General features: G+C 27.4%; 3 protein-coding genes and 2 long non-coding RNA genes across 8 annotated transcripts in view; 2 read left to right on the top strand and 3 right to left on the bottom strand.

The window, feature by feature from the left end:
* LOC100202352 (dnaJ homolog subfamily C member 1) overlaps positions 1-17855 on the top strand; it is a 57223-nt gene extending 39368 nt beyond the window's left edge. Inside the window, exons 5-11 of the mRNA XM_065810361.1 lie at positions 464-557; positions 793-984; positions 7394-7536; positions 15396-15521; positions 17042-17102; positions 17221-17621; positions 17733-17855. Of these exons, the coding sequence (XP_065666433.1) occupies positions 464-557; positions 793-984; positions 7394-7536; positions 15396-15521; positions 17042-17102; positions 17221-17621; positions 17733-17813 (1098 nt within the window). The 3' untranslated portion in view covers positions 17814-17855. The remainder of the gene's footprint in view (positions 1-463; positions 558-792; positions 985-7393; positions 7537-15395; positions 15522-17041; positions 17103-17220; positions 17622-17732) is intronic.
* Positions 17856-26739: 8884 nt separating this feature from the next.
* On the top strand, positions 26740-33463 carry LOC100214556 (transformer-2 protein homolog alpha). Of its 3 annotated transcripts, none has more exons than XM_065810360.1 (8): positions 26740-26839; positions 31451-31653; positions 32084-32126; positions 32266-32394; positions 32466-32525; positions 32593-32708; positions 33022-33107; positions 33284-33463. In XM_065810360.1, exons 1-8 carry the CDS (start codon positions 26834-26836, stop codon positions 33289-33291), a joined length of 651 nt encoding a protein of 216 aa, XP_065666432.1. In that variant the 5' UTR covers positions 26740-26833; the 3' UTR covers positions 33292-33463. The 3 variants fall into 3 exon arrangements, with proteins under 3 accessions (XP_065666432.1, XP_065666431.1, XP_065666430.1); XM_065810359.1 differs by having other exon boundaries at positions 32081-32126; XM_065810358.1 differs by having other exon boundaries at positions 32069-32126.
* Positions 33464-51400: 17937 nt separating this feature from the next.
* On the bottom strand, positions 51401-55429 carry LOC136087487 (uncharacterized). The gene is made up of 3 exons (XR_010641819.1): positions 54681-55429; positions 52243-52471; positions 51401-51646 (listed from the first exon to the last, which is right to left on the bottom strand). It is a non-coding gene; the product is annotated as an uncharacterized LOC136087487 (long non-coding RNA).
* A 91-nt stretch (positions 55430-55520) lies between these two features.
* On the bottom strand, positions 55521-59581 carry LOC136087486 (uncharacterized). Of its 2 annotated transcripts, XM_065810356.1 has the most exons (5): positions 59454-59581; positions 59288-59355; positions 58803-58865; positions 58431-58499; positions 55521-58061 (listed from the first exon to the last, which is right to left on the bottom strand). In XM_065810356.1, exon 5 carries the CDS (start codon positions 57839-57841, stop codon positions 55964-55966), a length of 1878 nt encoding a protein of 625 aa, XP_065666428.1. In that variant the 5' UTR covers positions 57842-58061; positions 58431-58499; positions 58803-58865; positions 59288-59355; positions 59454-59581; the 3' UTR covers positions 55521-55963. The 2 variants fall into 2 exon arrangements, with proteins under 2 accessions (XP_065666428.1, XP_065666429.1); XM_065810357.1 differs by lacking the exons at positions 59288-59355; positions 59454-59581 and having other exon boundaries at positions 58803-59268.
* A 56-nt stretch (positions 59582-59637) lies between these two features.
* On the bottom strand, positions 59638-63543 carry LOC136087204 (uncharacterized). The gene is made up of 7 exons (XR_010641625.1): positions 61782-63543; positions 61654-61678; positions 61500-61570; positions 60645-60692; positions 60480-60504; positions 60322-60389; positions 59638-60005 (listed from the first exon to the last, which is right to left on the bottom strand). It is a non-coding gene; the product is annotated as an uncharacterized LOC136087204 (long non-coding RNA).
* Between the last annotated feature and the right edge of the window lie 8546 nt (positions 63544-72089).

The raw sequence follows: 72089 nt of genomic DNA, 5'->3' as shown, positions 1-72089 counted from the left end.
TATATATATATATATATATATATATATATATATATATATATATGTATGTATATATATATGTATATATATATGTGTGTGTGTATATATATATATATATATATATATATATATATATAACATACTGTTTACAAACAATGACTGACAAATAGGAAGAACATGAGATGAGTACTTTTATATCGACTGACAAATATCTATGTATATATATATATATATATATATATATATATATATATATATATATATATATATATATATATCAGTCAAAGTATGTATTCAAGCATTTTAAAGTATTAAGTACACAGATAGTTGTTTATTGGTAAATTTTTATACAAATATAAAGTTAAAAAATAATTCACAGACTTTACAAAGTAAATACACACAAGCTAAACAAATATTATAGTCATCGACATATACATTTATTTGTAACTTACAGCATATGATAGGGAAAATTTGTAACTTTTAGGACGAAGTTTTAAATCCTTTAAGAAAACGACAAGAGAAAAAAAAGGCAAAAGGAAAACTGCCACAAGAAGATTTGGATACAGATAATATATTACGTATTTCTTTTATATGTCAATATTTTTGTTTGAACTTTTGTTTTGTATTAGTTTTTAAGTTAAAATATTTTTAAGTTTTAATAATAATAATTAATTTAATTAAAATAAGTTTAAAAAATTTAATAATAATTAAGTTGAAAGTTAAGTTAAAATTTTTTGTATATAAAACAATATGAAATAAGTTAAAACAATAAAATGAAAAATTAAAAGTTATTAAAAATTTTTTTTACAATAGAAAAAGAACTTGGTTATCGAAAACCCACTGGCTGGGACCTATTGCCATTTGTTATATACAGATTTTTAGTGTACCACATTTCTAAAATGCCTTCACACATCAAAGAAAGAATCAATAAAAGAAAAAAAGAAAAAGAGATGAAAATAAGAAAGGAAGAAGAAGAGCGTGAAGCTGAAAAAGCAAGAGAGGCTGGTAAGTAAATAGGTTGATAGAGAAAGTAAAGCAAGAGAGACTGTTGTTTAAGTAGGCTAATAAAGGAAATTAAGCTATAGAGGTTGATAAGTAGGTTGGCTAAGTTTTTTAATTATGGTTTGTCACCTTTGAAAAACAGCGTTTTGAATAACCATTTTTGTTAGGGGTCTGTGCCTGTTCATAACGTTTAACATAATATGTTTATCTTATGTTAATACATAAAACAATTTAAATGTTAAAATAATTTGTCAGAATCGGATTCATTGTGTTTTAAAAAATCATTAGTTTAAAAATAGTTTAATGAACTAGATTTAAAATTATTAGTTTGAATCCATTTAAGAAATTTATTAATTAAAAAACTATAAAATGAAGGTTTACTTAAAAGTTGTGTGTGATTTATTATAAATAATTTTAGTATACTTTCCTCAACTTTGTAGCTCCTTTTTAAAAGATATTTAAAAAAGTTATGTTCCAATGTTTGTTTTTTTAATAAGAAACCCCTAATTTATTATGTGATCAGTATTGTTATTTAAAAATGGTTTGATCTTAAGGATTACTAAATGAGTCTAGATGCCTAGATTATTACAACTTATTTAATCTTTAGTATATGTCTAGTTATAACTAGATTAGACTAGATTATACATTTTAATTCAACCATCAGCTTTAGTTAACTAGATAAAATATTCGATTCTCATCAAAATATCGTAAGTCTTTATAAAGATTGTGCGTTTACAAAACAATAAAAATTGTAAGTAAATTTGGCGATATTTTTTTTTCTGTTTTAAAAAAGACCACTATTCAATTCATTGTAATAACTAACTAAATTATTCAGGATGACATCTGAAGGGAGAAAAAAACTTGCTAGATTAGCATTTTTGTAAAAAACTCGCTCTAAGTTTCTGTTGTTATTTTTATTTTTAAATATTTCAAGTTTTTTTTTTGGGATTCTTGCTTAAAATCTGTTTATGTGCATAATTTAAGCTTTCTATTGTACACAAAACAATTACAAAGATCAACACCAATCTTTAAAACTGCAGATTTTTGTTGGTTCAAGGCAAAGTTAAAGTTATTTTATCTTTGAAACTGTTTGGAATTAAACGATGAAATTATGGGGATGTTCATAACTTATTAAAAGCCTTGAGTGTTGCAAATATTAGCAAAATCTAAGACTTAGGATTGCATGCTCTGGATTTTTTTACATGGAATCACCCAGAAGTTAGTAATTTGAAAAAGTTAATTTTTAGAATATTAATTCTGGATAATTTTCTAAAGTTTAAAAAAAGTTCAAAGTTTTTTAGTATAGATAATTAAAAAGATAAAGAATCCCATCACTGATTCGGGTTGTCTGGAAAGCGAGTTGGAAAGTTGACTATTTGTGTTAGGGATTAAAAAAGGCAAAAGTTGTAGGCTTTAATGCCTGCAGATTCACTGACACTAGAGCCAAGCCATTCAGTATGATGAGCATTAAAGTCACCGACAACAACATTATTAGCTGATGGATAATGAGAGAGGGCTTGGTCAATATGATCAGAAATAACATCAAAAAGAGTGCAGTCTTGAAATGAAGGAGAGCGATATAGAACAAAGAGAAAGGCGATAGAGTGAAGTGGTGCTAAACAAAAGCACATAAAAGAATAGTCTGTGGATTCAAACCTAGTTTGACAAATCCCGACAATGGGTTAATTCTTATGAATGTAAATGCCCAGACCAAGCATGTGACTATTGGAGTCTTTACGAATTAAAAGAAGATAAACATCAACACTAAGATCACAAGACAAGACAGTTCACAAAGAGCAAGTTGGTCAGGTGAACTTTGAAAGAGATGAAGCTCAATAGTAGAAAAGTTACTTCAAAGACCATGAATATTAGTGAATAATAGGTTTAGAGAACTTGATGATGACGATGGTTTTTTGTGTTTTATAGTTTTTGGTACTTTATTCATTTTTAAATTTGTTAAAGAACTTGACTCAAAGACAGTACTCAGTACACTGTTCAATAGTCCATGCAATTCCCTCATTGCTATTAATAAACCCTAAGCTGTATCAAAGGGCTCCAAATGTTGCCTTGACAATGCACACCAAAAGTACAAACAGGGACACTATCCATGTGCAAGATGGCACTGTTAGTGCTCTGATGTTTTTCAGCTGTTGATGGAATCAGCCTCTCTGGGAGCTACCACAGAGTTCAGGAAACCTGACTACCAGCCGGCCTTAGAACCATAAAACTGAGTTTTAGAGCTGTACCCTGATTAGGAGATAATAGAATGAGTTGCCTAGTCATAAAAGCAGAGATACAAGTAAAACCCATGCATTGAGTCAAGAAGATCCAGCATTCAACACCCTAAACTGGAAACAATTTATTAAAAATACATCTGTGTTAGCCTAATATATGAAGAAGGGGTGCAAGGCTGGTCAACAGATAGAGTCTGTTTATCCCTCATTTACCTCAGAAAGATAAGTAGTTTTCTTAAGAAAAATAATTAAATATTTTTGTTTTTTTGTTTTTTCTATCATCTATCATTTGGTTTGAATATTTATTAAATAAATAATAACAAGTGAAAATTTAATAGCTGAACATCACAGTTTGCATATATATAATGCAAAAGGGTGCCTTATGAAGTTTACAAATCTGCAAACTCTAACTGTTTTAGTGGGGTTATGCACAGCCGTATGGAATATGTTACTGTTTTTTATAAGTTTATTAATTCTGTTATTGTTGTGAATTTAGTTGATAGACTTACATATACTTTAATACAGGGAAATGGGTGTAGGTGTTTAAAGTCTATAAGTTTGTTAGTTACTATTTGAATTTTAAGTTATTTTAAAACTTAAATTATTTTTTTAATATATTAGTTTATAATTTTCTAACATAATCTTAATGATACCATACTTATTTAGCCTCCAAAAATACTTTTTAATGCAACTCACATCATCACTATTTGACCGCAAAAGTTCTGAAGTAGTTTTCGTGTCTTTAAAATCTTTTTTTTTTTTTAAATGATAATTTTTTATGAACCAATTCAAAATGTTTATATTACATGTTTGTTTACATTACATGTTTGTTTACATTAATACTACATGTAGGAGTAAACTGCTAATTAAGAGTTTTTGAAATCTGAAATTTAAAAAGAAAAAATGTCTAGAAGTTTATAAATAAATCTTATTTAAATTTTGACTTTAATTTAATTATTTTTAGTTATACTAAAGTTTTCACAGTGCTTTAACATGCTTTTTATATAAAAACATTATTTATTTAAATTAATGTAAGAAACACAAGTATTGAACAACCAAACATCTAGTTTTTACATTTAAATGAAGCAATTTTGAGGAATAAAAAGATTTCCTTAGATAATCATTGTGTTCAAATACTTTCAGTGGTGTACACTCATGGTCGCCTAATGGCAAGTGCCACCCGAATCTTTCGAAGAGCTACTGGAAATAGTGTTTTGATGCAATTGAGTTGCCCGGCTGGGCAACTGTTTAAATTGGTTCATTTTTTAACTTATTACTTAAATTTAAATTACTCGTTATTTAAATCGATTTTTTTGCCGCAGTTTGCATTTCTACATTTTGCAATGTTTTTGCCGCTAAAGGTAAATTTGTTCTTTTGGATATTTACTTTTTATCTAACATAACAATAAAGTAATATTTTTAAAGTCTGATTGTTGAAATTTATTTTCCTTCTTTTCTATTAACTTACTTCATTCTGTTTAAATTAGAATGCCAGTTTTTGCTTCTTATTGAATAGGTTAAGGTTGTCACGTGATTGTAATGTTATCACCCTATTTGAATTGGTAGAAGCCGTAAAATGTTCTGAAAACGTAAACATTAAAAAAACCTTTCAAAAAATCATTTAAATTATTTTTTTCATACGAGTTTAATTAACAATGTAAACATTTTTAATTAAACTTGTATGAAAAAACATGTTTCTAAGTACATAATTGAGTTTTAGTAACTAAAAATTATTTTTAAAATGTTTTAAGCATTGTTGAATGAATAATTTGTGAAATCATTGTATGTTTATAAAGTATGTACGTTTATAAACATGTCAAAGTTTAGCAATAATAAAAAATAAATTACCTAAGTTTTGTATAAAAGTTATCTATACTTTATTATAAACAGTTTGGCGGTAATTTAGGCAAAAAAGCTGTATAGAATTCAAATTTAAAAGTCAAAAAGTAAAAAAGTGATTGAGATAAATCTTTCATTACTTAACATTATGTTGTTGTTTAAACAATTTTAAACACATCAGGTTTTTAGCATATTTGTTATTCAATTTTTAATTAAAAAAAAAAAAATGAAGCTATATGATAAAATGAAAATATATAAATGCCGTAATAATGCATGACATAAATATTAATACATTTTTCTACACTGGTATAAAAAAAACATCATTTTTTTGGCGTCTCCATAATGATTTTCTTATAACATTCTTAATTATCATAAATACTTTAAGGATTTTCTCTTCGCAATGTTATCACCTCATTCAACATGACTGCCGATGCGATTTTTTTCATTTGATGTTAGAGCGACTTAACCAATAAAGAAAGTATGAAAGTCATAACTGCTAATAATTAGCAAATATTGTTACAAAATTAAATCATAAAAATTTCTTATGTTAAAATGTTTATTTATTAAATGCTTTTAATTGAATAATAAACTTTTTTTATTTAATTTCGTTACAATGTTTGATAAAAACGTTTTGTTTAAATAGTATAATAAAAGTTTTAATATACAAATTAAGTTTTGTTATAAGCTCTATAATAGTAAACGTTTCATTGTTATATTATTAAAAATAATTTAAATATAATGATACATTTTTATTTTTAAGAATAACTTCAAAAAAACTTTGATTGAAAGCTATTTTATCTATCTGTTATCGTTAATTTAAAGTTTAATTATAAAAAAACTTTTTTTTCTTTAAAAAAAGAGAGTGTGCATTAAAAATATGTTTAAGATGCTAGTTCAAATGTTTAAAAATTTTTTCTTTAAAAAAGTTGTTAAAGTTGCAATTCTCAGTCATTTTAACTTAATTCAGTTTAATTACATATACATTCATTTTTACTTAATTCAGTTTAATTACATAAAATCTGACACAAATAAAAATACCAAGGCATTTTTAATGCTATTTTACAAATGCCGATACCGAAATTTTGGTTTCGGTACTTTTTTTAATTCGGTAAAAACAAAAAATTCAGTTGAAAAACATACCAAAAATTTGTAAGATTTTAAATTTTTATCTGAGTTAGAAAAACAGTTATTTTTGAGAATTTTCACAAAATATCTAAAAAAATCTTATTTTGCAGTGAAAATCTGCCAGTTGCTAACTTCGCTATTAAATTATATCGCCAACTTATGCATTAAATCTCAATTTGTGATACACGTGTAATTAATTCTTATATAATACGATTATAAAAAAGCAATAAATGTAAGGTTTTATTTTTAAATAAATTTTTCTAATGAAATTAATTTTGACAAGCTGAAATGTCGGTATTGGTTTCTGTAAAATATTTGCTGAAATATCGGTTTTGGCACTGAATGAGAGTACTTGAAATTTCAGTTTATTTCGGTTTCAACTTTTTTTTTGTTTCGGTCGATCACTAATCAATAGTTTTCTTACAATAAATATAACGTATTATAACCGCTGAAGTTAAAAAAATAATCGTTAATAAAAATAATCTCTTTTATAATTTTATATACATCAAATATGAAAATATAATTTTATTCCATTGAAAACACACACTTTAAAAAACTCATTTAAGACATAAAACTTTTTTTTTTTAAATTATAACTTCATATACAATTGTGTTCTGATACTTAGATCTCCTCACTTCGTAAGTGAGGAGTTCAAAGTTCAATCTTCTCCACAGTCTTTGTAATACTGTACTTAACTTGCTTTAGCACTCTTTTTGTGAAGCAGTCTTATTTGTTATGATTCATATTTTGAAATTAAAGAATTGAGAGAGTAGCAATAATTTAAAAAAATATGTAACCATTTTGACTGTTATAGAGGTAAATACTGTTAAAAAAATCTGTACCTGCTTTCAAATCAAACACTCTGCTGCACCACAGCCACAATTAAAATAAAATTATGTTTATTAATATAATTTAGTAGTCAGAGTGCTAAATACTGAAGCATATAAATTTACTTGGTATTTTTGGTTATTTCTTGCTTAGATGCTACTACAGTTTAAAGTTCAGAAAACATTGCTATCAATCAATATAACCATAGAAAATAATGTTGACATTTTTTATTATTTCCTTATTATTGATTATTTTATATTTCAATACTGGTTTTTAATACTAAACTCTTAATTAAGTTTGTTGTATTGTAAAAACATCTTATATAAGCGATTTAAACAAATTAATATTAGTTTATAAGTTTTTTTTTTTTTTTTTGTATATTTTAGAAAAACTTCGACCAAAACGTGTTAAAGAGAAACCCACTCTTCGCGATGCATCAGAGTTTGAAAATGAAGAACCTGCTGTGCAGAGTTTACCAAACAGTTATGAATGTTACCAAACAGTTATGAATAACACCGAATTACGATCAGTAATTTTTCTTCTTAAATAATTCATTTTTCTTAATTATTTTTAACAGTTAACTAGTGAATTTAGATTTCAATTCTGTATTTAGATATCATTTTTAAAATAAGTATTTAGATCTATTTTAAAGAATAACAGAAAATATTGCAATTGGCAACAAACTAAAGATAAATTGCACAATGAGTGGTAAATTTGTATCAAATAATGCAGTATATAAATGTGTTTCATATAAGATGAACAATATATTGGCTTAACAGATGGTGAAAGGAAAAAAACTTTTAGCCAATCATAAGCTATCTTTTGAAAAGAAAGAAAGGATTCGAAAGATACTACGCAGTCAATATATATTTTTTATTATTATTATTAATAAGTTACACAGACAATACATGAACCGTATGTTCATCATTAACTAGCAAAGCTAGTTTGTATAGCAGCATTGAAGCAACCACGGAAAATGATGTACTATTGTAACTGTTTTAGATGCCGGTCTAAATTAGTTTTAAACTTTTTCACAGAAGCAGTATTTACGACATTGTCTGGCAAGGCATTCCATGCGTTTGCTACACGGTTGTTAAAAAAGTTATATCGGACCTGACAGTTATTGTCAATTTCACGATGGTACCGGATGTGATGTCCATAGCTGGGGGGAATGTTAATTGGATTAATACACCAGTTAACTAACTCAATATTATTCTCTAATTTAAATTTATGAATAAGATCCAATCATTTTCTTTGTTCGCATAGAGAAGTGAGACCAAGTTTGATACACTTTGATTGATAGTCAAAAGGCTTTATTTCTCGCGGTACTTTTGTAACACGCCGTTGAATGCTTTCAATTATAGAAATCAGGGATGCGGAGTCCCAAAAGGACTCCAGCTTTATATCTCTACTTTTGTCCAAGTCTGTAGTGTCCAGAAGCTCAAACATGTTTGTTGACTTATGATCTGCTATAAGAAAAAAATTCATAAGATTTAATGACTTGAAACTTATTGTTTTTAAGGCCGGAGTCCTGGAGTCCCGGAGTCCTTGCCGCCATTATACTTAAGGACTCTGGGTTTAAATAATGAATGTTCCTGTAACCTAAAAGTCTTAATTTTTTTCCTATTAGTAGTCCATAAACTTATTTATATATTTAGAGCTCCTGAATACCAAAAACTTGGATAAAGTAATCTTTTTGTGACTTTCAAATCTGGAATTCTTTTTGGGACTCCGCATCCCTGATAGAAATGTCCTTTTCTAATAATAAGGACGCCAAGCAGTAATGGAAAGTTCTAGAAGTGGACGTATATAAGCTGTATATAGTTTTTTCCAGAGTTGTGCATCTCTACTTATGAGGCAATGTTTTAGGATACCAAGCATTTTGTTAGCCTTGGCTGCAACAATAGAAAAGTTTGGTAATTTTGCTTTAGGTCATTGGAAATTAAAACACCAAGGTCTCTTTCTGATGAGTTTGATTCAAGTTGAACTCTGTTGAGACTGTTGTTTGAGCTTCGGTCATCAATAAAGTATAGGTGTGGAACGGATTTGGATTGGTTGAAATGTATTTTTTTACATTTCCTAATATTTATTTCCATAAGCCATTCTTAAACCCAATTAACAATGTTGTCAATGTCAGCTTGCAGACAAAGTTTTTATTCTTCAGTACTGCCCACACTAAGGATTTTTGTGTTGTCTGCATACATTTTGCATATATTTTTGTTACTAATTTGTTCTGGTAAATCATTAATGAAAATAGTAAAAAGTGTTGGACCAAGAACTGAGCCTTGCGGAACGCCACTAGTAACTTTTTCCCTTCCGATGTTACATTACCAAGTTAGATACGTTGAGTACGATTTGAAAGAAACGCTTTAATCCAGTTTAAAATTTTACCTTCAATTCCATAGGATTTCAGCTTTTGTAGCAGTCTAGTGTGAGGAACTTTCTCAAACGCTTTAGCGAAACCTAGAAAGAGAACGTCAACAGGAAGCTTAGATGAAATATTGTAGGTCAGAAAATCCATAGTCTCAAGTAAACAAGTAACACAAGATTTTTTGTTTATGAAACCATGCTGACAATTCAGTATAAGATTTTGAGACAGTAGATGCTGCATTATCTTATTTTTAACAATTTTCTCCATTATTTTGTATGGCACAGAAGTAATGGAAATGGGCCTGTAATTGTTTGGATCCATTTTAGAACCTCCTTTGAACAAAGGAGTCACATTTGCTACAAGCCATGCCTTTGGTAACATGCCTTGTTCCATTGATTTTTGGTAGATCATGGCTAGTGGAGTTGCTATTGTGTTAGAGCATGCCTTGAGTACGTAAGGACTTATCTGATATTCACCCATAGATTTTTAACCATCAAGAGTAGCGAAGTGACTTCGAACAGACTCATAATCAAAAGAGATATGAAAAAGTGATATAGCTGTGCGTTTAGTAAAAAGTGGTAAATTTTGAATGTGAGGTTCAATGGTAAAGACAAATTGAAACTGTTTGTTTAGAGTGTTGGCAATAAAAACTTGGTTGTTACTAATTTCCCCAGTCATTGATTGTAATGACACAATCTGGTTGCTTACAGTGCATTTGCTATTAATATAAGCAAAAAATTTCTTTGGGTTTTTCTTGTCATTAGATAAATTAATTTCATTAATTTATCTAATGACAAGGTACGGATTGCATCACGAGTTGCTTTCTTTACCAGATTACGAGTTTGTTTGTGCTCATTAACCAGAGGAATGGTTTTCCATATGCTATTGACGCTGAGAAACCAGAGAAACCTTTCTCTTGTGTTTGATTAAAAATAACAGTTCACGGGTTATCCAAGGTAATTTGCATTTTGTTTTTTTAAAGTAATGAAAGAGATAAAATTTTGGCAGCATTTTTTATAGATATTACAAAACAGTTGGTAGCATTCATCTGTGTCTAAATTTTCAAAAAAATTTTCCCATTTCAAATTAGAAAGAAAATTACTAAATGCATTGTAATCCCCTTTATTGTATGCAAATTTTGAACATCTGAAGAGGTTATTGCTGGTAGTAACATTAGATAACTGATACTGCCAGGACAAAGTGCAGTGACCTTGTGATTTATTTCTTAGAGGTGGACCGAAGATGATCTCATTGATTCGATCAACGGGTTCGCTGATTATTAGGTCAAGTGTATTTTTTGAAGAACCATTGGATTGCATAAAAGTTGGTTTGGTTACATGTTGATAGAGGTGAAGATCAAAAATAATATTAGCAAATTTGGCATCCAAGCTGGTTTCACCGCCTGTTGTATTCAACCAACCTTTGTTCCACTTGATGTTTGCAAAGTTGAAATCCCCAGTATTAATAAGGCCTTGTAAATTTTTGTTTTCAATTAGAGATTTTGAATATAAAATGGATCTTGCAATTTCGTTGTAGGCTGATACACTACTAGTTGGTGGGCGATAAATGCATCCTATAAGAAGAGGTTCTTTATTTAATATAAGTTCAAGCCAGAGTTGTTCTGAATATTTAATTCCTTTATGCAATTTATATTTTGTGCATTTATTTATGCTATAATTACTTTTTACATATATTGCAATACCACCACCGTGAGTAGATCGATCTTTTCTATAAATATTGTAATTAGGAAAAAAGGTGCATAAAAATGACATCATATTCAAAATTAGTAGCAGCTAGAAAAAGCTTTTGGAGTTTTTAGTTCAATAATGTAGTGTTGGTGTAAAACAGTTTAGATAACTAGCAGATGGTAAGTTTTTTTTTAATTGTTGGGTGTGTAGCTTATTGTTTATATTGTTTGGAGGGCATTGCTCTAATTGTTTGTGGTTGATATGGATGCTTGCAAGGATTCAATCATTTTAACTTTTCTTGCATCTGCAGTTGTTTTTTCGTCAACAAAAGGATGTTTATTGATTCCAAAAATTGAGATTGTTTTGGTGACATCGATACAGCGAACAGTATCTCTGCGAACAACATATCGAAAGGGCTGATCAAGTTTTAAATTGGATTGGAGTTGCTCATTCAAATTTTTTTTTCAGCATATGGCTTATTTGAAGTTTGCTTGCTCTGATGGAGTTCGATTTGGTTGGATAAAGATTTCTTTATATTTTGTGTTACATAATTTTTTTGCTGAGGAGATTACCTTATTACGAGCATCTATAGAGTCAAATTCAACTATAATAGAAGCAGGAAGGTTATTGTTTATAAAATGTGCCGATGTACGGCACATTTTGTACAGCTTGAATTAGTCAATTAGTAATTAATAGACTGTATATTTACAGGTAGATTGATTGCTAGGAGTATATCATTAACTGTACTTGTGTCTTCATTTAAACATTCTTCAGGGGGAACTCATTTGAGAGTTTTGCACTCCAATAAACACTACTTTCGTAGCTCTATTAGCCTGCAGGCAATGATTTTTTCTATTGTACTCATAAGAGCGTAGTTGGTAGTAGTACCAATTTTGGTGACATCAGAATAAGAAGGCTTCAAAGAATGTTGCTTTTGTTGAACGGTTTTTTCTTTTCTAGGATTCTCAAGTTGTTGATGCAGTATACAATTTTCATCCTTAAAACTGTAACTCTTTTTCCATGGCTGTTTTAAAAGCAAGAAATTCGTAACGGATTTCTTTATTTTTATTTAAGGCATAGGCAACTGAGTTTGTTTTCAATAGAGCTGACATAATTGATCGAGTACTTCTGACAATTGATGCAGAACACAAATATAGATCAATAGGAAGGCTACCACCCTGAATAACAGTGGATTACCTCCTGTCCGTGAAATATATTTTTATTATTATTATTTGCTTATTACACAGGGACTAAAAAGTTTCATCATGTGTTTTTTTCTGTGTGTATATATATATATATATATATATATATATATATATATATATATATACATATATATATATATATATATATATATATATATATTGTAATTATCTGCAGTGCCAGAAATTATCTTGTTGCTAATATTTGATGACGTCCTTTTATTTGCTAATAAAACTAATAAATAATACAAAATGTTTGCTGAAAAAAGATATAAAAATAAAAAGTGTAAATTATAAACTATGGGAAATGTAAATTATAAACTATGGGAAATGTAAATTATAAATTGGGAAAAAGCATTAAAATAGCTGTTAAAATTGAAAAATTAAGAAAACTTAATTACTTTAGAAGCAAGAAAACGTCATATTGAAAGCATGAATTAATTTGAAACTTCATGGTGAAGTAATGGAAAATAAGTTAAAGGGCAACATTGATGTTACAGGATGGGCTTTACCTGTACATAAGCATGCAATATTGTTCCTTTATTTAGCAGAATATCCAAACAATACTGAAAGCTTGCTTAAAAACCTCATTTTTAAGATAAGTATTCATTTTTCTAAAATGAATAAAACATGAAATTCTTTTTAAAAACATTCTAATAAAAGTCAAATTTAACCAGAGACTTGGTGCTCAAAAGTATAGAATGTTTGTTATAGAGCGCCACTGTAGTGGTATTGAGTAATGGAAAAAAGTTTTTTGCATGTATGTTAAAAACTGAATTTTTTTTTAATGCACATTCAAAATTGTTTTGAAGTAGTTTATAAAAGTATCATCACTTTTGTTACACTTCAATAAGCTTTTATGATTGTTTGAAAGTGCTACTTTTAAACATGAATATCTCTGGAAAAACAACTCAAGATTTTATAAAACTTCAAACTACAATAACTTTTGAAACAATTGGAATTTCAAGTTTTCAGGTTTTTCTTTTTAAATGATTATAAGCTGTTCATAAAAATTTCAAAAATTCTAAGAATCCAACTATTTTCAGTTGCCTTATTCTTATAAAAAAATGTCTTTTTAACATTATTGAATAATTATTTTTGAAAAATAACACTTAAAAAACTTTAAAAAACTTATTAGATTAGAAAAACGCTTTATGAATAACATAGGGGTTTAAAATTGTGAAAAAATTGCATGACATAATTTGTGGACGACCCCTTAATGCAAAAATGTTTTTTTGATTTTACTTTAGAGCTAAAACTGTCATTTAATTTTTTTTGTTTGACTTTTAGCTTATGTTCAAAACTTTTTTTTTTTATCTGTGCAGTTTTTATCTGAAAAGTATTGTTTGTCAAAACCAATATATAATGTCTCAATTTTTTTGTATTATTTTATTACTCTTTTTAAGACTATAAAGTCTAAATGATTAATTAAATTAAAGATTTAATTCAACACTGAATATTGATTGTAGCCAAGTCAATTTAAAGTTTTCAATGTAAAATATGCAGGGATGCGGAGTGTCCAGAAGCTCTAAACATGTTTGTTGACTTATGATCTTCTATAAGAAAAAAATTCACAAGGTTTAATGACTTGAAACTTATTGTTTTTAAGCCCAGAGTCCTGGAATCCCGGAGTCCTTGCCGCCATTATACCTAAGGACTCCAGGTTCAAAAAATGGTTGTTCCTCTAACCTAAAAGTCTTAGCTTTTTTCCTATTAGTAGTCCTTAAACTTATTTATATTTTTAGAGCTCCTGGATACCAAAAAACTAGGATGAAGTAATCTTTTTTTGACTTTCAAATCCGGAGTCTTTTTTGGGACTCCGCAACCCTAAAAATATGTGTTTATAACATTTAGAAACAACAAGGAAATTTATTTGCTATTAAATTATGAGTTTTTTTTGCATAAAAAGTTTTAATTTCAAAATTTCCTGAAATTCTCTTCTATTAGAGGCATTCTATTAAGGACAATGTGTTGAAATAAGCTTTGTTTTTTGAATTGCATTCTGGCTTTTAAATCTCTTCTAGTGAATAGTGGTAAAGTTGACATTATTTCTTTCTGCTTTATGAATAAAACTGATGCTTCAATCACAGGATCATCTTAGTAACATGAGTAAAACATGCTGTATATAATAGAACCATGCTTGAATTTCATTTCAATAAAGTCTTCCATAGATAATGCAATATTAAGGAACATTAAGGAATAAAATTTAAGCAGTCTTACCTGCAAATTTTTAACCTGTATTTGGAAGTATTTTGGGTTTGCTCGTGTTTTTTTTTTTTTTTTGCAAAATTCATTTTTTAATATTTTTGTTGCGTTTGTGTTTGCAGTCACAGTTCACTACAATTTTATGTCTTATTTTTTAAGACTACGGGTTCCTAGTTATTTTTTTAATGACTCCAGATGCTTTCTCTGATGTAGTGGGATGCAAAATACTATATTTTGTTAAATGTTTCTTCTAGTAAAAGAATCATTTTCAGGAAACACTAAAAATCAACAAGATTTGATAAAAATTAAATTATTATTGTATTCAGAGTTTGAAATTTCAATAATACTATTTTTATAATTTTTTTATTGCTTTTGAGTTTTCGAGCACTCGATTCAGTTGATAATTTATTGTTTGATTGTTTTCTTATTGTTTTTCACTCGATTCAGTTGATATTCTATTGTTTGAAATTAAATTAATTTTTAGAATGTTGATGGTTTAGCGAATTTTGCAAATTCAGCAACAATAGTACAGAATTTGTGAAAAAAGCAGGGTTTTGCCTACTTTGTGTGCGTGTACACACGAACGCCAATGTTGTATTATATGTTGTTTACCTTTAGTCTTATATTTTCTAGATCTATAAGTATTACATTTTAAAAAAAACTTTTTATTTAAAATATATACAATATATTTTTATTTAAATTTTATGCAATAGTTTAAAGCTTGATTAGATTTGCATTTTTTTTTTTTTGGTAGTTTTCAATTTTTTATGATTTATATTTTTTTTAATTTTTTTCATAATTCACAATACTTATATAAAATTAATGGAACAACTTTATAAAATAGAAACTGACAACTAATTAAGAACTCATTTTATGTACCTAACATCTAGGTTGAAAATTTTATTTAATAGATTTTTTTTAGAGAAAAGATGAGGAGTGGACTGAGGAGGATTATGCATCTTTAGCAAAAGCAATGTGTAAATATCCTGCTGGCACTCTTGGAAGATGGGAACGAATTGGTCATGATCTTGGTCGCAGGGGAGATGAGGTAAAAGATTGAAAAAAATAAACGTTATCTTGTATCTTTTTTTCCTAAGGCCGAGAAGGCCACTACAAATGAGGAGGCTACTTAATTGTGGTTATAACCCTCTCTCAACTCTATAACTTCAAAACACGAACCTTGACGAACAAGGCGGCTGCGCAGAGAAACAAGTTGAGTGCAGTACTACCAGGGACGTGGTGGGGATCAAACTCCGAACCTCTTGTTTATAAAGCGTATCTATATTATATGTAAAATAGTATTTGATAATTCGTTTTGAAATACTGCAAAATTTGTTTTGATTCCATAATCTAGAAATTTGGAGGTGCTCTTCTTCAAATAGTTGCTTGCCAACAGTGCTGACACACTTTAACTGGGTTACAAGGCAGTAACCACTTAACCAATTAAAATTTTAAAGATTATCCAAAAGTGCTCATTCTTTAAAATAGATCATTCTCCCTTTTTTTTAATCTTGAAACTAATTTTTCTACATAATCTACAACGAATTGCAGAAGATAAATTAGGAGTTAAGATCTCATTGAATTATTTCCGAATTCTAGTATGCGTTGAGTTTTTTCTAGTGAGCACCATATCTGAATCTAATAATTGAATGGAACTTTGTACATTATTCTTATTTGCATTGATATTAAAAATTTTTCACTTTTTTGCTAAGTTTTGATTTAAAATCTTTATTGTAAAAACAGAGTAAACAAACATTTTTCAAAAAATCAGAGTATTTTTGAAATATTAAAATGGGTAAATTTCTTGGATGTCACTAAACGTATTTAAAAATTTGTTAAAATTATGTGCATATAAAAACCTAAAAGCAAGTACAATAATCAAGAAAGGTATTTTTGACTCGCTTATTCTATGCCAATATATTTAAATGTCTATACGAAATAAAGCCAAACCATTCTTAGTATAAATTATATAATTTTATCAATTAAAAAAGTAAATGAAACTTTACACAAGTAAATATAATTTTTGGTTAGTTATCTGATAAAAAGTAATAGTAAAGAATAAATAATGAAAATGATCAATATAGTGATAGAATACTATACATAAATAGATTAGATAGTTTTATTGAAAAGTATGGAACTTAAACGTAGTCATTAGTTTTGAAATATACAAAATTAAATCCTGTGAGATGTGACATTAAGGTGTTCCGTCTTAATGAAAGAATGCTTAATATCTTGAGGAATTTATATTATTACGGAACAAATCTGTTCCATTCATTTAGTTTCATGCATTCCATTATGTTACCTTAAATTACGCAGTATAAAATCCCCAAGTTTACCCTAACAATCTTTAATCTCTTCTTTCCACATAAATAAAAATTTATGTGGAAAGTTAATTCCACATTAAATTATGTGGAAAGTTAATTCTCACGATTAAAACAGTTGTACAGTAGTTGTAATGTAATAGGTGTACATGGTATCGTATCTTGAAACACCCCTCATTTTTTGAAACAGGTGTATATAATGTATTAATGATAGCTATTTTGTTAATGTTTTGATAAATTCTTTCAGATTACAAAAAAAGTCAAGGAAATGAAAAGTACAATTGCACTGAATTTACCAAACCCGACCGGTAAGAGTTCTCATCATGATTTTAGTCTAGTAATTATTCATACAATCGGTATAATTTATCAATTTGGCACGACAATTTCTATATCAGTTTTCGATATTTAATTGTAATTTTAATTCAGGAACCGCTGCTTTATCGTCCAAAAAGAAAACTGCCATTAATATCAGTGATTCAATTATAACAAAAACAATTGACCGAGAGCTTAAAAAAACAACCATCATAAGTGACTCTGATTTGTATCAGTCGCAGTATGATATTCCAGATGACTACGATGAAGGAATGCCCTGTGAAGAAGAACCAATAGAAGTATACACAACAGTTAAACAAAAGGTTAAAACACGACCTTTAGAAGATAAACCATCAGAAGTTCTTGATAACATTCCGGTGGTTAAAACTGACATTGCTATTGATTCGTGGACGCAAGTACAGCAGAAATGCTTGGAAGCAGCGATTTTACAATTTCCAAAGTCAACTATAGACCGATGGTCTTGTATTGCAAGAGCAGTTCCTGACAAAACAAAAGTATATATATTTTTTGTTTTTTTAATTTTGTAATTAAATATCGATAGTTAAATATCGATAATTTATAAGTTAAAAGTTAAAAGAGCTTTAAAAATCGATGCTGTCTTTTAGGAACAATGTATAGCGCGGTTTAAAGTATTGGCAGAACATGTGAAGAAACGAAATCAAGATAACTCTTGCAAAGAAAATTAGGAACTTATTTATTTTTAAATTGGAATAAAATTTGAATATATATTTTTTTCATCTCTTTCTTTAACATACTTTAATTTAATAATAACAAATAAAAAAATGCAAAGTGAGAAATATGTTAGAAATACAACAGGAGAGTATATATTAGTAAAGATTTGACAATTGCTCAAAGATAAGCTAGGAAATTGTTAATTAATCGTTAATACAAGAACGAAATGATTTAAACTGCTCGGAGGAAGTAATAAACTTGCCCTTTCTATTAACTATTAAAGATGAAAGATTGCTTAAAGTTAAAGAACGCCACCAAAATTCCTTCCAAAAAACACTACTCTAAATTATTTGCAACATCATCAACAAGAAACTAATCCAAAATCTTTAAATAATAAAATGAATTTATTGAAAAGCGAAATTCTTTGCGATAGACTAGATAATATTATTATTAATAAGTAAAACTTGGTTTAATGACAGTTCTAATGTTTGTGTTGATTGTTATAAGTGTTACCAAGTAACCAGGAAAAATAAAGAGAGCAATGACGTAATATACTTCAAAGATAATTTAATAACTTCTTGTCTGAATCATAGGTTGTATGACACTAATTCTATTGAACAGGTTTGGTGCTCACTAATTGGAGCTAAAAATATTTTGATAGGGTGTATTTATAGACCACCCGATAGTTCATCTAAAAAAAACCGTACAATTAATCGTTCAATAAGTATTGCAAAGAATGATATCAACTGCATTAAGTACTCAAAACTTATTATCGTTAGGGATTTTTATTATCCAGGGATACAATGGAATGATGATGGGTCAACGATACTTAAATCGAATAGTGAACAGAGTACTATTTTTATAGACAACTTGAACAATCATTGCATTCAGCAGTTTGTATACGAGCCAACATTCCAAACCGATATCTTTAAACCAACAAGTACATTGGATTTAATTCTATCCAACAATTGTGAAAATTTGCGAGACTTGCAAACACACCCACAATTGGGCGAAATAAAATGAGTTCATTAAATGAGATTATGAAAAACTAAACCTAGCCTTTTCTCATGTTGATTGGAGCTTTATTTCAGATAATAGTACTAAAGAACAATGCTACAATAATTTTTTAATAAAGTATGATGATTTATGCAATAGTTTTATACCTAAGAAACCTTTGGTTCAAAAAAAAAATTATGGCCCTTTCCAAACATTGCTAAAAATATTTAAAAAATTATCAAATTAACGCGTAATCTTTAGCAATGAATTTTAAAAATAATCATTTACTAGATGAATATAAAATAATTAGAAGGATGATACCAAGATCTATAAAAAATTTACAATTGAATGTAAAAATCAACTATCAAATAAAATCAAAACTAATCCAAAGTTTTTTATTCATATGTCAAAACTAAACAAAGCACATTATCCAAAATACAATCAATAAGAGACAACAATAACATAGTTAGTAATTGCAAATTTATTTAACAACTATTTTCAATCAGTTTTTGTGAAAGAAGATTACAATGAGTTGCCTTATTACGATAGTAATGTTAATGAAGTGTTAAATTGGAATTGAAATGATACAACTACTAAAACATTAATTGTCAGATAATTATGTAGTCTAAATAAAAATAAATCTCTAGTACCTGACGGAGTTAGCCCATATGTTCTAAAAAATTATGCGGAATTATTAACACTCCTATCTTCTCTTTTACTCAAAAGAATCATTAAACTCATCTTCATTATCTACTACATAGTAGGTTCACCACCTACTATGTGCAAAAATGCTAATATAACATCAATATTTAAAAAAGGCAACACAAATATCACTTCAAATTATAGACCTGTGTCTCTGACATTAATTCTCTGTAAACTTTTAGAAAAAATAATTAACAAGATTATATTGAATCGCCTGAACAAATATGTTTTGATTTCTAAACAATAGCATGGATTTGTCAAACAAAAATTATGCGCCACAAACTTACTAGAATCATTAGGCATCATTACAAGTGCTGCTTATGATGGTAAGGAGGTTAATCTATTATTCATGGATTTTGGAAAAGCTTTCGATAAAGTCTTGCATAAATGATTAATGAAAAAATTAGTAACCTATGGCATTAAAGGAATTTTGCTAACTTGGATCAAACACTTTTTAATCGGTAGAAAACAAAAGGTAATTATGGGTGAAAATATATCTTATTGGTGTGAAGTATTTAGTGGAATGCTATAAGACTCTGTACTAGGTCCACTTCTTTTTATTATATGCATAAACGATTTACCTAACCTGTTAACTTGTGAATGCAAATTATTTGCTGATGACAGCAAATTAATTTCAGTTGTTGATAATGGTGAAATCGTTTTAAAAGCACTAGAATAAAAGCAGCAAATCAACTTCAAACTGACATTAATAAAATAACAAACTGGTGCAATCTCTGGGGAATAAAACTCAATAAAGAAAAATGTAAAATCGTGCACATACAGTAAGTACTATAATGTAAAATCGTGCACATACATGTAGGTACCAAAAATATACCATATAAGTATACTATTAATGACTAAGATGGAAATTACTAAATTAAAGAAACTTAGAAAGAGACTTAGATATATTAATACATGCTGATCTAAAATGTTATGAGCAAGTAAAATCAGGAGTCGCTAAAGCGCAAAGGTCACTGGGTTTAATAAAAAGAACTTTTACTTATTTAAATTCGAATATAGTTAAGTCATTATATTTTACACTAGTAAGACCTCATCTTGAATAATCAGTACCAGTTAGGAACTCTAATCAATGAGTAGATCGATTAGAACTTGAAATGGTTTAAAGAAGAGCCACAAAATTCATTCCAGATCTTAAAAACCTTCCATATGAAGATAGACTACTTGTGAATTGGTTCAAAAATCATAAACTGGTTTCTTCACTAACAAGCGACGATACTTTATTAAATATACGTGGACACAATATTCCATAAGGAAATAACTTTTCAACATTAGAATAATTAAAAAATGGAATTCTTTGACGCACTATGTTATTTCTTTCCATAGGTCCATAAATTGTTTTAAAACTAATTTTGACAATTTATTGCATTATCAGCTGTTATAGCATCACAGTATGCTCTGCAAATTGTTGTTACAGTAAATATATATAAATATTATTATCATTATAAAGTAAAAAAAATATTTCCCTTATTTATTTTGCAATTATCAATTTTAATCAAGTAAAAGTAACGTTTAACACGATTCTTGTTTTGAATATATTTATACTTATTTTTTTTTCTTAGAAAAAGTTATCAACGTAAACTTTAATGTAAAAATTTCATTTATACCACGACGTTCTCCAAGTAACAGACCATGTTATTTAGAGAGCAATATACGCATTATAAACAAAATTTAAAGAAAAATGTAGGAGTCTATATTTAAAAGTCAACATATATACACTGTTAATTATTTTGGGCGGGTTGACCAAGGTCTTGACCCAACAAAGTCATCATACATACGCGTTAAAAATCCTTACCTTTCATTTACCAAAAATTTTAAAGTCGAAATCTAACTAAGCTTCTTGGAACTCCATTGCTGGAATTCCAAGAAGCTTAATGTCTCCATTAATATTAGCTGAAATAGCAAACCTGTCTTAATTTTCTTTTTTCGCATTAGTAATATCTTCTATAATTTTTCCATCAAAGTGAGCTACTTTAGGGAAAAGTGCTTTCTCTTTTTTAAACCTTATTTTGAGCTTTGCAGCATTTTGCTGGATGGTTTTCTTTTGTGCCCGCCAAATAGTAGATTGAGACAGTAAAAAGTCTTCAACATTTCCACCTGAACTAACTTCCAAATCTGTACATACATGCAGCAAATCACTGGAAGAATATTTTTGGAAACTGAAGTCATGACAATATCTTTTACAAAATCCTTGGTTAACGGTGGCGCATCATTACTTGGACCTGGCTGATCGAAATCAAATGAACATTCTGAGTCTATGCTGGTATTTATATCACTGGTTTCTGAGAAAAACTGAAACTCTGTAGTAAAACCATCTCTCTGAGAAAACTGTTTAACACTGTGTACTAACTGTGGATGTTTCAATCTTCACTATTCTCTCTTCTTAATTCTCCGGTTATAAAGTTTATCTTTTTTACCCAGAGTCTTTTTACAACTGGTCTTTTGATCTCTCAAAAATTTTATATCGTTACAATACGATTCTTTATTAAGAAAAGTCTTCTTTAGAATATCTTCGATATTTGGTTTGGTAAAATTACGACAATATGTCTTCCGCAAATACGACAATATGTTTGTTTATAAAACCGCGGAAACAAATAAATATTCCAAAATATTCAGGAATAAATGTTATCATAATTCAATGTTTATATTGTCTTTTTTTCTAAAGAAAATAAAGTAATTTTAAATAATATCACTTATAAAATCATATTATTTAAAAAATCAAATTATAAAATCCCCCCCCCCCCCTCCCAACGAAGAAGGAATAGAAGGAGTATAAATCTCCAATAATAGGGTGAAGGGGGCGAGTAGCTATTGACATGCCCTTCTATATAAACATTATTAATGCTTAGTTCTAACATTAATTTTCAAAATTTGGCCTAAATATGAAGAATAAACCAGTTTCAGTTATACATAGTAATGCGTCATTTTATGTTAAAAACCAGTTTTTTCACCACTTTCTCCATATTATGCGGAATAAATACCACCGTATTTCTTTTTGGTCCTACACTATTATAAATAAGTAGTCCGAAATATACCATATAGAAGAAAAGTTGGCTTTCGGTGTTGATTTTAAAGGTCCTCGCCAGACCCCTGAAGTTTGCTAAGTTTTTATACACAAATTTGACTGGCGGGACCTCTAAAGTCACGTGACATTAAAATTTTTGGGCCTAAAATTATTTTTTTATTGGTGGTCAACCATTCCTGGTAGGACCAACTTGTTTTTTCAAAAATTCGTTAAATATGAATTGCCCTAATATATATATATATATATATATATGTATATATATATTTTTTTGTTATTGTTTTTTGTAGTTATTTTAGGTGCTCCCAGAAGCTGCTCAGACATTGTGCAAACTCTAAATTTAATTTACCTACATATATAATATATATATATATATATATATATATATATATATATATATATATATATATATATATATATATATATATATATATAATTTTTGATTACTTCAACACTGTGTTTCACCATCAGTAGGTTCATCAGGAAGAATGTCTAAACATAAACAAATTTTCAAATTATGGAGAAATTATTTCACGGGAAGTTGGGAATTGTTATAATTAATTATGTAATAACTGTAGAATACTTTGTAGAATACACTAACATAATTTATATATATATATATATATATATATATATATATTATATCTATATATATATATATATATATATATATATATCAATATATATATATATATATATATATATATATGTGTGTGTGTGTGTGTGTATATATATTTTATATGATGTTTAAAAAAATTTTTTGTAAAATATATTTAAAACATTTATAAAAAAACATATTTCACTGACAGTACACCATTCTTTTACTTTAAAAGTTCATACCGACATATTTAAAACTTATATATACATTTATACTAGCTTTTGCTAGAAACTCTTTTTTTGCAAAGCACACATTTCGTCGCCTCAATATTATCTTGTTCTATCTACAATGTAATAGATAAAATATTCTATCTAATATATAAAATAAATACAATATATATATATATATATATATATAAATATATATATATATATATAAATATATATATATATATATATATATAAATATATATATATATATATATATATATATATATATATATATATATATATATATATATATATATATATATATATATATATATATATATATATATATATACAATGTTCTAACTGATATAGTATAATATATTATACTACATAGAACATTGTATTTGGTTATATATAATTTCTTTGCGTGGTTATTTTATATATTAGATAGAACATTTTATTTATTACATTTGTAGATAGAACAAGATAATACTGAGGGGCTGATTTGGCCCAGTCATAAACATACTTAACTTTAGAGTTTGCACAATGTCTGAACGTGTCATATCTAAAACATTAAAAAAAATCCTGCGGGCGCAGGATCGATGTTATCAAGAGATAATAATATCCTTTATACATGTGAACGATCTCTAAATGAATTCATGAATTCAAAAAAAAAAAAAAAAAAAAAAAAAAACAACCTCCTAATAATAAAGGTTTTAACAATGTTTGATGATGCTTGTTTATATAATGAAAATTATATACTTGAGGCACTTCGTAAAGTCTGCAAAAATGAAAATCTTTAAGCATGTATACTTTATATGAATTATTTACGGCTACAACTACAATAATGGCAATAATAAAAATGTAATCATTTCGCAAATTAGGGAACGATTTTCTAAACGGAAAAAATTTTTGATAACGAAGATTAAAGATGTGTACAGTATTTCAGGTTCAAGTTGTTAACAAAAACAAGGCATTTGCAAAATGCGAAAAATTTACCAGGTAAAGTGCGGGAGTACTCAGTGTAAAATATGGTTAGGAGGTTTAGTACATACATCAAATAATTTCAAGGAGCATGCAAAAGAGTGATGCTTTTCTAAGGTTTTTAATTAAAGCAGCAATAAGATTTGGAAAATTTTCGCATTTTACCCGCGTCTGCAATAACATATTATGATATAAGTTGCTTATTCACAAATATAAATATATGTTATATTTGAAGTCGCCCTTTTTCGTGGCAACTGCAAAAAGATCCTTGAGCAAATTAAAAAGAACTAAAACACAGTAAAGACAACGTTGGTGCAAAACATTTTATCTAAACCAAATAGCTATTGAAGAAGAAATAGCAGTTCAATTAGATTTAAATGGAACCATAGACCATAGTGCAGCTAAGAAGACAAGAAAAAAACTTTCATTAGATTTTCTACTTACTAGACTTATTTAGTGTCACATACTGGTTTTTATTTCATTAAGTTAAAACTATATTTAAGAATAACGTTTTTGCTTTTATGTATAATCTTTGTCAAAAAGGTTAAGAAAAGGGAAGTAACATTGGGGTTCAGGGTAAAGTATTGCAGGAGGGGGGGCTTTTGCGTTGATACGCTACAGGTTACCATAGATAATTTTTAATATTTAGCTTATTTTGAATTACCGAATTTTATTTTATCATGAAGTAGACATCAATATGCATGTTGTGGACATTTTCAAAAGTTTTGTTTTTTGACTCACCCAACTAAATGTTTGCAGAAAATAGTCATGATAGATTAAATAAATTTAATCTATCGTGTCCATTTCCTGCAAACATTTTTACTCAAAATTCTGTTTTATTATTGAGATACCTTGTGAAACAAATTTTAATGGCACGAGATACAAACCTTTAAAAGCAACCATAACTATTTTTGGATTAGCGTTAGTTTTATTTGTATGTTAGTGATAGCCGACTTTCGGTGGATTTTTACGTCATAGTATAAGTTATTAGCGTTGATTGCAATTATATCCAAGAAGTTTAATTCCTTTTTATTATTTTCTTTTTCTGAAGTATATTTTATTGCTGGATCTTGTTTGGTTAATAGTTACAAAAACTTATCACGATTTTGTATTTGCTATCATGATTTTGTAAGTTTTTTTTTTTTTTTGTAATTTATTTTCCAGAATAATATGAACAAGGTAAATTTATAAGAATATATTACTGGTAGGACTTCCAGAAGATCACATGATCCTATCATGAAGCCCTTTACAATCTATATAAAAAAAAAATTCGTACATTAAAAAATTACATATGCGTTATAATACTCTTCAGATGTTAAGCAAGTTTTAACATAATATTTTATAATGTAGGTATATAACATTCTCAATATAATATAAAGTATTCAATATATGTTGTATAAATTATATTCTTTATACAGTAAACAAAAATAATGTATTAAATCATACTAACTTGAAATACTAAAAAAAGATGAGTATATTTTGTGTTGAAAATATTATTTCTTTTAATTTCTTTTTAAAGGAAGAAAAAGACCACTTGAAAGAAAAATCAAAGTTAGGTAATACTATTTTATTCCAGAGAAATAGACCACGATAAGAAATACAAAACTTGTTTTGCGAAATGGCTCTTGAATATTTTTACTACAACGAAGTTCATACTTGTTTTTGGGTTTCAAATTATAGAGATTTATAAATACACTAGGAGATACATTTTCTTTACATTTAAACATAAAACATAAAATATTAAAAATATTTAGTTCGTATATATTCAAAACTTTTATTTCTATAAGAAGTGGTGTTGAGCTTGAAAAACGATTTGCAAAATTAATTATGCGAGCTGCGTGTTTCTGATAGAGAGATTTAAGTTTGGTTTTATGAGCGCTTCCCCATATAATATTAGCATAGTTTATATGGCAATGAATAAATGAATAATATAGTTGAGTTAGTTGGTGTTTATTTAGTATATATCTAGCTTTATATAGAATTATAATGCTTTTAGCAACTTTCATGGAAATATTATCAATTTGTTGATTCCAAGATAAGTTTACGTCTATCATGACTCCTAAGAATTTTGTAACTTTTTCTCTTTTTATGATTGTATTGTCAATTAATAAATCAGGCAAGATATTTTGGATTCTCTTTTTTTGTATAGGTTGGGTAAAAAAGTAAAAATTTTGTTTTATCCGTATTCAAAGAATACCGATAAAAATTAAGAAAATATTTTAAGAAAATCCTAGATATAGATGTCTTTTCTTAAGAATTAGAAATTGTGCCCCCTTCCCCCTATTTCATAATCTGTATCGTTGGTCCTGGTTCTCAGGATCTTAATGACGACGGCTCTTTAGAAAAAGTGAATCGGAAAGCGATTAAATGATTGTCCAAACAATTTCTGACAATTTATTTGCTTGTGAAACTCTAGCTTTAAATATGCGCGCTTTGGCTTAAATAATTTCCCATAATGCATAGTACCAGTCGTAGGTGAAGGAGAAGGACTGCTCATGCTAAAATATGGCGGTAGGAGGCATTAAGTTTTATCATATTTTAACGTAATATAATATCCTTAACGGATGTATTTTATAAAAAATTTACTTTAATCTTCTTTGTTGTTTCAATTTCTCTTGTTCTGCAGTATTAGTTCATTTACAAATAATGTAGCAAAAGTAAAAACTTATCTTGAATAACTTTTCATTTTCATAAATTCAATTACCTAAGTACCTTTTTTGTGTTGAAATGTTACAAATTATAATAAATGATTTGAAATATGAAAAATATTTTAAATTTACATTGTAAGTTTCTAAATTTTTACATGACTTTATAAAAATGATATAATTTATGTATAAAAAAAAAAAGGAAATTCTATTATTTAAAATTTATTATTTGAGCAGAATCATTGAAATTGATTTCTATATGTATCGGAATCTACTCCATGATTTACAATAGTATCAGTCTACTTTATGATATAAAAAAGGTAATAGCTAGATAACATTAAATAATTTAGATACGTGCTGATAAGAATCACTTTGTTGTGCTTTGTACTTACGATTTTGACTAAGTAAGTATATGAAACTACATATTTATGAAGCCAATAACTTGCAGTAAATATTTATTTTTTAAGTCTTTCTTGTTGTAGCACATTAGTCAGGATTTAAGAACAAAAATGCAATTTTTAAGAATTTTCAAAGGTTTTTTAAATTTAAATCCTATAAAATACTAATTAATGCAGTTTTCGACCATATATATCCGTTTTATTTGATCTCAAATCAACACAAAATTCACAGTTCAAAATAATTGAAAATATTTAAAAAAAAATTAAGTGTAAATCAATAAATTAGCATGAAATATAGTTTTATTTGTAATGGTTTTAAAATTCTTCTAAGAGTAAAAGTCAATTTCAAAAACTTGTATATAATATTCAATACATTAGCATTTGATTTTTGTATATTAAACATCCATACATCTGTTATACAAACAAGAATCATCAATATCTTTTAAATATAAGAATACTTATGTATTATTATTTATATTTGGTACTTTCAATATTCATTGCATTAATGTTTATATTTTGCAGTTGTAGATCTTTTTTCTAAAAAAATGTCTATCTATTTTTTCTGAAGTTGAGTTTAGATAACTTTAAATTAAATCAGGGAAAATAGGTAGTAGATCAGGAAAAGCAAGTATTGGATGAGTGACAAATCTGGGAAATCCATCTTAAAATATTAGCAGAAACCCTGTATATATATACTCGTCAAAACATCAAAGAGATCTCAAACTTCTGAGACATTGTGTACATATTATAGGGAATAAATGCATTTTTTGATAAAAACATAAGAATAAATGCATATCAAGAAAAACTAACTTTTTTTTTAATCTAAGTTCACTTGTTTTATTGTAAGCTAAATAGTCATAATATATTATGGAGGTTATTTGGCAACATAACAGAGAAGGCGACCTTTGTTGCCTTCTCTGTTATGTTAGTTACTCTGTCGAGTTCATTCAGAGAAAATTAAGCCTAAACATTTTTTTTTAACATTCTCTTTAATATGAACGAAACGCATTTGAGAGGTCTGGGATCTTTTAAATTGAATTTTGATGACAATAAAAAAGTTCTATAATATAAACAGTGTTGTAAAACATTTTAAAAAAGGTAACAAATAATAGCAGTTTTAGTGATTTTAGTGATTGTGATTTTTTAAACTTCAACTTAATCTTAAACTTTTTTTTTAAGCATTCCTCTTATGTTTATTTTTTTACATAAGGGGGAAATCGTTTATGGTTGAATTACTTAAAAATCAAAAAATGAAAACAATTGGCATTTTTTTAACGATTTGGCTATAACAAAATCTTTCCATACTACTCTTAAGCTAGTTAATCATTAAAAATATCTTACAATAATCATAGAAAAATGATGTTAAGGAAAAAATGTGTAAAAAAGCATTTTCAAAATTAAAACTCCAAAAATGCTTATTCGTCTAGTTTTTTTTTCCTCAAACATCGGCTCTTTGGAATTCGCTTCCTTCGTCTTGTTTTCCTGATTCATATAATTTGCAATCCTTTAAGTTGTCAGTCAATCGTTATCTTGCTCTTCAATCTTCATCTTTTCTCTTTCAGTAACTTCCAACTTTAATTAGTGGCTGCTTGCAGCCTTGTTGGAAGCGAAGTTGTTTTTTTTAAAAAAAAGAAATCATTTTTTCATAAGTTTGTTTTATAGAAATTCCTATAAAAAATTATCGTAAATATTTTTAATAAATCCAATAATTTTGCCTACATGCATGATTATGGTTTATCTGGCAATTTATTTATATACTGTTATAAGTGCATTAAGTACTTTAGTATGGTTAGTTTATTTATATGTATTTTTTTAGTGTTTAAATAATAATAATCTAATTTATAAAAATGAAATCGCTATTTCTTACATTAATAGCGTATTTACGTATGTAGATAGCATATAATTACGTATGAAATAGCGTAATGCTTCTTAACAAAGCCTGGTAGTGTCAAGTTTAGCTTTTATTATTTACTTAAAAAAAAATTTGAATATATTACTTTTTAAAGCATGAAAGGAGGATTTGTTTATGGTGATAATGATGAAATATATTAGTCACAATGCCAGAAACCCATCATATTTTATGCAGACAAGTAAATAATTCTATTTAAAAATGATTTAAACCAGTTGCATTTTATTTTTATAGTAGCATTGAAAAACAAAATGTCACCAACAATTTAAAAGTTTTGAGATTGGTGCATCCAGTGATGTAGACTCTGTAATTTAGTATTTTGAGGTGCTTAAAACTTGTTACATTTTCACATGAGATGTATTTAGTGTATGCCCAGCCTAACTATATATAAAATATTTAGCTATGATGTCAGTATTATATTGGGCACAATTAGGGGATGAGATTAAAGATTTTCAAAAAAAATCTGGTTTATTTAGTACCCTAGTAATCAGTTTTACTATACCTGTTGTCCAGAATCAAAGCAAATGATTGAGCTATTATGCATTTTTTTTTTATGTGCAAACAAATATCTGTAAAGTAAAATAAATATTAGTAACTATAAACTTACAAGTTAGTAGCTGATTAATTGTATTATTTTTTTTATTTTTTTTAATGAGTTATTTTATTGTTCATATTTTGTTTAGTGTATATACTTTCTAGTTTATATTTTGTTATAATGTATATACTTTCTAGTTTAAAGAAACTTTTACTTTGAAAAGTGCTAATTCTTGGTTGTTGTCTGGCATATTTTTATTATTTAATATAATTATTAAATTTAAGATAATTAGTAATTAAATTGTTTTCTGGCATAATTTTATTTCGTATAATAATTACTTAATTTTGATAATATTGATTTTTTAGTTAAACTTTTAAATAAAAGCCTTTCGAGGCTTTTATTTAAAAGTTTAACTAAAAATTTTTTAATGTAGTAAGTATTGTCCCTATAAGAAAACATCTATGTAATGCACGCGTTTACTTTTATGTATTTTGTTTTGTACTATATAGTTATATACCCATGTTTAGCTCATTTGGATAGGACGTTATCTTTATGCATGGAATGTCTGTAGTTAGTCTGTAGTTGTCTATAATAAAATACTAGCTTGTGGTCAAACAAAAAACCTGCACGCGTATCCTGGAAAGGCTTGCTTTAAAGATATTTTCATTTTTTTCATTTTTCTTTTTTATTATGACTACTAAGTTTGCTATAACAACTTACAATAACTAATGACACATAATGTGTCTTAATTTTGTTAGCTCATAATAACAGTTAATCACAAAATGATTAAGATTCAAAACTTTTAAGAATAATGATTTTTTGATGCTGTTTAAAAGTTTAATTTTTGTTTAAAGTTTTAAAGGATAACATAACTTAAATAAGGATTATTTTAATGTTACCTAAGTTTGTTAAGTAGTAACAACCCAGTAGTAAAGGGGACACCACTAGTAAAATTTTCTTAAAAAAAAATTCTGTCAATCAACCAGAATATTGTACAAAGTTTAATTATAAACTTAATTTAAATAGTTTGTTGCTCTCCTGTTTACATTTTTTTGCAAGCTAAATTATAATATTTTTAATGTCAATGACAGTTTAAAGGGCAGAAGAGAATTTGATTTTGTAGTTTTCATTAAAAGCAAAAAAGTGAAAAGAGGTTATGTTTAAAAATGTTAACTCTAGTTATAAATTTGTCTTTATTTTTGATATGAAAATCATTTAACTACATTAAAACAGGGCTTTTGATTTATAAAAACTACTTTAAAAAAAGGGAAAAGGGAGATAAGTCGTAAAATGTCACTTTACAGCAGAAGCAATTTGAAATTGGTGCAGTTGAAACTTTTTTAAAAAGTACAATTTCAAGCCTTGTATGATGAATTGAATGCTTAGTTTTTGAGGGGATATTAAAAAATTTTTTTCCTAATACCTTGTAATAGTATTATTTAAATCCTCTTAATAACTCATTTTTGACATTTTTTGACTCATCTCCTCTTTTCTTATGCACAGAGAATTATATTTGTAATAAGTTGGGGTTCAGGCGGATTTATTTGGGCAGTTGCTGATGAAAACAAGTTTAATAAAACTTTTCATATAATAACGCTGAATTTTTTTTCAAGTTATGCTTTTTTATATTTTAAGCCTCGAAACCACTCAAAATCTGAATCAAGATCTCCATCAAAATCTAGGTCAAAATCTAGATCGCGAACACGTAGTAGATCTCGTGCTAAGTCACGCTCCAGAAGCTATTCTCCTCGTCGGTCTCGTTCAAAGACCCCAAATCGTAGAAGATCATATTCTAGATCAAATTCTCGTAGCAGATCAAGATCTCGACGAAGAAGCAGGTTTGTTTTAGTTTTCAAAATTTTAATAAATAAAAAGTTTTTTAACTGATTGATTTGCTATAAAACTGATAAAGCTTTGCAGACTTATGACAGCTTTTGACAAACAGATAAAAAGGTAGTGGTTAATTTTGCAAATTAATGCATATTATGAGGTAGTAATCAGGGGTATCTTGAAAAATTATAAGATAAGGCTATTAAGCTTTATCATTGCTCTAAACCCTGTCATTTTCTATCCTACTCAACCTAAAATAAAATTCTATCCTACTCAACCTAAAATGATCAGTATTTTAGAAAAACAACATTGGTAGCAATATTTAAAATAATTTGGATATTTTTTGGAACCCTCTCCTTCTAATAAGCGATACCCCTGATTGTTATTATTTGGGCTTATTATGTTTAATAATTAAAATCGTAGAAATCGATCTAGAAGCAGGTCGCCACTATCTCATCGAAAGCGTCACATTGGCAACAGGGTGAGTGTTATTAAGTTTTAGAATTAACAGTTTATTTAACATGTTTATACAACATTTACAATGTTTGTCTCCAATTTTAAATAAATTGTAGTAGTTTAAATAAGTTTTGTTAGTTTAAAAATAAGATATTTTTTTAAAGGAAGCTCCTCCTCCAGGGAAATGTCTAGGAGTGTTTGGCTTGAGTTTGTACACAACAGATAGAGAAGTTCGAGAAGCATTTGAAAGATATGGGCGTGTTGTTGATTGCAATGTTGTGCACGATCATAATGTAATTAGTTTTACTAATAGTATATATAATTTTATCTTTTCATTATAAATAATTTTTTTAAATGTTTTTAGACGGGTCGATCTAGAGGATTTGCTTTTTTAAATATGTCATCTATTTCAGAAGCTGAAGATGTAAGTTAATGTGTTTTATATTCACATAACTCTTTTTTCGTGTTCTTAAACATATGTTTTATAACAGGCTAAAGAAAGAATGAATGGTGCTGAACTTGATGGAAGACGTATTCGTGTTGACTTTTCTATTACTCAGCGAGCTCATACTCCTACGCCTGGAGTATATATGGGAAGACCAACCCAGTAAGATTTTATGTAGCCTATACATGGTTATATAGGTTAAAAACATGTTTTAACCTATCATTAGCTGAATTTTCTTAGCAATTCTAAATTGTTTAAATTTCTATGAATTACTGTAAAAAAAATATGAGTCTTATCAAAATTTGTTTTTTAATTTTTATTGAGTATTAGATAAAATCCTATTTCAATCGTTTTTAAATTGTTTATAATTAGAAGCAAATCATAATGAGTATTTAAATCACCATTAGTGATTAAAATGTACAACACTTTAATTGATTTAAATTTAATTAATTTTTTCGCCTGTAATGATTTTTAGGTCATCTCGTTATCGAGGAAGTAATTTCCGTGGTTATAGACGAAGATCATATTCTCGTTCTAGATCTCGATCAAGATCTCCATATTGTAAGATTTAGTTTTAGTAATATTTATTGTGATTTTGGCTATTTGTAATTTAGTTTTTTTAAATTTTATAAATATAATAATAAATTTATATTTAGTATATTAGTATAGTAGAGGTTTAAATATTTAAAAGTTTTGTTGTGAATAAAGTTAAATTATTATTAAATACAATTTTTTAGATCGTTAAAGTAGCAACTGAACAAAAGAAAGAAGTTCTCATCTGGCATTGATTGATCAAGTTTCTTTGGACTTAGGAGACAACAATCAGTTCCTTAGACTATTGTAGCACATTCTTTGATTTGTTTTAACAGTGTACATAATGTATGGTCATAACAACCTCATAATAGAGTTTCTAATGATTCATGGAGTCTTGTTTGCGTCTTTATCTTCAAAGGGAGTTTTGAAAATCCTTTTTAATAAATTAAATTTGCTTCCATTATCTTTCAGTTTGAAGGAAATGTAAATGGAGAAGTATAAGAATTCGAGAAGATAGAAGATTTCATAGGTTTTTATTAGATTAAGAAGTTTGTTTTGGCTGCAAGCCGTGTGAAAAAGGTTCAAATGAGAATGAATTAATTAATAAAATATTAAAAGTAAGTGAGTGTGTCCATAACGTTATTTGGTTGTTATTGATTTTCTGTTTTTTTTTTTAACGCTTTTAATGTTTAATGGGTTTCTGTAGGTTAAAATTTTTAAAGATCGTTAATTGCAAAATTTACTCATAATCTTTTTATTTGTATAAAGTTGTTTGTTTTTTTAATATTGGGTCGTTTATTTCCTCCCCCAAAAGTGATCGTAGTTTAACAGTTATTGGGTTTTTTTTCTATCCTCTCCCATTGTTTATTTCAGTTCTTTGAAGAAAGAAGTAAGTTAGCAAGCCGCAAGGTTGCGAGAAAATAAGAATTAAGTCAATAAGAAGATTGCACCATAATGTTTCTGGTAATCATAGTGGAAGAAGGAAGTAAATTTATGAAGCCGCATGCTTCAGAGAATTGAAACTGTCAATTAGGTTTAACTATTCCACAAAATTTTTTTTATATGTAGGCTATTAAAACATTCCTACGTACCAGTCAGAAACCCTCGATTTTATCGTTATACATGCAGTTTGTTTTGCATAGAGATTGTGAATATAGGCTTGGATTCATTTTTTAATAATAAATACTTCTAAATTTTCTTTTTCTGTTCTTTTTCAGTAAAAAAAATTTGATTCTAATCTAGGCCAGTTCTCCGATTTCAAGCTATAGAAACCAGTTATGATAAAAGTTTTGAATTAAGTATTAATTATCTTTTGCAGCAGTTTTTTGACGTCAGCTAAATTTTATGTTGAATTAAGGTGAATGGATTTCAGGCAACCGCTAAAAGTTTCAACTCGAGAATATTTAGATGTTTCAATGGATTTTTTATTTCTCAATAATACTGAAGCTGAAAATAATCAATTTTAATGGTTATCACTTTTATAATAAATGTCATAAATGAGTAATATAATATTCAATATATTAAATGACTAATTTCAATTTTCCTGCAGTAGTTTTTAAAATAAACGCTTCTAATTTTTGAATTTTAAACAATTACGGCTTGATGCTTTTAAATGAGAATCATGGTTGCAGCAGATTTTTTTTGGCATGTGATCTTCGACAGACTCAAAGCTTTGTACGTATGGATGGGTGGAGGGGGTTACTCAGGAACGTTACAAACACGTACGCGGCGGGTTCGCTAAAGATGGCGGATTTTTCTTTTTATTGACAAAAATGTCGAATTTAATTTTAAATTTCCGTAAGGAAAGGTGAGTGGTTGATTTTGTGGTGTTTAGGTTCGCGGAGAAAGGAGGGGGTTGTTTATTAAGGGTTGATTTTATATTTAATAATGCTTAGGTCAGCGGAGAAAAAGGGGGTTGTCGTAAATGCGAAAAAGTTATTAGTTTCCATTAGCTAAAATGTAACTTGAATAAAAATTTTTTACTAACAACGAGTTTTAAATGTTAGAATTTGTTTAAAGTATTGGAATTATATATTTAAATAATTTATAAAAAGCAAATATGATGCAACTTATAGAATCAAAGATATTAACTAGGCTGCGTTGTTAAAAGGATTAAAGTAAAAATCTCATCTTTTAAAATTTTTGTATTAACGACCCGTTACCGTTAAAAGTATTCAAGGAGTCACCAACCAGTGGTTTTTCTACGTACCGAATGTGCGTAGAATATACGTTACGAATACTATAGGTAAGTAAATTTTTAGATTGCACTTAAAATTAGAGATGTCGCGAAAAGCGATGTTACAAATATATGGTGACAATTTTCAAGTTTCCGATCTCTGGAGTTTAGAAGGGACTCTATTATTAAATCACAGATAAGATTTCTTTATAATATATTTGTTGAAGATACGACTCGTTACAATAAAATCTTGGATCGCGCCAAGTCACGTTGAATAATATGAAATGCAAGAGAGAGAGAGAGCGAAAAGAGCGCTCTCTGTTTTATGTATAAAATCAAGAAACCAACTGGCTGCTGCGTTAGCGAACTAACGGTACACGACCCATTGAAGTGTCAGGTTGGCAATATCAGTTTTAGCTACGTCTAAAGACATCCGTCCTACAACATCAGTTAATATAATGAAGTATAATTACATTTGTAAATACACTGAGATATGATAACATCTGTCCAACAATATCTGAAATTTCATTGATATTTAGAACATCTGTGTAAAAAGTATATGATTACAACAGATGTAGTTACATCTTTTCATTTATCTAAGTATTACAACATCTGCGCAACTACATTTTGAAATTTTACAGATGTAGTTACATCTTCGCAATTATGTTAAGAATAACTAAATCTGTACAAATACAATTATGAGTTTTAAAGATGTAGTTATATCAATTATATTAAATATATCTACAGGATTTTATTAAATTATAATGCATTATTTTAACCAGATGTAGTTTCATATATGGTTTTTTTTTCAGATATAGTTACATCTGGAAAAAATTATTAAATATAAATGCATTACTTGAACCAGATGTAGTTACATATAAAATTTTTTTCATTGTAATTACATCTAGAGTAAATTCTTCCAGATGTTATTGGACTTGGAGAAAAATTACTATATGTAGTTACATCTTCCTAAATATATTGTTAGGGGTCATTGAACTTCCAGATGATATTGGATAGGTGTCGTTTGAGTAAAAAAAAATACAGATGATCGTGTCAAAAGTGTACAGATGATGTTGGACTACTCAACAGATGTTGTTGGACAGATGTAGTTATTTTTTACCTTTTTATTTATACGCGTTTCAAAAAATATTTCAAAAGATTAAATCAGTGAAAGGTTAATCCTTCTCCACAAAAGGCTGTTTCACATCATCTTTTGTTTTAATGGCAAACAATAAATGAAAAATATTGCATCAATAACTACCAATAGAATTATGGTTCGCAAAAAAGTTCGCATTTTACCGGTTCGCGGTTCGCATTTTGTAAGTGAAAACGATCAAACCAATCTCTACAGAAAATATGCTTGCATATGAAATAAGGAAAAGAAAAGTCTGATTGCAAATGAAATCAGTTTTTAAATGAAACTGTTTGCTTAAAATTGGACAACAAACCCTTACAACTGTGATAATCGTGTCCTATAGATGTTAAATAGTAGAACTTGCTAACACTTTCTTATTATTTACCGGTGGTAGTGTATTTAGTAAATTGCTATTTTTGAAAGTATGTATAATTTATGAGGAGTTTGCAATCATTTGCTCTCATCAGACGATTAAAAATATTAAGTATCAAATATCCCAATAATTTTTCAGAATAAAAAAAAAAAAATTTTTTTGCAATTCGTTTTTTGTTTTTGTTGCAATTCGATATTTTTTTTGCAATTCGATATTTGTTTTTGTTGCAATTCTCGATATTTGAATAGTTTGCATTATTCGGCGAAATACCGAATAGTCTTCGAATTTGCCTGTATCACATTTCATAAAAAAAAAAAAAAATTAAAACAAAACTTTAAATCCAGCCAAAATCGAATTGATCTAAAAGACACAAATTCCAGCCGGAACTTCGGTACATCCCTATTAAGCATATAGAATTTGTGCTATGTTAGCAGTGTAAAAAATTTGTAAGTAAAGTACTCAAGTAAATAATTTTGAGTAATGTCTTATTATTTACCAAAGTATCAGAACGAAAATTTAATTTAAATAAAAAAAAATAAGGCTTAATTAGCAAAAATCGATATTAAAATGTAATAAAGTAAATTAGGTCTGGAGTGACAAAACGGATTAACTTTCCAAAAAATTAATTCCTGGTAGTAACAATTTAACTGCCCATTAAGGTTGTACTTGGGTGAAAAACTCAAATTCTTTATTTCTTACAATTTTATTTTGATGCAATATATATATATATACATATATATATATATATATATATACATATATATATATATATATATATATATATATATATATATATATATATATATATATATATATATATATATATATATATATATATATATATATATATATATATGAACCGGTGAGAATCGGAATTGGAGTCTGGGTACAAAAAAGCCCTAAAAAGATGGCCACAACTGTCCCAAACAAGAGAGCAACGGTTGATAAAAAATTTTTTGTACTATTCTTAAATAAATTTATATTCGTCGATAAATTCTAAATTTCATACAATATTCTCTTAGCGTACAAAAATTATGACCTTTTAAAATTTGTCACTCCCTCAAATTGAGGGTGTTTCAAACTTTGAAAAGTCATAATTTTTAAACACTAAGAGAATATTGTATGAAGTTTAGAATTTATCGATGAATATAAATTTATTTAAGAGTAAAAGAAATATTTTATCAACTTGTTGCTCTCTTGTTTGGGGCAGTTGTGGACAAAACTTTAGAGTTTTTTTGTTCCCAGACTCCAATCACTGCAATTTTTTGCAAAGCATCCTTATTAAACATAAGTATAATCATATAAAATTTTGGAGTTTGTTTTATGTCAGGATGGTATCTCAAGCATCAATAAATGCTGGATCTGCGCCTGTATATATATATATATATATATATATATATATATATATATATATATATATATAATATATATATATATATATATATATATATATATATATATATATATATATATATATATATATATATATATATATATATATATATATATATATATATATACTGTTAACTAAACTTTGAAAGAAAAATAAAATAAAAACTCTTTTTTGGGTCTTATCGTCACAAAATGATCTCTTTGCGGTTCACCAAATTCTGATAAAAAATCTGTAGTATGATCTCAAATTTTTTACAGTTTGGTTATATTATAATAATACAGGTAATGAAGCAGAATTGGCCTGATTGCATTACTAGATCTAAAAAAATTAAAATTTAAACATCTTGCTTATGAAAAATCAAACTTTATGGCTTTGCTTACTTTAGTCCAAAAATATTTTTTCAAAAAAAATGTTGGTTCTAAACCTGTATCTTATAAAAAGTCACCATTATACAAAGTTTCAAGTGCAAAGCTCAGACTATTCAAAATTTATGTCTAAAAATTTTAAATTTAAAATAAATGCTATTTTGGTAATAACATAGATTTCTTCAATATCTTCAAAAAATCTTGTTTTTATTATTGATCATCAGAAATAAAGTAAAATAAAATATTCCTTGATGACAACCATAACAGTATTATAGTTCTTCTTCTAATTTGTTAGTATTTGTAAATATTTACGCACCTCCCAAATATGCTTTCTCTGCTGCTTAGCAATTCCATTTCTATTGACATTAATCATTGTTCATTATTTGAGACACAGAACTTGCTCCCATAAAATTCTGGACCTACTTGGAGCTACACCTAAACAACATCAATCTAAAATCTTTAAAAACCCAGTTGAACTTTATTAAATTTATTAACTGCAGAATCTGCACCTAACATAGCAGTGATTTTACTAACTTAGATATCCTTTGGACATCTTTTTCAAACTATTCCATTAAGGTGGTAGTATAGTAATTAAAATTGAAAAATTCATTTTTTCAAAAATACATTTTTTAGCTAATATAACTATTGTAGAGTCGAAATCTTATCTTGCTTTATAATAAAAAAATCAGTATATACCTCTGAAATTGCTTTTAAATTGTTCAATATCAATTTTTATCCATAGCAACGCTTTATTTACCAGGTTGCTACGGGTTTTTGCAATCAAAGTTATATAAAATAAGCGATAAAAACAGTTTCATGCTAAACTTTCATAATGAAAATTGTTAATCAGCAGTTACTTCTTGTTTATTGACTCGATTTATACGCGAATGAGCACGCCTTATTGCTATTTTATGCTCTTTATATGTTCACCAATAGTCTATAGTGTAGCATACATCAGTCAATTTTTAAAATATCTTATTTTAATAAAAGTGTAATGGGTCGAACGAAAGGAAAACAATCTTCTAAAAGAGTATACCAAAATAAGAAAAGAAAGTTTTATGGAAACAGACATACAAATGTCTGCAAAAATAATGAAACCGTAGCCATACCTTCAGTTGAAAACATACCATGTTCCTCATCCTACAAGAAGTTGTTCAACAAAGAAGTTGTAAATGAACCTCAACAGATAAATGAAGACTTTAACTTTATTATGAACTTTGGTTTACTTAAAAAAGCAATAATGGTCCTTAAATGCCCAGAATGTAACAAGTTAGTAAATTTGCAGTTTGATTCTTCAAAAAAATATATGGCCTAAGTATTGGACTAAAAATTTGTTGCAGTGATTGTGAATGGGAAACGATTTTTTTTTCATCTGCTAAAATGGATAAAAAAATTAATTGTGTTGGACGAAAACGCTTTGACATAAAGACTCGTACAGTAATTGCATTTCGTGAAATGGGTAAGGGATTTTCAGCAATAGAAACATTTTGTGGAATTATGAACATGAACCCTCCAATGAATAAAAACTGCTATAATGACACATTGCACATAATGTTGGATGTCTATCAAAGTTTGGTGGACAAAAGCATGTCAAATGCAGCAAATGAGTTACTATCAATCAATGAAACATCTAAAGATATTATTTGTGGGTTCGATGGATCATGGCAGAAACGTGGATACACCTCAAACAATGGATTAGTAACAGCTGTTGCTGTAGAAAATGGTAAGTGTGTTGATTACGAAATAGAAACAAAAACTTGTAAGTTGTGTTCTATATGGGAGTTAAAAAAATACACACATCATGAAGAATATAATGATTTTCACTCCTTACATTATAAAAAGTGCAAAATCAGTCATACCGGTTCAACCTCCTCTATGGAATCAAGCGGTTCAATAAAAATATTTTTGCGTTCTGAAAAAAAAAATAATTTGAGATATACAACGTTTCTAGGAGATGGAGATAGCAGTTCATATGTTAATGTCGTTTCTGAAAAACCGTATGGAGATTTTGAAATAAAAAAAGCAGAGTGCATTAGGCATATTCAAAAACGTGTTGGTACTAGATTAAGAAACTTACAAAAACAAAATAAAGAAACTTTATGTGATGGCAAAAAGTTAGGAGGAGCAGGTCGCTTAACAGAACATGTTATAAATGCATTGCAAAATTATTATGGTAAGGCAATAAGGCAAAACGTTGGAAATTTATATGGAATGAAAAAGAGTGTTGCAACTGTACTTTTTCACTGTTCTGAAAGTTGTGATGGCGAAACGCGTCATCAGTTTTGTTTGCGTACCAAAGATTCTTGGTGCAAATTCCAGTCTGACAAACTGACTGGCAAAATTTCATATGAAGAAAATATTTGTATTCCCGTTGCTGTCTGCAACACCATCAAACCAATATTTATAGACCTTGGTTCCGATAAACTTCTTGAAAAATGTTTGCATGGAAAAACGCAGAATCCCAATTAGTCTTTAAACCAGTTGATATGGAAGCGATGCCCAAAAGATATATTTATTGAAAGAACTGCACTAAGTATAGGAGTAGCCTCAGCTGTACTAAATTTTAATGAAGGGCAGCAGTTCTTAAATAAGTTGTTTAATGAGCTTGGAATGGAATTCGGTGTAAATGCGCAAAATTACTGTTTACGTAAAGACAATAAACGAATCATTAAAGCAGAAAAACAATGTAGTACTAAAGCAAAATCAAGAAGAAAAAAGTTAAGAGCAATAAAAAAAAGGTTTTTGTGACCAAAATGAAGAACTGGAAGGTGTAACTTATAAAAGTGGTGAATTTTGAACTATTTTATTCTTCTTTTTTTTTTTAATTGCGTTTTTCTCAAAATCATGTATTTGGGGTTTGCGACGTGGAAAAACCAATTATCAGATTTACTTGAAATTTGGCACACATACTCACTACATTAGTATCTACAACATACACTAGGATAATTTTTATTGCTTCTCTCGTTCAGTAATTTTTAATCATTTTTTTTCATAAATTACCCCCAAAATTGCAAAATTTTACACAAATGCAAATATTTTTTGATTTTTTTGACCATATCAAAATCTTCTAGTCTATGTTGCAATGCCACATGTAATATATCACCAGCCAAATTTTCAATAAAAAATATATAAGGGTTCTTGAAAAATCTCTGTCGCAGTTTACCCCATTTATGGGCCTTCAGCGATAATTATGCTGAAGAAGATTTGTCATAATTTTTTTTTTTTTTTTTTTTGCTTATTGATGTTATATTACACATTGTAGAATTTTTTTTAATTTGAAAAAGTTTATTTTTTTTTTTTTTGCTAATTACTATACTACCACCTTAAGTGAATTATTGTTATTTTGTGTTTTGTCATGAAGAAGTTTTTATTAACAAATTGCTCAAACATTAAATAATGGGCTTTATTTCTTTGTGAAGGTAATAATGGATATTCCTTTATTATGTTTGTACATTGCTGTACCATTTATTAAATTAATATAACAGCTAATTATATTTATTAACTTCATTAAAAATAGTTGTACATTTATTGGTGGTGGTTCGTTTAATGTATATGCAACTTTTCTAAATCAATGTGACCTTTTTCAACTTTCCTCATTCTAATAACAGAACCAAATTTAATTCTATAAAGGTCTACCACTTTAACTACTTTTGCGTTTACATTCTTTACTTGAATAAAAGGTTTAAAGCCAACTACAGTTTGAACATTGCAACAAAAATGGGATATGCAAGCCTTTCCTTTGCTAACTCAAGACATCAATTATTAGACTAATATTCGGGCATATTGCTACTAAGTAACAACTTGTGTAAAAATGTTAATAGAAAAAAATAGAAAAATGGATTATATACAGTTGGGTTTAAATGTCTACATAGGGTAAAAAAACCCGTGTCATTGGACCAATGATTGTCGTTGATGAAAGACTACCAATGTTTGGTGGGTCAGAATAGTTCAAAGTTAAATTGTCTAATTCATCATAATTTGAAAAGATAGTGGTATGTTTGTTGATAAAAATAATAGGTTTATTTTCTTTTTAGAAGTAAAAACAGGTGGGTTTTTCTTTCCTCTAGATGTAATTACAATGAAAAAAGTTTTATATGTAACTATATCAACAGCCAAAATTTTATATGTAACAGCCAGATTTTTCTGTTACATAGTTCAACTATTTTTCTATTATTAAAATAACTATTAAGAAAAGAGAAAGAAATATAATAAATAACAGAAAAGTAAACGCTTTTGTTGTTGTTAATCATTATAATTATAAATATAACAAAAAAAAAATAATAACACATTAAAAATTCAATTAAGTTAACTACAACAAATTTCAACTCTAATAAAAAAAGATAAAAAGAACACATCAAAGACTAAATCAGATAAACATAATATATGGTTATAAACATAAATAAATATTGATTCACCAATAGCTTTAACTAACTTTTCGAGAAAAAAAACCTTTTTTAAAACATTTTTCGGTTTGGTGACTTTTTGCATGCAATTTAAGTTTCTATAAAATAATGTAATAACTCAGCAAGACACCAACACTGGGTTTCTTGTTTATAAGGAAACATACTTTTAGATGGCTTTCAGTGATAAAAGTTGTTGCTAAGGGCGTAGCTGAAGTTAAGGAAATTAAGAAAAACTATGAAATTTTTATTTTTTAGTATTCTTTTATTCAAGTATCACCTAAATCTATTTCAAGTTAAAATATTTTAAAATGAGTTATCGAAGCGAACAGACGTGCTTTATTTCTACAGCATGTTTAAATTGATATACAAGTAAAGAGACTTCAATTAAAAACACAGGAAAAAAAATTACCGATAAATTAGAACAACAAAAAAATCTATTCTCAAAGAGACAGAGAAGTTGTTAAAAGAACAAGAAAAAAGTTTTGCATCGAGTACAAACTTAAAAATATTAACGGACAGAATTGAAAAGTTAGAAGTTTATGTAAACAACAACAAATCGAATGTGATGAATATTCAAAGAGATACACGTGATCTTAAAATAACTTTAAACTTTCAAGAAACAAGCCTAATGGAAAAGGTAGTACAAATTAAAAAGTGTTATGATAAGGATTTTAAAATTTTACACAAAAAAACAATCGACTGTAACAGATCTTGTCAAATAATCTACGAATAGATGGAGTTGAAGAAAAACCTAACGAAACATGGAGTGACTGTGAATATACAGTAAAAAATATTTTCAAAAACAACTAAAAATTGACAGCGAAGTGGTTGAGGAAAGAGCGCATTGAATGGGCAAATCAAGAGATAGTAAAATACCAAGAACAATAGCTTTGAAACTATTAAATTACCAAGACAAAAACAAAACACTAAACGCCGTGAAAAACTAATGGGAGTAAGCAAAAAGTTATGGGAGTAAGCAAAAAGACTACGCAGTGAAGGCAAGTATGCTGTTATAAAATATAATTTTTTGCTGAGAATTTAGAAACCAAAACATTAAGTTTTAAAAAGAAATTTTTCTAAAAATAAATACCCCTTAAAAAAAGCACAGCTGGGACTAGTGATTTCGAATCCATAAGCTTCAACTTTTCTGAAATAAATAATAATGAAAATATAAAACCCGATATAAATTTTCTCCACGACACGTTTAAGGATTGTTCATATTACTATCCAAGCGAATTAGAAGTGTTTCTTTTTAAATTGTTTGCGACAAAAAATTAAATAAATTTAGAATTCTCCACGTAAACATTTGAAGCCTAAATAATAATTTTAAAAAATTTCTCAATTTGTTGGAGGAAACAAAAAATTGTTTTAACATAGTTTGTTTGACTGAAACGTGGGTTTCAAAAAATCTAAATAATACTTCAAACTTTTATATTCCTCATTTTAAATTAATTTCTCTCCGTAGGTAAGTAAATAAACGCGGCGGAGGACTCTTGTATATGTAAATGAAAACATTGTTTATTATGTTAGGAATGATTTAAGTGTTTCTGATGGCAATAAAGAAATTTCAACTATTGAAATTATAAACAATGAATCAAAAAACATATTATAAGGCTGTTTTAATCGACCACCTGACAGCGTGAGTGAGAACCCATCGGTTCAATATTAGCAACCTTACCCTACTATTAGCATGAATTATGTTTTATTATACTGTTTCTTTTTTTTATGTTTTACAATTATAGTCATTTGATTAAATAAAAGTCATTTCTAAAAAGTTTAAGTGTATAAAGTTAATATTTTTAACTTTTGTTTAACTTAAAAAAAAATAATTAAAAAAACACTTTAAAGGTTTAAACCAAAGTTTCGCGGCTGTTGCCGGTGTAACTTTGATTGGATGAACCCTAAGGCCTTGGCAGTCGTTCCAGAATATAGGGTAATAAAAATTCGGCCATCCCTGGAGAATAAAAAAGCAAGAGTTCGACATAAGCTAGGTATTGAGAAAGTTGTTCTCAATCAAGATGATGCGGATGTTAAAATAAGAACTTGTTGACCAATTTTGATAAAAATTTAACTGACGACACTATTAAATTGTTTTTTTTAAATTATATTATATACACTATTATATTGGTTTTTATATTTTACACTTTATGTCTTCATTTTTAAACGATTCATTTCATATAATTTTTTTTTTCATTACCCGATGACGCTGACCACAATATGTCAGCGAAATATCGTTAATATATTTTTAAATGAAAATATATTTAAAAATAGTTAATACGCTGTATATATATATATATATATATATATATATATATATATATATATATATATATATATATATATATATATATATATATATATATATATATATATATATATCACTTTGCATACGTGTTTTTTTAGCGCGCAAATACACTTTTACGGTACCTCTGAATTTCATAATTTTAATCGCAGTTTCTGAAATATCTTCGTTTAAAATAAAAACGGTATTCAATAACAAATTTATTAACTATAACTTGTTATTGAAGTTTTGAAAAGTACACACAAAAACGCTTATATTCACCTTCTTTTTTTCCAAAATAACTATGGTACTAGCCCATAAAAATTAAAACAGTCAATTTATTTAATTTTGATGCAATTTTTTTTTTAAACTATGTGCATTAAAAAATTATTTAGAGTAAATATAATAAAAAGTATTAGTATACTCGAAAACATGCTGAGTCAGCAAAAAATATACAATTTTAACTACATTTTTAAACAAGGATTTCTCATGAAATAGTCAGTGTGTGAAGCTAAAATTTTGCAAAAAGGTTAACAACATGTTGATTAAGGGATTTGACCAGAATCACCATCAGAACTTTTACAGAATCAAAATGGCTGCACTTTAAAAAATAATTTTTTATTTTTATGTAAAATTTGTGCTGCTAATGTTAATATCTCGACAACAGCTAACTATAAAAGTCTCTTTTTGGTCAAATCCCTTCACAGTAACCTGATGAACAATCTGTGAAAATTTTAGCCATAATCTCAAAGTAGTTCAAAAGATATTCTTGTTCAAAGTTTAAAAATCTGTTAACAGAGAAAACGCAAGAAAACAAAATAAAACAACTTTAACAATATATATCTTTAAAAATTTCCAGACACATAGGAGTCATCCTTGCTAAATCCTTTTTTTATACCTCTCAATTTTTTCCTTCTTGATTTTGTCACTTCTTTTTCCTTCCTTTCCATATGAATGACGCGATTTTTGTCTTTTTTAATTGCACCGAAAAGGAAATATTTTCCACAATGAAATCCAAGTTGCTTAAATGTTTCTTTATGGGAAACGTAACCTCCATTACAAGATATAACTGCAGAGAAAACAGCTAACTCTAAAACATTTTTTGAAACAAAATGTGTTTTGGGGCATTTTTCCCAGATTATTTGATTAAAAGACTTATTAGGATTTTGGGTATAGCTGTGTAAACATTTTAACAAAAGATTGTCCGAACTAAGTTCCATAAATATTGGGTGTAATAGGTCTTTTATAGCAACTGGTAGGTTTAACTTGTTTTTATAAGTGCATTGTCCTGTAATCTTATCCTTTTGCCATTTGCACCAGCTAGTATTGGTTCTGGGACAAAATTGATGACGCTTAGCTGCATCACCTTCGCAGCAGTGCCATAAAACTGCAAGTACAGCTTTTTTCATAGGGTAGAGTTTATCATTCTGACGAATAGCCATACCAAAGTAATTCTGCATTAAGTTAATACTTGCATCAGTTAGTCTTCCTTTACCTGAGAGAGTTTTACTGTCATTCAACTTTTCTTTTTTTTATTGCACGTAAATTTCGAAGTCTTGTTCCAAGTCTCTTTTGAACATGACCGAGACACTCTAGTTTTTCTGGTATCAACGTTTCTCCATAAGGTCTTGCTTCCCTTACTTTGCTGTATGCTTTAGTGTCCCTATCTCCTATGTAATGACTGTACCTTAAGTTAAACTTACCTAATGAAGAACAAAAAATTGAAATAGCACCAGCAGACTCCATAGCACCAGATGATTCCTGATGATTAATTGCACACTTATGTCTTGTTTTCCATAGTTCATAACCAGCTGATCCTTTTTTTTTGACCAAATCTCACAAGATTTACAAAATTTTGACATAGTGTAATAGTCGAAGACCTTTTTATTATCCTTTGAAATTGCAGATACCACGCCATTCAGGGATGAATAACCCCTTTTTTGCCATGTTCCATCAATAGAAATATGACAGTCAACAATATCATTGCTACACGCATTGATGTTAATCATTTGACGCACTTCATGAGCAGCTTTTTGGGTACTTTTTTCAGCAGATTTTTCATATGCACAATAAAGAGTCTTATTAATTTTTTTATAAGTAGTAAATGCAATAGAAAATGGCATATTCATCATTGTTGTAAATGTTTCAATTCCAGCATGATCTTTGCCTATCTCGCGAAAAGCCATAACTGCGCGATAGTTAATTTCATGTGCTTTTTTTACAGTTTTACTTTTTTGTAAAGGTATATATTGAGGAGAAGTATAAGAAAATCTGCATGCTGAACAAACACTACATTTTATACATAATTTAAGTGAAAACCTTTTGTGTTCATTTTTATTATGTGTAAGCTTAACAGGTGAGCTACACTCAGAACAGCGTGAGAACTCCTCAAATAAATCTTTCATAATGCCAAAATGTATAAATATAAAAAAATTAAGGTCGTTAGATGTCTGTTTGTTTTTAGCTGAACTGCCAATACAATTAACTGCTTTGTTCAACTTTTTAGCACTTGTACTATTAGTACTACTAAACATATTTGAATAAGAAGCACTTTCAGGTGAAATGTTTTGTTGATCAGACATTTTATGTTGATTTCCATGAAAATAATTTCTTTTTATTCTTTTGCTATTTCTTTAATTTCACATCTAAGAATAAAGCAGTAAAATGTGAAAAATAAATGCAATAAATTCAATAAAATAATCATAACAAGCTGTTATTGATATACTGTTATAAGTTCACTTCCTTCTCACTATACAATTCAATTTAATATTATTAATGGAATTAACGTATTTGCAAAGTTGATATAAAGCAAAGGAGATATATACGAAATGTAGAATAATAATAGAAATTAATTGTTTGATGAAATTTAAGTTAGCCCAAAAGTAAGCATTGTTTATTGTTGCTATGCGGTTGCTAAGGGCTTCTTTTTGAGATCATATTACCAAATTAACATTTTCTGTCACTAAATTACTTAAAAACATAGTAAAACTATACATTTTTGAAATCTACAATGATTCTATTTTTCAAATTTAGAAAAAAAAAAATCTGAAAATTTTGAAATTTGTCGGGCTAGTACCACCTTAATCAACTCGGCCTAGCATTTACTGTGCTAAACTCTGTATGAGCCCATAATCAACTTTATTAAGACAATTCTTGATTCAGAGCGTAGTTTTTAAAGATTTTATGCATGCCAATTAATCTTGTAGACATGGTCTTTCAAAATACTCCAAATATTTTTGAAAAAGACGACATTTTAACAAGTTTGTTGGGTTTTCTGCTTTCTTAACAAAATGCACTTTTTTCTTGTTTAGGCACGGGATTACTGTTTTTTGCATAGTCAGATAATACCAAATTGGATCAGAATACATTGGCACTATCTGAATAATAATGATCGATGAGTAGGTTAAGTTTCTTCTTAATGCATTTGTTTCAGTACATTTCATGATTTACAGCTAGTCCACTAGACACAAAATAGGGCTGACAAACGCCGTTTTCAGAAAAAGCAATCCATAAAAGTAATATTTAAATAATTTTGTTTTTTTTGTTATTTAACAGTAATGGAGTAGATTTTACCTCGCTAGTATAAAACATTTTTCAAATTTCTGACACAGTCAACTGCACTTAGTACTAGTGACTGCTTTTTGCTGGTCAGAATATTTTGGAAATGTTATTTTTTTTTCTTGGTTTAATTTTGTATCGTTTTTTAATGTTTTACTAATGTGTTGCTCAATATAATTGAATGTTTTAGCTACCTTTCGTTGAGAAACTCCATCTTTATGTTCAAACATAAGTTTTTTCCTTTTAATGTTTGTCTTGTCATTTTGTAGCCATTCCTCCACCTACTGGTTTGATTTTTGAAACCTAACCAGATTAATTTGTATCTTCAAATACTACTACTGCTACTACTACTACTACTATAAACGTAAAATCTTCAGCGTAATAGCCCTAATGTTTTGTAAACTTTTCGGTCTAAAACCGTCAGGCTAGAAAAAATTTTTTTGAAAAAAATGATTTTTTTATTCAGATTTAAGATATTTAAGTGTAAATAATTTAATTCAGTTTCATTTAAAAAGTATTTTAGGTAAATTTTAAGCACTACAGCATAACGTTACTGCTGTTTTGTAACATAAGGGCTTTTGCCGTTTTCCTTTCGAAAATCAAAAGAAACAAAAAAGGGAATAATTATAGCTAAATTCAATGCTAAATCCCTATTATTATTTGCAAGCTCCTCTGTTTTCCCTCATTTTTTACCTAGAATAGCCTGTTACTACTATAATACTTATTTTTTCAATTTTTTAAACGGCAGAGTAATAAAACTGAGGTGAAAATTTTGCTGCGTTTGTAAGTATTTCATGCATTTTATAAGTTTCGCAAATATTTAGTAGTAAGAGTTTATTTTTGTGTAATCTTGTTCCTCTCTATAAAAATGCAAGAAATAATTATAAAAAGTTAAATTGGAGCATAAAAAATTAAAGTTTATTAGGATTTTATGGTTTTTTTTGTTGCAACATTAGGGCAATAATTTTATTTTATTTTAAATCTTATTAAAATGAGATGTTTCATCTCCACAGAAGTATAAAATGAAAACTAAAAAATTATTTTTCATCAATGTTTCCCATTACTTTATTAAAAAGATTCATCTAAACCATTTTTATAGTTGTGTTGCGTTGATGATACTGGGGCCAGCTGGTCTTAGATCGAATCCTTGCGTTTCTCTATAGTCTCCTACCAAGAAATGACTAAAAAGAAGTTATAGTAATCAACTCACTTAATCAACCTAATTTTTTTTAAATTAGCTAAGGTATCACCAAATTAATTAACTTATAATTCATAATGGTTCTTGAATATTTCAAGTATGAGCATAAAAATTATTGCATTACTTGTTTTTATAGTACGATTATTTTGTCGCTATATTGATAATAAAGACTTATAAAAATTGTATTTTACTATTTTTAAAAGTCTACATGATTATAAGATTCATTTTACAAAAGCATCTATGAGTAAAAAAAGATGTTTGGCCCAGAGCAAATTTTATTCCCTCGGTTCAAAAAACCGTTTTGGCTCTGGGTAAAGTTGTATGTGACAGTGTGTCTAACTTCAGAATTGTTTTTTAAAGTGCCGAAAATTGCATAGATCTTTCCTAATGGGTTACTTTATTTTCATTTTCAGGGGGTTCACACATAAGCGTATAAATTATTAAAACTAACGAGTAGTTTTTAGCCAATTATAAGTCCAATAAAAAAATTTAAAAGATTCAATTCACAAATGATGAACTTATAACTTTTAGATTTTTATATATTTCACTTATTAAAAATACAGTTTAAATCGGTGGCTTATGTTATTCAGTGAACAATAAAAGTTTTTAACCGTTTCTCGAAAAAGGCTTAAGTAAAAAAAAACAACGGAAAACTCAATATTAAACTATACAGTTTAATGTTTACATAAAATTGTTTGTTATTTTTAAGATGCAGAAAATATATTATACTTTTATTTCACTAAATTTTTTTTTTCAATTATTAATTTTTGTTTTAGTTGCACCGAAAAAATCTAACGGTCACAGAGCACCGCTGAAAAGCATTAAATAGGAAGTTCACGTCTACTTTTTTCCTGGATCTCTTGCTTCTAAGCCAAGCGCTCTAATGTATATATAATGTGTGTATATGTGTTAATGGGTTTAAGGCTACAGAAAACGTATAAGGGTAACGTAATAAACGGCAGCTGCTAATTATAAAAATAACCCAAATTATCGTTTTGCTAAAGTCTAAATGTCCTATAGAAACTTAAAACAAATACAAAAAAACGACAAAACTTTGATAACTATAAACATTTTTTTAAAGGTGTTTCAATTTAATGGGTGTCAAATTTGATATTTTTCTTGTTCCAAAATCTTATAAGATCCTATAGCACTCTTTGAAAAGGCCTTAAAAATTACCTTAAAAATTTAATTTGAAAATAAAAGAACATTTTTACAATCAGAACTAGGTTCAATTTTAACAATCAGAATTAGATTCAATGTCGGTTCAGGCTAGATAAACAACAACATTGGTAAAGAAGGTGAAACCGAATATGAACATCCGGTTATATACACTTTCGCGGTGCTCTGTGATAAAACCGTAAAGTCTTCTTAGAGCATCCTAATAACCTGAAAAAAAAAAAAATCAAACAATAGCCCGATACAAAGACAGCAGTAATATAAACTTTCAGAATTTATTTAATCGAAAATTTATAAAGAATTGGCTTTCAAATTGTGTGTCAATAATTTCCTAATCGTAAAACTTCGTACTCAAACAGCACACAACAGTTTAATTTTTTGTTCTCCATTAGTATGAAGTAAACTCGTTTTTTTTTTCAAATTAAACTCCAATAGCGCTCAGCCTGCATTTTGAGAATTCCACTCATGTTTCTTAGACATACGATGCCAATTTCGATTTGTTCCTATCCTAACAATCAAAAAACAAACAAAAAATATTGAAAAACAAAACTTATATAATAAAAAATAAATTAAAAATATAGCAAACAAAACCAGGACAGTCGATTTGTATTTTTTTGAAAAACATTTTAAAAAATTAGTAAATTTCTTAGCAAGAATTAAACGTATTAAATTACTATTAAAAAATTTCAAAATCCAGTATGAAAGTTTAATAATATAAAATAAGTAAAAATGTGTGTGTATTAATCTTTTAAAATTAAGTTAAATTAATATTTGTGTTTAATATGCGCATAATTATCATTATTATAAAATTATATATATATATATATATATATATATATATATATATATATATATATATATATATATATATATATATATATATATATATATATATATATATATATATATAATGAAAATTATAAATCGCAGTTGCTTTTTCTGTTCTACCAAATTTAATTAGGTTAAATTCAAAATTTCAATTGTTTTTGTTAATTGAGAGTGCTATATGTAATTTTTCATAAATTGTTACTTTTATAGGTTAAAATATTTTTATAATTAAACACTTGATTAATCTTAGAAAAAAAAAAACATTGTTAACACTACCTTAAAGTTAAGCCTTTAAGGTTTCAACTTTAGCAGCTCAGATGGCGACATATCTTTTGTTATTAGCTTTCTATGTATCCTGATTACCAAAAGAATATTCAATATTTGTATTCTTCTTTCCTCTATCTCTATATATTTCTTCTTGCATCTATCAATCTTTCTCTGAAACCTTGCTTCAAGCTCTGTCAATTTTTGCAGATATGATCATATTTCTGTTCTGTTGTTAAAACTATTTAGTAAAACATAAATTTAACATAAAACAAAAACTCTTAAAGAAATGATTTTTAATAAAAGTAAGTAGATATGTTATGGTCTGAAAATTCTTACTGTTGCTCAAACTATTATATTTTCCATTAAGGTGGTACACTACTAAAAAGCACTTTTTTAATAAAAAATTATAATAAAGCCAAACACTAGAGAGTTATATATTTAAAAAAATATCTGAAATGAAATTTTTTTCATGAAACCCTGAAAATTTCAGTCAAAAATCATTAGCCTATTAAAGATATTACGTTTCAAAGTTACACTAGTATTACAAAAATCAAAAGTTGTAAAATACACATTTAAAGTATTTTTCAATTCAAATCTTGTTTAATATACACCAAAATCATATGACAGATTAGTTTTATTAGACTTTTACTTATCACTGAACCCTTTGGCTACTTATAACAACTTTTTTCATTGTTTTATATACTTTTGTATTGACTTTTGCTTCATTTGCTTCACACAAGATTTGTCAAATTGAATAGATGTTATGAATGTTATATACTCATTCAAAGTTAAATAAGGGTTTTTGTTTTGTTGCTTAGGCCTTGCTAAGGCTCAAACCCACGAAAAATGCAATTTTTAAATGTTTTAAACTATCAAAATATACAAAAACTAAATTTTGACATTTTACTCCAAAATCAGTATTTTTTTAGTAGTGTACCACCTTTAGAGATTTAAACTTTTCTACTATGCTTCTCTCAGAAATTAAATAGTTACTAAAAACTGCTGTTTTCAAAATATTTACAATTTTTTGGAGTAAGCAGTATTTTCCTGTATTAGAATTTCACACATCCTCCTTCCTTTTGGGGATGACATCCTTTGGTGCTCCGAAACATGAAAAGTTTGATTTAATAGGTTTGAATCTTTTATCTCTATCTAAGGTCAGGTACAAGTATTCTTTTAAGAACACTGAGCGCTCTATTTTGTAGAATACATTTTAAAATTGTTTATATATATATATATATATATATATATATATATATATATATATATATATATATATATATATATGTGTGTGTATATATATATAATTTATATATGTGAATCCATGCGAAAACAAAAAATTTCAGTTAATTTTTTCCATTCAGTTTGTATTTTTCCTAGTGAAGAACTTATTCTAAATTTATTAACTAAAAATCTTTCAGCTCAGAAACATTTTCAGCATAGGAGGTAATTTCTGTTGCAAATTAATTTCTTACAACATGAACTCCTTCTTGGGTCATAAAGAACTTTTTTTGGATTCTAGTTTAATACCTGAACAATCTTAAGACATCGCAGAGAGGGATACAAAAGAAACTTGCTTTAAAGAAGCAGAAAAAATTAAATTTTTTAAAAAAGGGCTATTTGTTTAGTTCATATTTGATAACATATAAGCAACATTTAACTTGCTACATAAAAGAATTTCCTTTTATAAAAATACTTATAAAAAAAGCCACTAATAACACTAAGCAACAACATATGGAATATTTATTGTAAGACAAGTTTTCAGTGCTTAGTCCTTTTCTTTTTGTGTTTGCTTTCTCTAAATTGTTCCGTGTTGGTTTACTGTCAGAGTTATTTAATACAGACATTTTAAAATCGACTGAGAAGAGACAAAAGAAGAATTATTTTGATTATTTCAGTGTTGGAAAGCTAGAATGATAGCGAAAGGGCTTAGGATATCAAGAGTACAACAAAAATAATATTATTTTCAAGATAACTTTGGATTAGATAACTGATGGGTTTGATCAAGTTCAGAAAATTATCACTGCTTTTAACAATACGAGAACTATGGTGGTGATGATTTCATATGATGCAAGACATTTGACAACTCAAGTCAATAATATTGAAAACCAATTTTAAATGTGTTATCTAATATTGTTCAAAGTCAAAAATAAATCGTTTGAAACGTTTTTTTTAAATCAACTTTGCAATTAATAATTTTGTTTTCTGGAAACAACAAATTGGGTCAAAACCTAGAAGTTTTATTTTTATTAATTTTGTAGCAATTTTTGTTGCTGTAATTGTCTTGACTTTTAAAGGACAATATAAACATTCCATTGAGTTAACATTAGTTAATTGTGTTAACAATAATTAATTGCATTAATATTAGTTACTTAAATTAACATAAAAATCTTTTTAAAAACTTACAAATAAAAAAAAATATATAATAAAATAAATAAAATATTTACCTTTGAACAGAACTTGAATGAATGTTGGATATGCAATTCTTTAAATTGATCTTTTTTTTTGTTAATGACTACTTGCTGAGTCCAACAGAGATTTGAAAGTTTACCCGTTAATATCAAATCACCATATAGATATATTACGAGAGAGTAATATATAACAGTTTTTAAAAATCAATCTAAAAATAAGTTTACACATTTTATTAAGTAGTTTAGTATTATCAAAGTGTTGTTACCTTAATTAAGTTCAACATTAAGACTGAATTCTTCATATTCTCATTAATATTGACCTGCTATTATATGCTAAAAAAATAACTGCTATTGACTGCTTTTTGCTCTTATAAATGACAGTTAATGAAAAATTACTGAATTTTATGTAAAATTTATTAATAAACTTATCTAAATGAACTGGTTATGTCATAACTTTTTACATTTAAACAAAAATTTATGAAATTAAAAAAAGAAAATAGTTTATCAAACTATAATTCTTTTATTAAGAATTTTCAAAAAAAATTTTAGCAAATTAAAAAAAAAAAGTTTGAACAGCTCACCAACATACTTCTCTTATATTGGTTTTAGGGAAAACCCTTTGTTCTAAATAAAAAACCTCCCTAATAATGGTTATTTAAAAATGAAAGGAAATTTCAAAAACTACTGTTTCACCATTAACTATGTATAAAAACTATATATTAAGATATATTAATAAGCTTAACTGGAAATAATATAGATTAAAAAAGAGAATTATTAATTAACTGATACATTATTTAAATAATATAGATACTTATTCATATTATTTTATATTAAAATTTAATATGAATAAATTTTATATTAAAAAAAAAAATGTGACCTTATAACTTTTTCAGTTTTCATATATAAACATAACATAAAAAATTCCAAGATTGTTTTTACAACAACATATATTTATATATACTAAATATTGTTTAATAATCTGTCAATTTTTTCCTTTCTGTTCTTATTTTTACAATCAAGGTACTCAATCCAAATTTTTTTACCAAATCTTTGAGTTCTGGAATATTATCAACATAAGATTTAAACTCTTCCTTATAAATTGGTTTTTGTGACAAAATATATGGCTTTGCAAAATACTTATTTATTAAAGATAATTCTTTAGATGTGAATTCTTTTCTGATTCTTTTAAATCCTTCCTTGGATTCTAACTGAAAATCTGAATAATCTTCCGACATCACAGAAGAGGATAAACAAGAAACCTGCTGTGAAGAACTGGATATAGGGTGATTGTCTGAATTTTCTTCTAACTCAGAATTTTTTTAAAAAGACCTACTTGTTTGCTCCATATTTGTTTTGAGACTACATTTAATTGTGTAGCGAACAGAATCCAAAACTTTTTTTACGTGCCTTTCACTACTAGAAAGGTTTAATGACATTAACTTTTCAGTGACAATGCTTTTATTAATAAAGCCAGTTTTTATTTCAAGACTGAAAAGGTCATTTATTTGCTCTTTTGATAATTCATTGTCAGATTCTCGCTGAACAAATTGTAAATTTTTACAAAACGAAGCTGCCTTTTTTTGCTTATCAATAATATTGTAATTTTGTTCAGCCACATTTAGGGAGTGACACAAATGATTGGCTGCATCTTTAGCCATTTCTTTGTGATTTTCATGAATTAGTGTTGTAGAATATTTTCTCACTAAATTAGGATTAATATTCCTTTGTTTAGATGTTTCACCAATCGCTTTTGACCAGTAAGTATTAAACTGACCTGTAACCAAGGTTGAATCCATCTTTGACCCTGACCAACTTATAAAAACTGGAGAAGTCTTTGCTGTTGAAACACCTGGAAGATGGGCTCTAACATGGTTAATGTAGTTTGCTGTATCTTTATATAAATTTTTATTGAAAGCAATATGGGCTGGTCCCTTGTAGGGGGTTTTATGTTTTTTTACACTTACAACATATCCATCATCTTGCTTATCAGCAGATTGAAACTCCTCTAATGTCATGTTTGCTATTGCTCCAGGTCTAGAAGCATTATTTAAAACAAGATGAGTAAGCAAGTAATCACGCACATTGCAAAAGCCAGCTCTTGTTATGCTAGGATTATTTACTTTACACACATATTCTTTTAAAGTTGAGATTGAAAGTGCTCTCAATTCAGATTTGTCAAAATTGCTTATCTTATCGTGATTTGGAAATTTTTTCAGATCTTCTAGGTTTTTGTTATGCTTCCGCTCCTCAATACCTTTCCATAAATCTCTTTTCCAAGCTTTTAAAACTGGTTCAAACTTCTTTATTTTTTCATAATCATATCCATTTTGCTCAGTAACACATAAGAAACGTAAAAAATGTTGCACAGAGCCAAGGTAAGTTTTCATATTACCGTTTAATCTTTTTTTACCTGTTATACTTACACTGTTTGAAAGCCAATCATTCATAAACTTTCGATCAAACAAATTATCAAAGTTGATATCACTGTTGTCTTTGTATCTGACAATTGTTTGAATAATTTTGCTATGTTTGCTAGCTTGTCTTTGATCTTTTGACCCTCCATCTCTACTTTCAAGAAAGGTAAAAAAATCTTTGATTAATTTATCCTCTTTGACAGATGACATAAAAAACTTATCTTCTAGATCATCAAAATCAACATCTTCATTTTCTTCATTTTCATTTTCAAAGATACAAACCTCCTTTTCAATACCATCTATTTGAAAGTCAGAAGAAACTTTATCTTCATCAGTATAGCTTTTTTCTTTAGCCACTTTTGTAAACTTTCTTGCTTCAGAATATTGATTGTTAACCCAATCTTCGTCATCACTTTCTGAACAAGACAAAAATATTTGTTCACCTTTTCTAAATATATCATCAGAAAATATTTTTTCTAAACATTGTTGCTCTTCCTCAGAGCTATCATCATTTATAGACGAAGTAGAACTGAATGAATTATCTATGCAGTCTACAGAAGTTAGACACTTATCTAATAAATCTTTTACTTTATAATTTGGAATTTTATGCGTTTGACGAAGATGATTTCCGATTCTTAACACTGGTTTGAAACACAAACAGCACAATTTTCTTTTTTGTCTAGCCAATCCTTTGCTTTTAGTTGAACAACTTTTTTTTCTTAACTCGAACTCCAATAGGGCTCGACTTGCATTTTCTGCATTCCACCCATGTTTTTTTGACATGAGATGGCGCTTTAAATTTGTTACATTCCTATTAAACAACAATTCAAAAAATAGATTAATAAGTTGACAATCTAAAAAATATTATTACTATAAAAATAACTATAAAAAGAAAACCCTAAATTTAACTCTACCGACTACAATTTTCTAAAGGACAGGTAACATGCCTCCTTTTCAGAGATTTTTTTTTTACATTATCAATTTTTGAGGAAGATTTTAAAAGCTAAAAAACAAATATAAAATAATCAAATTTATAACATTAACTTAAAAATAAAGATGTTGTATATGTAATGTTTACTAATTGTATATGTATGTTGATACGTAATTATTATGTTGGATGAACTCATAACTCAACAAGAATGACTAGGAATTTAAAAATAAAGATTAGATGTTGGATGAATTCATAACTCAACAAGAATGACTAGGAATTTAAAAACACGTGAAAAATGTAAATATTTATTGCGTTTTGCAGATGTTTGTGAACTACTTGTGGAAAAAACTACAATGTTTAAAAATGAGAAGTTTTTGCAATTTGTAAAATAAAAATCTATTAAAGTTGGATTAGTCATTTAAAATACAATAACTATATTACCTTGTAATAATGATCAATCAAATTTGCATTATTATCTGTAACTGCCTTTAAAAGCTTTTCTTTTATATCCTAATATGTGGAAGTAAATTGATAAAACAGACAAATTAATGGAACAACAAAAACAAAAAAAACTATAGAGAATTATACAATAAAAAAACTTCTAAAACATGAAATGAGGAACAAAATTTCAATATATAATTTCTTTTTTTTTTGGCAAAATAATTACGCATCTTCTTGAAGAAATGACATTTAAAGAGTTTTCAAAATTAAAAGCATTTGAAATTATATTTGTGTGTAATCAAACCTTACTAAACTGGCCTAAACTAAATCCTCTGGTAACTTAATTGATAAAAATAGCTGTTTTTTACATACCTCATTAATTATAATTTCCTTGGACAAGTTTTCACTCTTTGGAGAAATTTGGACTTTCTCATCCTTTATACAAGAAAAAATCACAAGTTAAGTTAATGTGAAAAAAAATTTCAAGAATTCCCAAAACTTGTTTAAAAAATTGATGGATGTCATCAAGAAAAATATTTAAACCATTATTAAGGTGGTTTTCATGAATAAGACTAGTGACATCATGAATGGATAGCCAATTAAACAGTACCAAATTTTACTTGTTTAAAATTATGTCAGGTAGTTAAAGGTTTTTTCAAAATTTATTAACATAAAAAAATAGAATATTAACAATTTAAATCTAAATCATTGTATTATTTCTGTAAAAGTTGTCATTATACACAAATGCTGAAAATACTGAGAGATTTAACTCATCAGAAAATCTTGTAAAATTTGATTACAAAAACCTGCTTCAGGCAGTCAGAAGCAAAGTTTTATGAAAGTATAAATATCCAAACCTCATTAGTTATTATTTTCATGCCAGCAGAAATACAAGGTGATATGACAGACTCAATTTCAGAATAAGCTTAATAAAAATTCAAATGCTTTTGTAATTTATAAATAAATTGCATTGTATAAAGTTTAAAAATAAATAATTTTTTAGTTTATTAATTTAATTGATACCTAATTGAACAATGGCTGGTGTTTCCTGCAAAACATTAAAACAAACAGCACTTTATAAATATATATATATATATATATATATATATATATATATATATATATATATATATATATATATATATATATATATATATATATATATATATATATATATATATATATTTATATACATACACATTTCCACCTCAACAACTAATTGAAAAATCTTTAAAACTAATACCTCATTGATTTTTCCATGGTTGAACACTATTACAGAACTCTGAAAAACTTGGTTATTTTCAAACTTTAGGATGTTAATAAAAACACAAATGAAGCATGATAAATTTTGCAACTTGTTTTTTAATATGAACCTTTTATATGTTTATCTATTTTAAAATTGTTTAAAAACCACTAAATATTTAACATTGCAATAATCATTCTTTTGCTAACTTAAACTGATATAAATATTGTTAAAATAGCCAATTAAAAAGATTGCTGTTTTACACATACCTCATTAATTTCAAATTTCTTGGATAAATGTACAATCTTCGGAGAAATTTGGGTTTTCTCATCCTTTATAAAAGGTAATTATTGGCATTTATGATTATTAAATTACTTTATAAAAAAATTTCAAAAATTCCAGAAAGCTCAAAACAAAAAGTCTTTGAAAATAAAATGTCTGTAAAAAAAAAGACTATAATCAATAAATTTTTTTATAAGATAAATTTCTTAAAAAAAAAAAAGCATTGTTATGATATTCCAATCAGAGCACCAGATATCCCTAATTGGTTTAAAAATATCCTAATTATAAATAAGTAAACTGTAAAACTGGTAATAAAATCTGTTACTGGCAGTCAAAATATTTTAACTTAGGTAAAAATCCTCAAACCTCTTGTACTAGTATTTCCTTGCCCGATGAAATGCAGTTCGATAAAGCAGAATCAATCTCATAATAAGCTTTAAAAAAATGCTTTTGTAATCATTTCTAACTAATAAAATATATTATATAAAGTTTTGAATTAGTTACAAAAGTTATAAAATTTATACCTAATGGAACCACCATTTGTGTTTCCTGCAATAAACAAAAGTGTAAAAGCTTTTTTAACAACTTTTTTAATAATAAAATATAAATAAAAAACTTATAAACTTCAAAAAATTTAGAAATTAAAATTTTTTTTTAATTTTTTACACTTACATTACAAAACTATATACCTTATTGAGTTTAACGTCCTCACATTTTTCAATTGTGAAATAAATATCCTATAAAAATTCAGAGAATAAACTTTTTAATTTAAATTTAATAGTTCAGTAAACTAAAGATCAACAGGTATGACCAATATTAATTTTGAAACCTCTCGATCCTTTGTTTACTGAAGTATTAAATTTAGATTAAAGTTTATTTTTCACTTTTTAGTTCAGAAAAGATTATATATTTTAGAAAATATTTTTGCTATACTTTATTTGCTACTTTTAGTCTTTACATTGAGTTACAGTATTAAACAATTATAACAATGCTACATAATAAAATGTTATGTAGCATTATTATTGTTATGTTGCAATATTATTATTAAACAGTGACCAGACTACAAGAAATGAGAGGAAGAGTTGTGACTAAGTTTCCTCCACATTGGTGCAATATTGATACAATATTTATCTCATGGTTGGCTAAATGTTGTTGACAACATTGCACCAATATAAAATTTTGATATATATATGACAAATATTGGTTTACAATATTGGCTACATATAAACTGCAATATAATGCCAAAATACTTTTTTTGCTGCCTGAGAGGAATTGAACCCACAACTCAGATAGCCAAATAGCAGATAAAATTAGGAACTTATCATATCCACATGATTACACAATGAAGAAAAAAATTTAAAGATCTTAACATTTTTTTTGCGTACAAATAAGGTTTTTATTATGTAAACATTACTTGTACAAACGTACAAATAATAACCTCCTGGAAATGATAAGTTTTAATTAAAAACTGGTATTAAAAACTTTAAACCCTTTAAGTTATAAAAAATGTAAGTGCAAATAGAAAAACTAAGGGGTAAAAAAACCTCATCATTCAATTTTTCAACATCTTCACTACTAATTGGTACAAAACTTAACTCATTTTCAGACAAAGTTTCTAAAAAAAAATTACGTTAAATTTATTTTTGCTAAAATAATTAAAATGTTTTATTTGGATAAAATATTAATTTAAGTTTATACCTGATGTAAATATTTCAGATGCTTCCTGTAGAATAAAAAGATTAAAAATTATAAAATAACCTAAAATACATTTTACATTAATGAAGAAAATTTTACTTGTAAGCATACTATAACAAAATATATTTTACCTTAAGCTTTGCATTAAAACATTTCAAACATTATTAGTAATCAAATATACATTATAGAATTTTTTAGAAGATTAATTTCCTAGAAGATAAATAATTAGATTCTGTGTTAAATTAATTTGTAAGAGATGCAATATTTGTTGTACGGCAAGTTCAAAAAAGATTTTAGGAATTGAAAGATCTCTATATGATTTTTTTTATCTTTAAAAAGCTGTCAATAGTATAAAAAGAGGTAATCTATTTTTTTGGTAATTTGGCTGGCAACAGTTATTAGTATGAACTATGAAACTGTCATAACAGCAATCAAAACAAAAGATAGAGAAAATGATAGTTTAAAAATAAAAGTTGTTGAGCATTCAGTTCAGTGTTCAGTTTTTTCCTTGTTACTTTTATTTTACTATCTTAAGAAGAGTTCAGCGTTGTTTTACCATGGGAGTTTTATATACTTATTAAAGTATATAAAGTTTCACCTTACAAAAAAATAGCAAATAGACGACTACACGGAACTTACTAATGCACTACACCACCTATTGACATTACCAGCATCTAATATTAATAAATCACAATATTGCTCTTTAATATATTTTTTTATTCATAATCTTTGTTTAACTTCATCCTTTTATATTATTTAAGACTTGTGTTATTATTGTGTAAGAGACTGTATATGTGTGAGAAGCATATTCCCACAAAATTTTTTAAAAAAAATACCACCCAACAAACTAATTGACTAAAGAAGACAGCCAGTTAACTATGGTCCAAAAAATAGTGACATGTTAAATGTTATTGTTGCTGCTATGTCTTCAATTAAAATCTTATTGTTTTATTGACAGCAGTTTTGTTTTCAGCCTGTCATAATTAATCATAATTAGTTATCTACTTTTGGAAAAAATTAGGTATAAGTATATTTTTTTAAATTGTAGCTAATCTTTGGAAAATTAACTGTAAACCTATCAGATGTTTTTAAAATAATATAGTGAGGTGATATATGCTGTTTCAAATATAAATCAGGATTAAAAACAGTTATGTTTAATTAAACTTATGCTTGATTACTTTATGCATTAATTTTGACAAAAAAATGAATAATTAAAAATAAATTAATAATAAATAAGATTTAATTATTGAAAAGCTGGTGTGGAGGCAAAAAAGGATAAGGTAACATAAACAAGTAGCATAACTTAACCAAGGATAACATTAAAAAGAAAAGGTTTTGTCAAGGTAAAGGTAAACTTTGTTACCTTAGATAACATTGATGATGTTATGATAACATAATCTGTCATCATAACATAATCTATGTTATCTACATTAACATATTGTTAACATATTGTTATCATAGATACAATAACATATTGTTACAATAGATACAATAAATTAGCTAGTGGAGGATAAGAGGTATCACAGTAAGGTTTAATCAAGTTAAGAAAATTATTTTTGCTTCTAAAAGCAAGAGAACTAAGATGATATTAATGATCACAATGATGATGATGATAATGAAAATGATGATGTATAAGTTAATTGGGCAAATAAGTAAAGCACCCACATACCTTGTGAGATTTTTCTAAAAAATCTAGCAAGATATTAAAAAATCTAGCAAGATATATACCCACATTTTTTATTACTTATTTGCCTAATTAACTTATACTTTTCACTTTTTTTCCAACTTTTTTATACAACATACCATGGTTATAAAAACATGGTTGTAAAATGCTTCATTTTTAATTTGTTAAATATAATAATGATATGTTTATGTTTTGCAACTGATGTGCAGAGCTTCCACCATTATCATCCTCATCATCATCATCATCATCATCATCATCATCATCATCATCATCATCATCATCATCATCATCATCATCATCATCATCATCATCATCATCATCATCATCATCATCATCATCATCATCATCATCATCATCATCATCATCATCATCATCATCATCATCATCATCATCATCATCATCATCATCATCATCATCATCATCATCATCATCATCATCATCATCATCATCATCATCATCATCATCATCATCATCATCATCATCATCATCATCATCATCATCATCATCATCATCATCATCATCATCATCATCATCATCATCATCATCATCATCATCATCATCATCATCATCATCATCATCATCATCATCATCATCATCATCATCATCATCATCATCATCATCATCATCATCATCATCATCATCATCATCATCATCATCATCATCATCATCATCATCATCATCATCATCATCATCATCATCATCATCATCATCATCATCATCATCATCATCATCATCATCATCATCATCATCATCATCATCATCATCATCATCATCATCATCATCATCATCATCATCATCATCATCATCATCATCATCATCATCATCATCATCATCATCATCATCATCATCATCATCATCATCATCATCATCATCATCATCATCATCATCATCATCATCATCATCATCATCATCATCATCATCATCATCATCATCATCATCATCATCATCATCATCATCATCATCATCATCATCATCATCATCATCATCATCATCATCATCATCATCATCATCATCATCATCATCATCATCATCATCATCATCATCATCATCATCATCATCATCATCATCATCATCATCATCATCATCATCATCATCATCATCATCATCATCATCATCATCATCATCATCATCATCATCATCATCATCATCATCATCATCATCATCATCATCATCATCATCATCATCATCATCATCATCATCATCATCATCATCATCATCATCATCATCATCATCATCATCATCATCATCATCATCATCATCATCATCATCATCATCATCATCATCATCATCATCATCATCATCATCATCATCATCATCATCATCATCATCATCATCATCATCATCATCATCATCATCATCATCATCATCATCATCATCTCATCATCATCATCATCATCATCATCATCATCATCATCATCATCATCATCATCATCATCATCATCATCATCATCATCATCATCATCATCATCATCATCATCATCATCATCATCATCATCATCATCATCATCATCATCATCATCATCATCATCATCATCATCATCATCATCATCATCATCATCATCATCATCATCATCATCATCATCATCATCATCATCATCATCATCATCATCATCATCATCATCATCATCATCATCATCATCATCATCATCATCATCATCATCATCATCATCATCATCATCATCATCATCATCATCATCATCATCATCATCATCATCATCATCATCATCATCATCATCATCATCATCATCATCATCATCATCATCATCATCATCATCATCATCATCATCATCATCATCATCATCATCATCATCATCATCATCATCATCATCATCATCATCATCATCATCATCATCATCATCATCATCATCATCATCATCATCATCATCATCATCATCATCATCATCATCATCATCATCATCATCATCATCATCATCATCATCATCATCATCATCATCATCATCATCATCATCATCATCATCATCATCATCATCATCATCATCATCATCATCATCATCATCATCATCATCATCATCATCATCATCATCATCATCATCATCATCATCATCATCATCATCATCATCATCATCATCATCATCATCATCATCATCATCATCATCATCATCATCATCATCATCATCATCATCATCATCATCATCATCATCATCATCATCATCATCATCATCATCATCATCATCATCATCATCATCATCATCATCATCATCATCATCATCATCATCATCATCATCATCATCATCATCATCATCATCATCATCATCATCATCATCATCATCATCATCATCATCATCATCATCATCATCATCATCATCATCATCATCATCATCATCATCATCATCATCATCATCATCATCATCAGTATGTGGTTCTGTGTTCGCTATTGTAACTCTGTCATCGGCACACAGGATTTTAGAATTTACCCGCATCGCTTGCGATTTAAAATTTTTTTTTTTTTTAATTTTTATCAGAAAGATATAAATTTTTAAGATATGTTAGTTACGAAAAAAATTTTTGAGAAAAAAACCTTACAGGTAAGGCCCATAACGAAAAAGGCGTTGCATTACCGAAAAATCTAAAAAAGAGGATTTAGGCATGGGGATCATCAAAAAATGATTCGGATATGTCTTTTTTATTCATTCCCTTTAAATCAAGCTATAAACGAAAAAAATCCACTTACCTAAACTTTGAGGTTTTTCATATCATCATGGCGATTTTAAGTTTCTGAGTTCAAGTAAACTTTCTATAATATATTAATGTGCAATCTCCTACTTTGATTTTGAAAAAAAACGTTACATAAAATTTTTTTAAAAACTTTTTTAAAGTTATTTTTCTTGATGGATGTAATATATATCATGTCGAATGTCCAAAAAACATTTACTTTGCTTTTGACATTATTTTTTTTGCGGGGAATTAGGGTTTTAAACAGTAGTTGTTGCAATACCGAAACTATCCAGGTTGCATTACCGAACTCACTTATTTTTTGATAATGGACGAATAGAAAAGGTTCGTTATTTCTAATTTATTGTTTAGGTTTAATTCCTTTTTTTTTCCTTTAATCAAACTCCTTTTATAAAATCTAAACTCCATCGTAAAAAAGCAGGAATGCTCCGCGGAATGGGTTTTTTTGGGTAAAAGAAATTGACTAATGGAAAAATGAAAACAGAAGAAATTAAAATATTTTTTTACATTTTACAATTTTTTATACTTTTTTTACAAAAAATAAATTTCAAATAAAGAAAAATAGTTTATTACACTAGAAACTATCCCAAACCAATACGTTTTTTTGAAAATCCTTCTGTAAGCGTTTTTCCAAAATAAACAAATTTAGCAATTTTAAGTTTATAATAAATGTAAATAAGTTTACAATGATCATTTCGTATTCTTACATACATACATGCATCTTAATACTAGTTTTAAATAAGAAAAATAAAGTTTAAGGCATTTTACTTTCTTACTTTTATTATTTGAGTTTGAATTCAATCAAGAGCGCGTTGAGGGTGAGAATCATGGTAGTAAGCCCCACCCCCACCCCACCCCACGCACACCTCTTGGGGATAAGCTATATATTTTTCAAAGGCGAGTAATAAGATATTTGTTTATAACATCAATATAATATTGTGCAGAACTTACTAACTATGCCCTATTGTGTAAAGGTTATTGATTTATCTTAACTATAACAAAGTCTAAATTTCAATTAGCTTTTTAATTATTTTTTAACTCTCAGACCCTCCCTTGCTGCAAGGGCTGAACCAGCGTTTTTTTTGTTGGAGAGATACCTTCCATACATGGAACTCCAAACATTTATTTGTTTATACTTACGTCCATTCAAGAGGCTTTGCAAAAAATTGCGATGATTAAATTACTATGTAATAAAATTGCGATGGTCAAATTACTAAAAGACATTACATCTTAAAATGGAAAACTAACATACTCAATTAATGTGAGAAAAAGTTCAACAATAAGAGATTTATTTTTCGAAAAGGAAAATACCAAGAAATGAATATCATGTTTTATAAAGTGAATTGGGATGAAATATTTGATAAAATAAATACAAACCAATGTTATGAATACTTTTTAAAAATTTATGAAAAAGCTTGCAAACAATATATTCCTCACCACTTCAAACCCACTAGTTCTATCCAAAATCCATGCATCAACATAAAAATCAAGAATCTAATTAGAAAAAAACGTAATCTATGGTGCAGAGTGCGTGCTACAAACTTCAAAAATACAAACCTAAATAATGAATACAAACTAGTTAATAAAATGATTAAAAAGCAAATTAAAAAATCTACTCTTGATCATGAAATAAACTTAGCAAAAGATGTAAAACATAACCCAAAACTCTTCTATGCATATGACAAAAAAATCAAACACATACAAAACTACAGGCACTTAAAACTAGTGACAATAAAATAATAACTGATAAAAAAAGTCATTGCTAATCTACTAAATTGTAGTTTCCAATCAGTATTTGTCAAAGAAAATCAAGATCTACCACATTTCATCAATAAAACAATGCAATTGTTTGAATGTGACTGGGACCAAGAACTAAAAGAAGATATTGTACATAATTATTTATTAGAACTTAATGAAAACAAGTCACTTGGTTGTGATAACATCAGTCCCTATGTGCTAAAGCATTGTGCAGAAGGATTATCCAAACCTTTGTCATTAATACTCGATAGAAATCGATTCATTCAGGAGAGATGCCAGAATTATGGAAATCTGCAAACATTGCATCACTTTTTAAAAAAGGAGGCAAGGAAGATCCGCTCAACTACAGACCTATCTCTTTAATATCAATACAATGTAAGATAATAGAGAAAATAATTACAAAAAAGCTGATAATTTATATAACAGAAAACAATCTGTTAAAGCCTCAACAACATGGATTTGTACAAAATAAAGGATGCCTAACAAACCTTTTAGAAACTTTCGATATTATTACAACTGAAATTGAAGATGATTATCCAGTTGATATATTATTCCTAGATTTTGCAAAAGCGTTCGATAAGGTGCCCCACCATCGACTTATATATAAAATTTCTAACTATGGAATAAAAGGCAATATTTTAAATTGAATTAATTTTTTTAAAAAAAACAGAAAACAAAGAGTGGTAATGAGTGAAGCTGTATCAGATTGGTGAGAGATTTATAGCGGTGTGCCACAGGGTTCTGTATTGGGTCCTCTTCTCTTTCTTTTACATATCAATGATCTTCCCCAATGTATCTCTTCAATTACAAAACTATACGCTGATGATACTTAGATCATATCTTTTATAAAAGAACATAATGATCTAATTAATATGCAAAATGACATTGATTTGTTAACTGAATGGTCAAATGTATGGTTATTGGATTTTAACATAAGCAAATGCAGTGTTATGCACATTGGAAGAAAAAATATTAACTATAATTACACTATGAAACACGACAATCAAAGTTTTATTTTAAAAATGACAACAAAATAATTAGACTTAGGTGTAATAGTTTCATCCAATATGAAATGGAATCATCAGGTTCAAGCAGCTACAAGTAAAGCACAAAGAATCTTATGTTTAATAAGAAAAAGCTTTACATATCTTAACACTGATTTGGAAGGGCAATTATGCACATCGCTGGTTAGACCACACCTGGAATTCGCAGTTCCAGTGTGGAGTCCAGGTAATAAAAACGATATCAATGACCTAGGAAAATTCAAAGACGAGCAACAAAGGTAGCACCTGAACTAAAACATCTAAGTTATACTGAAAAATTGGCAAAGTTGTGTCTCACAACTCTGGAAACAAGACGTACAAGAGATGATCTTATTGAGTTTTTCAAAATAACAACTGGTATTGATAAGATATTGTGGTACAAAGAGCTTTATAAAGCTTCTTCCCAAAGTCTAAGAGGTCATTCAATGAAATTTGAAAGAGAATTTGCAAAAACAACCATTAGACACAATTTTTTTACGAACAGAGTGATACCTCATTGGAATGCTTTACCTGAAAAAGCGGTTTCTGCAATAACAGTAAATTCTTTTAAAGGTAGACTAGATAAACATTTGTTAACGGCTGTTAAAGTATAAATTTTAAATTTTATGCTCCGCTACAATAGTCGTTACAGCACTTTTTATTACTATTATAGCCCGATAAAAAAAAATGCCTCGAAAAAACACCCCTCCCCTGACCTCAAATGTGAAGGTAACAAATTACCAAAATATTTTTTTTCTATTGTTAACTGAAGACATATTCATCAATCAATTTTAAATTATATGCAATAATCTCTTAGCGTTTAAAAATTATGTCCATTAAAAGTTTGAATCCCTCTCAATTTGAGGGGGATTACAATATTTATCTCGCTATAATTTTTGAACGCTAAAAGATTATTTCATGAAATTTCAACTTAATTGTTAAATTTGAAATTAGTTTAGAATAGTATAAAAAATATTTTGCAAACTAATTGCCCTCACATATGGGGTAGGGGGGCTGAATTTATTTGGGTATAATATTTATTTTTATTTTAGTATTTGCAAAGCATCGTTATTTAATGTAAGTATAACCATAAAAATGTTTGGAGTTTACTCCATGTCTAAAAGTTATTTCAAACATAAAAAAAAGGCAAGATCAGCCTCTGCCTTTGTTAGTGAATGATAAATCTCGCCCCGATTTAAAATCAAGAAACTGAAAAACATTATCTTTTTAAAAAATAATCATTTTCAGGATTTGCATTTTATTTCTATTTGAAAATTCAGAAACACAGTTTCTATAATGACTAATAGAATAACATAATACTAATTTTAGTATTATCTAAATCATTAATAATAATAAAGTTCGATTTGCAACTTAGGCAAGTAAGGTTTCCATTGTAAAATAATTATTCCACGCTGGCTATCAGCCCTCTTTAAAAGGTTTTGCAGGAATGGAGATAACGCTTTAGGATCAAAGGTGCTTACGGATCAAGAGTGCAAGTGCTTTCCTATATCTCTTTAATATTTGTTGAATATAAGGAAATCGGCAAAATGCAAAGTACACACTAGTGAAATGCGAACTTTTGTGCAAACCAAAATATTATATTTTAAGGACCATGATTATATTATTAATTTAAATACAAATAAATATGAATATATTAGTAATGTATGTTATTAAGTGTAAATGCATTTACTGACTATTAGAGAGAGCATGCAGGTAAATGTAAATACATCGACTGAGGGTTTTGGTTGGAGCAGCGTAGTCATTTATAGTCATGATTATTGTTTAAAAACGGCTAAAAAAGCTGTTGCAACATGAAATACCTATAGAATAATGGTCCGCAATTCAATTTCGTATTTTACCTTGTATTTATATTGATGCACTTTTTGTAGTTAATGCATCAACTAAAAAAAAAATTATATTTTACATTCATTTTCATCAACTTAAGGAAAATATGTTGTACCTAATAAGCGGAGCCCAAATTTAATTTCTCTAAATGTTTCAGTATTTATTTGTTTGATTATTTTATTATTTTCTAAATGTTTCAGTATTTTTAATTTTTTTTCCAATAGTATATTGTAAGCTATATTTCTATGATGTAACGATGTCGAAATATTTTATCAGAAATTTAAATATCAAGTTTTATTTCAATTATAAAAACGAAATTGAATAATTTATAGGTTTTATTAATAATAATGTATTTCTAAAATTAAAATAGATTGAATACAACATTTTCTGCAAACATCAAGAACGTTAACGTAACCATTTCTGCCACTAATCCTATCGGCTAAGTCAGTTTAGCTTTTTCAATCTTCTACATTGGTTTCGATATTGAAAATATAAATAAAACATAAAAAATTAATGTATATATATATATATATATATATATATATATATATATATATATATATATATATATATATATATATATATATATATATATATATATCATCATATATATGTATATATATATATGTATATATATATGTATATATATATATATACTATATATATATATATATATATATATATATATATATTTATATATATATAAATACATATATATAAATATATATTATATATATATATATATATATATATATATATATATATATATATATATATATATATATATATATATATATATATATATATATATATATATATATATATATATATATAATAAACATTTATTTTTCAAATTTAAAGAACACACAATTTATTAATTAATATCTAAAACTATTTTATTGAATTGCTTTAATAAATTTGACTTTAAAATACTCACATTGATTTTCTGAATAAATTGATACTGAAAAATCTACATCTAAAAGATAAAAAAAAAGATAAAAACGTTATTCTTATTACATTAAAGCTAATTATTTCAATTCTTTTACATTTTTTTAAATTTTGAAAGTATTGCTGTACAGCTCTCGGAATTAGGGTCGGCATTTGGCAATGCAAACCTAACTGCCAAACTAAGCGTTTGAGGTTGCTAAATATTTCCAAACATTTTAGGTTTCTACTTTTTATGGAACTAGTCAATAAATGTTTTTGCTGACCTGATGATGACCTAAAACATATCAAGGTCTGCAATTTTTTGCCAACTTTAGTTTTTTTTATTTTCAAGGGTTGGGTGTTTTATAATAATAAAAAATAACTTATTTCTATACCTTGTTGCTATAAACATTAAATATAATATATAAATTGATTGAATACCAGTCTTACCAATTCCACAAGTTGATTCTGGTGAGCTACAGAAACGCTTTTTATCTCTTAAAAAAAAT

The sequence above is a fragment of the Hydra vulgaris genome, chromosome 11, assembly GCF_038396675.1.
Source record: "Hydra vulgaris chromosome 11, alternate assembly HydraT2T_AEP".
Taxonomy (NCBI): Eukaryota; Metazoa; Cnidaria; class Hydrozoa; order Anthoathecata; family Hydridae; genus Hydra; species Hydra vulgaris.
The sequence above is the reverse complement of the archived record's forward strand: the minus strand, read 5'-3'. Positions and strand labels throughout refer to the sequence as shown.

What these genes read in the sequence shown, in the direction of transcription:
- LOC100214556 (XM_065810358.1), top strand. An exon ending in AGCGTCACATTGGCAACAGG is followed by an intron (nt 32,127 to 32,265) that starts GTGAGTGTTATT and finishes ATTTTTTTAAAG; the next exon opens with GAAGCTCCTCCTCCAGGGAA. An exon ending in CTATTTCAGAAGCTGAAGAT is followed by an intron (nt 32,526 to 32,592) that starts GTAAGTTAATGT and finishes GTTTTATAACAG; the next exon opens with GCTAAAGAAAGAATGAATGG.
- LOC136087486 (XM_065810356.1), bottom strand. Translation starts at nt 57,841, where the DNA reads ATGTCAAAAAAACATGGGTGGAATGCAGAAAATGCAAGTCGAGCCCTA.